General features: G+C 46.4%; 2 protein-coding genes across 2 annotated transcripts; one reads left to right on the forward strand and one right to left on the reverse strand.

The window, feature by feature from the left end:
• Positions 1–4,826: 4,826 nt before the first annotated feature.
• AMZ1 (archaelysin family metallopeptidase 1) lies at positions 4,827–13,218 on the forward strand. The gene is made up of 6 exons (XM_066329578.1): positions 4,827–5,132; positions 6,021–6,188; positions 7,040–7,168; positions 7,498–7,661; positions 9,047–9,223; positions 12,594–13,218. The coding sequence occupies exons 1-6, from the start codon at positions 4,829–4,831 to the stop codon at positions 13,152–13,154; spliced, it is 1,503 nt and encodes a 500-aa protein (XP_066185675.1). The 5' UTR covers positions 4,827–4,828; the 3' UTR covers positions 13,155–13,218.
• Positions 13,219–18,979: 5,761 nt separating this feature from the next.
• On the reverse strand, positions 18,980–60,074 carry GNA12 (G protein subunit alpha 12). The gene is made up of 4 exons (XM_066329763.1): positions 59,609–60,074; positions 47,917–48,132; positions 27,112–27,162; positions 18,980–26,141 (listed from the first exon to the last, which is right to left on the reverse strand). Exons 1-4 carry the CDS (start codon positions 59,927–59,929, stop codon positions 25,572–25,574), a joined length of 1,158 nt encoding a protein of 385 aa, XP_066185860.1. The 5' UTR covers positions 59,930–60,074; the 3' UTR covers positions 18,980–25,571.
• Between the last annotated feature and the right edge of the window lie 11,290 nt (positions 60,075–71,364).

The following is a 71,364-nucleotide window of genomic DNA, read 5'->3' on the forward strand; positions in this document are numbered from 1 at the left end:
CATTAACAGGTTACTGTGGGAAAGGGAGTGCACAGACAGCTCAGGTGTCATGTGCTGAGTCTGGATTTTGGGGTGTTCCCCGTGAAAACACTCACCATGAAAATAAAATCTGTCAGATTTCATAGTAAACAGATCTGAAACCTCTGAGTGGTGTGAAAGCCAGGCTCAGGGAGTGTGTTGGAGCTCCTGCCCCGTGGAGCACCACAAGCAGAGAGGCCACATCTGGGCTCCTACAACATAACCCTTGGAAAAAGCTCTTTTTCCAGGAGCAGACAAAGAGCCAAGTGCCAGAACCTTTGGGTTCTTTGAGTCTCCTCTGCACTGTGTGGAGGTGATGATGGATGGCATGAAATAGGCAAATAACAGAAAAAAAGAGGAGGATCTCCATGGACTGGATGATGCTCCCAGCACAGGCTCCTTCCCTGCCCCTGGGTCCTGCAGGTGCCAGAGCACAGGCACAGGGACATCCTGCACACAGGGACATTGCTCCTTTGTATCACAGGATCACTGAGGTTGGAAAAGACCTCCAAGATCATCAGGTCCAACCTCCATGGATCTCATATGGTCCAACACAGGTGCTCCTGGTGTAGGAAAAAATACAGTGTTAGCAAATGGCTGTGAGATGGAAGGACAAAATGTGTGTTGGGGACAGGATATTTTCCAAATGGTAAAGTAAAAAGTGGCACAGGAGTGGATGTGGGAAGTGTCTCCACTTGCAGCAGATCACTACATTACTATTTTGCTTAAGGCATTTTTTTAAGTGCAACTACAAATTATTGGCCTTTTAAACAAAAGGAGTTACTTTCTCCTCCCCAGGACTTGCTGGTCAGGTCCTACAGCTTGTCATTTAACAAGGGGGCAAATCAGCTTCCTTAAAGGCAGGATATCTCCTTCTGAAACACCTGAAGGGCAGAAGGATGCATTGGTGCTTCCACTTCTTCATCCCTGCCTTGGCATCCTAAAAACTGAGTTGGGAAAGAAACTATCCAAGGCAAAGTGCCATTCCCTCCTGAGGGACTGCCTCAGGGAATTACACCAGGCACAAGAGCTAAAATATATAAAGCCCTGTTGCTCTGTTCCAGTTAATGAAACACCATATCCAGACATTAGACCAAGATAAATAACATCTACTCTGGCTAATGTGATAAAAGAGCTTCTTTTTCCAACCACGGAACTGGTCCATAAAATTTTTCTGAAGCATTAATTTTCTCCAACGAAATATTTAAGACAATCTTACTAAGGAGAAGTAATTGCCTTGGATTTGGGGAGTGTACTGGGTTGCTGCTGTTCTGTTGGAAGCAGAGCCAGACTCTCCAGGAGAAGGAGGCACATGTCACCCCAGACTGAATTCCTGCAAGTGCATTCCTGTGCCTGAGCTTTTGAACCACTAAAGCGTCATCATGGGCACCCTTGGGCATGGGGAACGTCACAAAACACCCATGGTCACAGCTGGGGATGTCTGGAGCTGGGTGAATGTCCCCTTTTAGGAAGTCTAGGGAAACAATGTATATCCCACAGCTTTGGGCTCACACTGTATCCCAAGAGGGACCCTGAGGGGAACACTTACTGCAGGACTGTGCACTCATTGTATTTGCTGTCACATACATCCACTCTTTGCTGCTTCCCATTTAGCAGAGAAAAATCCATTCATTTTCTAACCAGCTCCTCCTCCCCAGACTGACACTCCAGTTATTGCCTGAAACGTTAATGAAGGCAGCTCATGCTCCCAGAAATTTTTAAATTCAGCTCCTTTAACATGATCAGATCCCAACTGGACCAAGAGCAAAGTCTCTTTCTTGACTTGCACTGGGCAGGCAGCAGCTCACAGCATCACATCCTCGGGGAGTTGAATGTCGCTAAGAGTTTCCCAGTGAAAGTTCTTCAATTGCCAGGAAAAGGATGCTTATATTTAAAGGTTGTGCAGAACAAGTGAAATCTTGTCCATCAGGAAAATGCCAATCTTCACCCTAATCCAAGGCAAAACTCCTGATGACCTGCTGGGGTCAGACTCTCACTTTGTCCTCCCAAATCTGGAAGCGAGTCAGAAGTGTAGAGATTTGGGTCATCAAGTGCACAGAAACCTCACACAAACTCTTGCTGCTCCCTGTGAAAACCAGCTGGAGAAATTTGAGCAATTTGGGGCAGTAAAAAGAGCTGAGAAAGTATCACAGATTTTTTTTCCCTAAACTTCCACTGGATTAGGGCCCTTGTACCACTTCAGATCCCCCCCGTGCCACCTGCTGTCAGCCTTTAATGCAAGTGAAATACAAAACCTGCAGAAATGAAAGAAAACTTATCCACTCCCTCTCCAAGCTACACACCCTTAGAGACAGAAAAGATCACACTAAACGAGTCCTTTTAAGGACTACCAATACATACACAGCTCTTCCCAAGGGTCAGATGAGAAGGAATGCAGTGTTAATTTTAATGGGCTGCCACTTTCCTCTTACAGTGCAAACCACCTCTGCATAACTGAGGAGAGGCTGTGGCTCATTTTGGTATGACTTTTTTTAAATATTGAATTTTCTTAATCATATTGCTGTCCTCAGGGGCCACTGAATGCCACTTACCTGGCAGAACTAGGCTGCAGACCTACTTAAATTATAGACTTAACCAGTTCCTCCTTAAAACATTTCATCTCTATTTTTCTTTTCCTGTGATTGAATGCTGCGGCTAGAGCAGTGATGGTCAGCAGCTGATGCATTTGGTGTCCACCCAGAAAGCTTTTCTGGCTCCTCTTAAGTTACCATGAAATTGCCTAGAAGAAGGTAACACTTTTCCCTAAAAACCCTGGGCTTTTGTGCACAAATCCCCTGAATTTCCCATTCTGCTGTGAACAGGTGCAGCACTTACCTGTGGTAGGCAAAAAGCCTAAAGCACTGCTCCAAAATGCTTCTGCTTGGCATGGTCTCCTTACAGAAAGGAAAAATCCAGACATGGATTAGTCATGGGGGCTGTGCTTTGTTTCCCCTTTTTCTTCCCTCTCCCCAAAGTGTTCACTGGCACCTCCCCAAGTGCAGTGGGAAATAGGTGCTTGACTTGGGAAGGACCCTGGAGAGGATATTTCCAGGATGCTCCAAATTAGTTTCTTTGTGCTGCAGGCTTTCCTTTGCCCTTTATTTACCACTCGACATCATCCCCAGCGCTGCTGATGCTAACACAGTGTGACATGGAGCTGTTCACCAGGGGACACGATGGCAATGGGCCCGAGCGTGTCCTGCTGGAGAGGCACCACCAGCACAGGCCAGCCTTGCACAGCAAGCCCCACCTTGGCTGGGCAAACCTCCCCAAATCCTGCAGCCTGCCACAGCACTGGAGCCAGCAGGTGCCCTGGGGTAATAGCCAGGATTAAAAAGTGTTAGAGGAAATTGTCGCCAGAGAACAGCTGCTTTCACTGGTGTCGTGTAAGCTGGAAGTTTAGGTTTCTGATTGACAGATAAAGACCAAGATCAGCCTCTTTGTTCCTGACATGGGCCTGTTCCAAGGAGTGTGGTTTATCCCAGGCAAAAAGGAGCACCACCTTTCCACATCCTACAAGGTCCAGTGCAACCAGTTGCACAACACTCAGAGGTACTTCCCATCTTATTGGGAAATAAGGGACCAGGGTAGAGCACCAAAAAGCCCCAAACCAGTCAAGCCATGTGGCTCACTCCAGACACTGGGCAGCGTTTTGGGGCTGTGCTTTCTCGAGCACCATCTCCTGGCACAGGGTCCCCGAGCCAGGGACACTCACAGGGACATGGGGAATCCCATCAGAGCCACTCCAACAGGGAGTGTGGGGCTGCAGGCCAGAGCAGTGTGTGGTGTTTGTAGGATCTCACTGCCCTGGTTTAGAAACCTCCAAATAGGGTCCCTCCAGAACAGCAACCTCAAGCAGCCCCTCGCCCAGTTGGTCCAAGGAACAAACCTCCTCAGAAGAAAGTGGAAAAAACTACTTATTTAGCAAAGTGTCCACAAGCATAAAGAAAGAATAATATGAAACAATAAACCTCTCATTGTTCTGAGGTGAGATGGCAAATTCAGTAGTTCATTGCTGGGGCTGTAGCTTGGCTCCCTCAGTGTCTCATCAGTCCCTCTGGAGGCCCAGGGTGAGCTCTGGGTGCTCCTCTGGGTTTTCAGTCCGTAGCAGGGTTAAACAGGCCCAAGAAAAAGAAAAAAACAGTCCAGGGAACTTCTGTGCCTCAGCTAGGCACAGACTGACTCAAAGCACAGGAGCTCTGTGTCCTGCTGTCTGTCCGTGTGCAGACAGCACAGTGCAGGAGCGGAATGGGGGGAGTGAGAGCAGTTTCTGAAAACAAACTGCTGCTGCTTCTTTCCTCCCCTTTGCTCTCAGAACCAGCCTGAAAGGTGTAGAACTTAATATCCAGCATAAACAGAACAAACAGCTGGGGATAGAAGCATCAAAAAGTCACCCCAGGGCACCCCAAGGCCAGGATATTGGCACACACACTGCGAGGGCTGAGCGTGAGGTTTTCTGTCCCCACCAGGGCCAGCTGTGTGGCCGTGCCGGTTGCTGTAGGACACGAAAAAAGATGAAAGTCTCCAAATATTTCAGAAGGCAGAGAGCATAGAAACAAGCTTTATTGTCTAAATTCTTACTACTTTTATAAGGTGTTCCCACACAGACTCACCATGGTTGGTGAATAGGAGCGACGCCTCTCTAATCCCACGGGTTAAACCAGAGAAACAGCAAAACGCCACCCCGGAGACAGATTGTTTCGGGACAGGACAGTTGTTTGCCAAGACTGTTTTGAGAAAAAGGCTTTCTTGGGACCAAGCTATCAGCTGGCAGCAGGCTAACGCTGCCCGTGGCGCGGCGTGCCCCGCCATGCTGCAGTGCCGACACGCGCAGGAGTTCAGCTTCGGGCCGCGCGCGCTCAAGGACGCGCTCATCTCCACCGACCCCGCGCTGCAGGAGCTCTACGCCAAGGCCTTCTCCAGGGCAGAGAAGCTGTTCCTGTCTGAGGCCTACAACCCCCAGCGCACGCTCTTCTGCACCCTGCTCATCCGCACCGCCTTCGACTGGCTGCTCAGCCACCCCGATGCCCCCGAGGACTTCGAGACCTTCTACCACGCCATGCTGAGGAGGAAGCAGAACTTCTGCCGAAAGCACATTTACCTGCAGCCTATAGGTAATGGGGGGGTGGCACAATAAAGACGTTGACTCCAGTCAGGAGGCGGTAGAAATCAGAAGGCTTTATTTACAATTCACTCAGCCCTTTTGTAACATACTGCGCTAAAAGTCACATTACTGGTCCTTAGGACTGACACCTCTCCCATTGGCTAAGGAACACAAATAACAAAGCAAACGACTCCTGCTGTCATGGGAAAGGAATATTGTTTACGCAGGGTTGTTTTGGGAAAAACTGTTGAAAAGTTTCCCCTGGGAAGAGCTGGCAATTCTCAGGCTCAGAGAATATTGGGTTCACAGGGTGGTCTTCCCTGGGCTGCCTGGAGAGACACAGGAGGGTGGTGTTGAGTCCTGCTAATGCCCTCCTCTGAAGGCTCGCCTGTAAATGCACGGCAAAGACAAGTGTGACAGGCAAGGCTGTGACTGCCCCAGTCCAGAGTCACAAGCCGTGGTGGTAGATCTGCCATATAAATGGTATGTGTGCCCCTGGGGGAGGCTTGCTGTGAATTTATGCATATATGTATATCAAAGTATGAAACAACGCTGGAAAAACCAGCATTTCTGGAGGTCTATCTCTGATGGTTCATTAAACACAGCCACACATTCCCACGTTAATCATTCTGCACAACTTGTACAGGACCCAACCTTCCAGCACATCTGCTCTGGTAATGAGAGCATGCTAATGCCTTGAGCAACCTCTCAGAAAGAGCTTCTCCTCTATAGCCATAACCATCCAGAGGTGTCCACCACATCCCAGAGTAAGCAATTAACTCCAGAATGAACCAGCCTGCCCCTTCCCCAAGTTGCTGCAACCAGTGCCACAAACCCCCTTCAGACCCTAATGCTCACCCTGGCTTTAAGGGACTGGTAACAGAGCTTCTCTCCTCAGATTTAATTGAAGGCCCTGCTGGGCTCTCGCTGCTGGATTCCCTCCAGAGCTGTGTGGAGTCTTTCTTCCTGGGCCTGCGTGTGAAGTGCCTTCCCTCCATCCCCGTCTCCTCCATCCACTGCTGCTTCCGCCACAGCCGCGACTCGGACAGGGTGCAGCTGCACGCAGGTGAGAGGCACCTGGCAGCAGGGAGGACACAGGACACCAGCCTGGCACACGGGCACGGGTTCTCCCTGAGGAAATGCCTGACACAGCCCTTCATTGCCTCAGCTGGGAGGGGATGAGGAAGGGAGTGAAAAGGGAGAAATCCTGTTCCCATGGAAAGCCCAGAGTTTTGAGGCTGGAAACAGGAATAAAAAACAAAGTGACTTTCATCATATTTTCCTCTGCTGTTTGTGTTTTTCAGTGCTATTATGTTTAGGTGCCAGCCCTGCAAAGGATCAGATCAGCTCTGCGGGAAGGCTCTGTTGGTTTGGTGCAGTCCGAGTTCTCCCATCCCCTGTCCAGAGCCAAAGAAAATCATTGGCCTGGGTGGTGCAGGGGGGAAACTCCCAGGCCTTTCATGATAGGAAATTAGGGTTCAAGTGTCACAGTTCCCCAGGGGACTGAGTTTGCCAGCTGCCAAATTCGCCCTGCACAAACATCCACCTGGAATGAGATGTTTGCAGGTACCACGGGCAGCACGTGCTCAGCACAGACCCAGCACTGCGGTCCTGGGGCTGTTCCAGCTCAGTTCTGAAATGCCTGTGGGGAAATTCTGCTCCCAGGTGCTCATTCCCGTGGGTTAGTACTGAATTCACCAGGAGCTCTGCTTTGCTTTCACTCTGTGCTCAGCAATGCTTCCAAAGTCAAGTCTTCTCTGATTTGAGAGATGGACTATACAGCCATGGCTCTCCACCTGAGATGGTTAATCCAGCAGCTCTGCCTGTCTGTGCGCTTGGATTACATCCTCCTCCCCATCAGCAGCAAAAATCCAGGGATTCTTCACTTAAATGAACATCTCTCTTGTGTTTGTCCAGATGGGATCCTGAATTTCCTGAAGAACAACAAGCCCATGGATGCCCTGTGTGTCCTTGGACTTACCCTGCTGGACCTTTACCCATGTGAGACCTGGAGCTTCACATTCAGCAAATTCCTGCCAGGACAAGGTGGGGTTGGTGTCCCATGGTGACCCAGCACAGTGTGTGAGTAAGGCAGTACTGCACCAAAGGCCCTCCCCTGTGATGCTGGAACGGCCAAATCTCACCCTTAACATGTTATTTATTCCCTGGCAAGAGGAACTAGGTTTTCCAAAGCGAAATCAGAGGGATCAGGGCTCCTGATCCAGAGATAACTGAGGTGATACAAACCTTTTGAGGAGTGGGTCTCATCCCACCCTGTGTGCTCAGCTGGACTGCGCTCCCACAGCTGTATTTTCGTGCTGCCTAAGGTCAGACACAGTTGTAAAAGAGCCTGACTTGTACTCCTCTCTTCACAGAAGTGGGAGTCTGCAGCTTTGCCCGGTTTTCCGGGGATTTCCCCCAGGCTGGCTGTAGCAGCTTGAGCCCACCCACGCAGGAGGAGGAGCTGTGTGAAGTCAGCAAGGAGGGCAGAGAGCGGACCTTGCAGTTCAGTGCCCAGGAGATGGTCCAGTGCTGCAAGGTAGGACCAGCAGCCTCTGCAGCCCGTGCTTCTTCCTGTGTAGGGTTAAATATTGCAGGGCAGGGCACAATCCGTGCCTCAGCCAAGCCAAGCAGCCATGAGACTGCCCCCAGAGGCACAGGCAATCACAGCTACACTGAATTCAGACACAAGGAGCTTGCATTTTAGAGCGCTGCATGGACAACTCCTACTCCCCTTGCCACCAGAGCAAATGACAACACCAGTTATGGGGAGGCTGCAGGACTTGCCTCAGAATCACAGAATGGTTTGAGTTGGAAGGGACCTTAAAGACCATCTTGTCCCAAATCTCTCCATGGGCAGGGACACCTTCCACTAAACCAGGCTGTGGCATGGAGTGGCACTGAAACAACCCTGCCCAGTTCCCAGGCTCCTGCTTGGGTAATCCTAAGTATTTTTCTGCAGGGCTGATGCAGTGCTTGGAGGTTAATCAGAATAGCTGGTGGGGCTGTGTGTTACTCATGGATGGCTGCAAAGGATGACTCTGTCCTCCTCAGACACTGGTGTCTGTAAGAGGAGTGGTCCCTGTGCCACACCTGTTACGTGGATGGGTGGGAATAATACCTCAGCCAAGTTTGCACATCTCTTGTGTATGTTGGTATGCAGCTGCCCTTAACCCCCCTCACCTCCAACACATCCACCAGTGCTGTCCTCCCTCATCCCAACACCTGCCATATTCCAGTGTTCCTCCCTGGCCCACACAGAGCAGCCACAGCAGCACCTTCAAAACCATTTCCCTTTGCTCCCCTGGTATTTGCTCAGGATTTTCTAGTTCGAGGTCTTCCTGTAACAATTGCAGATGATATTAACTTGCAATGGGAGGAGGAGAGGAATCCTCCATCCTCAGCCCTTCCACAGTTGCCAATTCCCAAGGCAGTCATGCTTGGCCCGCTGACTCCAGCTCAGATTTTTGCTTTGGCACAAACGCTGATGGAGTCTGTTCTGGAAGGACCCGGATCTGTTATTGCCAACAGCTTCTCGCACATTTCTCACACAGGCTGTGTTGCTCTTTTCAGGCCCCACTGGGACTGGTTTTCATCCTTAAAAACACCCTTAAATTACAAAAACCCCCCTCCAAACACCACAGTGTCCTTGGGGAAGATCCCCCAACACGCTGCCTACAGGGCTTCCCACATCTGCCTCACCCACACCCATCCCTCATTCACAGCACAAACACGGAGCTGGGAAGAGGCAGCCAGGTTCTCCCATCACCTGGGAAAAGCTTTGGCTGGAGGAGAGCCACTGCTGAGCAAGAGCTTGGTCAGACTGCCAGAGAGCAGGGACGGTGGGACAGCGGAGGAGGAGGAGGAGGGGACAGCGGGGACAGGACTGACCAGGCGCTGCAGAGATCTTTGCTTCCCTGACAGGTGACCTGCCACGAGATCTGCCAGCTGATGGGGCTGGGGACGTGCCGCTGGCTGCAGTGCATCATGCAGGGCGCCCTGAGCCTGGACGAGGCGCTGCAGAGGCCGCTGGAGCCCTGCCCCATCTGCCTGAGAAAGCTGCAGCACGTCGTGGGCTTCAAACTCATCGAGCGCTACAGGGTGAGCCCCAACAGCCTCCTGGAGCAGGGACAGGGCGGATCAGCCCAAAGCTCAGCTCTGGAGGTGCTGCAGCAGCGTGGTGAGGGCAGGAGATCTCAGAGGATTGCAGATTTCAGGAGCTGTCAGTGCGAGGTGCTGAGGCAGCAGCTCACACCTGAACACAGGAGGGTCCTGCACGGGCTCTGACCAACTTTGCACAAGCTCCAGGGCTTTTGGCTCTTCCCAAGGGACACTGCCACAGTCTAACCACATTTTCCTACTCCCGAAAACAAAGTGGGGAGGGCAGGCAGATTGCAAACAGGATCAGCAGTGAGTGCAGGGATTCCCACAGCTACGCCCTTTCCTGTGCCACCCTGGATTTGTGCCTCTCTGGGCTGCTGGGAACAGGGAGGAAACATGATGTGTGTACTTTGCTGCAGTTCCTCTGCTGAAATCTATGAGAAAGGATCCCAAATTATTACCCACAATACGTGGAGGGTCCCAGACTCATCTTTTGTCTCTTCTCTCCCACCCATAGCACTGCTGACACCACATTTAGACAGATCAAGAACAGTGCTAACACACCCTTAACTCTTGAAAAGGTTTTTATCTCTGCTGTCTATAAAGCAGTAGCCAAATGGTTGGTGGGATAGAAATCCTGTCCCCATTCTCACTCAGCACCCATCTTCTCCCTGGCTGTAATTCCTGTCTGACACACATCACAGGATTTTCCAGAGCAGCCTATTTTACAGTCTGGGGGTTGTATTTGTAACAAGATACGAGCAGAATGAGAAAGGAGACGCCTCTAGTTTTGTTCAGTGTGGAATCAGATACACAGAAGCATGGCAAAGAGTGTGGGGAAACACACATTTTTGTGCTTTTCCTACTTATCTGTGGTACTGCCAGACCCTTCTCTGACTCTCTGGCTGTTTGGTCTCCACTTCTCTCTGAGAGGTGTCTAAATTGCCCAAACCATCAGAAGAATAAATTTTGCTTTATTTAAACACCCAGCCTGTCAGCATCCAGCCAGTGCTTTCTAGAAGAGAACTGCCACCTGCATTAATCTTTTCTAGAAACACTTTTGCCTTTCCACCTGCAGCAAATACTGTGATTGGCTCAGCATCCTCTGGTGACAGGGAACACAATCCTGAAGGAACGATGCACTTGCCAAATGTCACATCTGCTTCCTCCAGAAGGCAAAGCTCTACTAGATACAGTACAAGCTGGTGTAAGAGAGCTGTGATAATCTCTGTAAGAGGCTTTGCCATAATGTTGAGAGGAGACATAAATGCCAGAGATGAATTAAATAGTTAAGGAACCTGACAGAGGAGAGCAGAAAGCATTTCGAGACAATAACAGAGCAAAGTTAACTTGCCAAGCACGTTAAGTGTAAGCCTGAACTCACATTTCCTCTTGGAAAACTATCACAGATCCCCACCTGCCACAAAACAGCCTCAGACACTCACAATAACCACAGGAAATGCCAGAACCAAGCTGTGCCTCGGCGGCAGCAGGTAACACTGCTCAGATCTGCAGCTGAGACATGGCTTGGGGCAGAGGAGCGCGTGGAGCAGGAAACCAGCAGAAAGAGCCCCTTTAACGTATCTCTCTGAGCTGCACTCAGAGCCACACTCCATTTTTTATTCCAGCTGCATATTCCTGCATGAGTCATTTTGACAACTGAAAGCGAGTTAATTGTCCTGGTGTTTCCCCACCACAATCAACGTTTCCACATTTCCACATTTCCACCTGCTGCTTGTGCAGCAGCCCAGGCTGTCCTCATGTGGTGGCTGGATGAGTTTGCAGTGGCCACACACACACAGACAGCAGGTCTTAGTGACATCATTGGGGTGGACTTCAGCTGCTCTTGCCTGCAGGTAAACAAAACCCACACACAGCTCATCCCTTCCTGGTTAAACAGCAGAACACAAGAGGCTGCAGCCCTTCAAACCCACCCAAAGTCCAAATGAATAAGCCACCCAAAAGGATGAGAGAGACTGAAGAGATTCTGGGAATTCAGGCAGTGATCCTGAATCGAGCATCCCCTTTTTCTGCCTTGAATAACCCAAATGTACTGTTAGAAAATCCACATCTCCATGGCCTTTTTTCTTCTTGGGAGTTGGGCTAAGTAGCAATTGGGATTCCTTCCCAGATTCCCTATTCTTGGGAATTTAGAGCCATTACAAACCATGGGCTGTCCCCTTCACCAGCCCAGCTCCCACTGCAGCTTCTGGCACTGCCTTTGTTGGATAAACCCAGAGGGAGGGAAGGGCCACTGGAGGTGGGACGAGGCAGGAGAAAAGTTGTCCCTTTACAATTTTTCTTGCCCCAGAGGGAGGGGGCAGGGTGGATTAGCCAAGCTGAAAGGGTCCATTTTATTCCTGTACGAGGTTCTTCCCCCAGGCTCCATGCTCAGACTGAAATGAGAAGCAGGGCCGATTTCTCCCACCCACTCAATTTGAGCTCTTTATCCTTTCTGTCACTTGCCTGAAGAGAGAGCAATAGAGGAGGGAAGGGGGTGGAGCAGGGGGGCTGTGAGGGAAAGGAGCTCCACAGGGCTGGAATCTGCTGCCTGCTCCTCCAACACTGCAGCTCCCTCCGAGCTGAGCAGGGATGGATCCAGCTCTGAGCCCAGCACACACGGGGACAGCCCAGGCTAATCGATCACTGGGAGCTGCAGAAAGTAAAGGTGAAGAAATAGGCCAGAGGAGTGTGAAAAATGGAACAAAACACACACAAAAATCCCTAACACTGGGAACAAGGCAGATGAGATCACCTTTTACCCAGGGATGACTGGAGTAATGTGGTTCATTCCCTAAAGCATAAGGAACAAATGTGCCAGGAGCAACCTGTTTTATGCCCCATTGTGGCACTTAATATTTAAAAAGGAAATTGTCTCAGACATTTTCCTTTCATTAATTCTTTCCTAGAGCCAGCCTTCCCTCTTGTTCAGTTCAGCTCGGGAGGGGAACAGCTATTCTTGGGAATAAAACACACACAACCACAGGCATTAACAACACGATGAAACACAATTTTCACCACCATCTCAGGTGTTTTTAGAATGACACAGTTTCCTCTGGAGAGGTGCTGGTTTGCTTCTCCTGGAGACCACATTCACACAGCAGGGAGTGATCTGGTGCAGTTTTCTCCTACCACCTTCAGTAACAGGGCAGATAAATCCCCCATCTGACTGGAGGCAGCTCTGCCACAGTCCAAGAAAACGGGACAAGAGAAAGCTCCTGCTTTTTAGGGTCACCAGGAGCTGTCTGAAGCCACAGTCTGGCAGAGAGGACTGCGGCAGCTGAGGCACCCGAGATAAACCTGTTTACCTGGGGAAGGTGTAAGTGGTGCCTGTCACCCTCCACAATAAACCCCTCTGCTCTCACCGCAGAAGCTGTACGCCTGGACACAGACCGTGCTGGCCGAGTGGCCGAGGCAGGAGGCAGCCGAGCTGTCGGCCTCCGAGGACGTGCTCCCGTTCAGCTCCGACTCCGGGCTGTGCTGCGAGAACGACTCCGAGGCCGTGACCTCCGTGTCGGAGCCGCTGAGCCCCGACACCTGCAGCCAGGGGCTGTCCCTGGGGCCGGAGCTGGAGCACGACGAGCAGCCGAGCTCCGCGGGCGAGGGGCAGAGCCGGCCCCGCCCGGCCAAGGCCAAGGACTCCATCAGGGATTACGAGCTGTGGCTGGAGATGTGCATCGCTGCCCTGGAGAGGAACGTCTCCGAGGAGGAGCTGGCTCGGGTGGACCGGACTGTGGACGCCCTGGCCAAGTGGGAGATGTTCACAGGCCAGCTGCCTGCCGTGAGGAAGGACCTGCCCTTTGCCAGGGACAGCAGCGGGCTGCGCAAAGTCCTCGGAGACAAATTCTCCTCCTTGCGGAGGAAGCTGAGCTCCAGAAAACTGTCCAAAGGGGAATCGTCCCCTCAGCGCTGGCGGTGGGAGGACAATTAGGCTGGGGCTGCCTCGGGCCAGCTCTGCTCACGGCCCTGCCCCGCTTCCAGCCTTCCTCGGCCCAAGCTGTGCTGTCTCAGAGAAACAGCAGCTCCCCCAGGAATAAAAGGTGTTTTGTTTTCTGAGATTGCTAACACGGTTTTGATGTGATTAGTTCTTCTCTCAGGGTTTTTCCTGTGCTGGTCTAAATGACACCACCACTCCACACCCACCTCAAGTGCCATGTTGGTGTTTTTATTTTCTTGGTCTGAGGGCGGCCAGGAGGAGGTCAGCCAGGTCCCCACTAAAAGCTGGACATGCTCACACAGGAGCTTGGGCCATCCGAACAAACAGATGCAAATTAAACCAGGGCAGCTCCTCCCCACACAGGGAGCTCTTCTCTGCTTGGCACATCAGCCCCAGGCACAGAAGAGATCTCTCCCTCTCCTCTCGCCCTCACAAACACTCAGTGCTCTGCTCACTGCCCCATCAGCTGGAGGCTGTGCTGAGCACAGGGGCACAGTCCAGGCTGATGGACTCTCATTATGACCGGGGGAGATGGGCACAGAGTAAAGCAGAAAGATCCCTCGGCTGCCCCAAAAAGCACCGTCAGTCTGACGACTGTCTCTTGGCAGACTCTCCAGAGGATCTCCAGAGCTGCCTGAGCTCAAACAAAGCCAGGCTTGGAGCGTGAGCTGGATCTACTCACATCCTCTGTGGGCTGGCACAGGAGAGGAAACCTTTGGAAACATTCACGGACTCATTGATTATTAATGTAAAAGGGGAAATCACACTTGTATTCCTCTTTCTGCCTTGGTTAGTCACCACCCTGGCCCTTCCCTCTTCCCTGCTCCCTAAGGCGGCCGCTGAGCAGGCAGTGAGTGCAGTGCCGTGCCGTGCCGTGCCGTGCAGTGCTGGGCAGTGCCGTGCCGTGCAGGGCTGTGCTGTGCAGGGCTGTGCTGTGCAGGGCTGTGCTGTGCCGTGCTGTGCAGTGCTGGGCGGTGCAGTGCCGTGCCGTGCAGGGCTGTGCTGGGCTGTGTAGGGCTGTGCAGTGCAGTGCCGTGCAGGGCTGTGCAGTGCTGGGCGGTGCAGTGCCATGCTGGGCTGGGCTGTGCAGTGCTGGGCAGAGCTGGGCAGTGCTGGGCAGTGCTGGGCAGTGCCGTGCCGTGCCGTGCAGTGCTATGCCGTGCTGGGCTGGGCTGTGCAGTGCTGGGCAGAGCTGTGCCGGCACCCAGAGCAGAGCCTCCCTTCCCACGGCCAGGGCACGCTGCTCCTCTCTGCTCCTCCTGGCTATTTCTACCCGAGCTCCCGGGGTCCTTTGCTCCTGCCAGACGAAGGCTGACCCCTCTCCATCCCTGCCCCTGAGCCCTGACAACGCTCCCACAGTTCACGGCAACGCGGCCGAGCTCCACATTTCTCCTGTCTGAAAACACCAGCAGGCAGGACGGGTTCAGTGCAGCTGGGAGGAGGGAGAGGATGTTTCCCTCCGAGGAGGCAACAGCTTGGGCTTTCCGGAGCTCTTGCCCTTTGCACTTGGAGGTCTCCACCTCATCAGTGCGATTCTGGAGCAGGAAGCAAGAGGACAACTGGAAGACACTGGAAAAAACGCCGGAGATTTACTCACGCAGGTGAGTAGCAAAAAACGATCTGGCAGTAAATCCAGCCGGATTCTGGAAACACAAGCATTTCACATCCGCATGATTCATACCGGCAGGGAAAGGGAGTTTGGCTTCGGGACCGATGACGGCAATTCCTGGAAAAGTTTTTCCCGGCTGCGCGCCTGGAGCGGGAGCCGCCGCTGCCGCCCTCTCCCGGCAGCCGCAAAGTGACGGCTCCTGAGGCAGGGCACAGCCTCCAAACCAACCCTGCCGGAGCCACAAACCCCCGCTCTGCCCCGGCCTCGCTCACTCCTTGCCTCAACACAGCTACTATTTTAAGCAAGAGGTTACTCTCTGTTCAGCCGTGTTTGCTCCTTCCTTGATCCCGTGCTGAGTTAATGGGCTGAACTGTAGAAACTTTGCAGAAAGAGGCTCAGGATGACAATCCTGCCTAAGGGAACACAGGCAGCTTTGCATCGTAAAAGTCCAAAGACAACAGAGGAGTGGGGTGGCACGGAAGGGCTGGCAGAAATCACAGATGAGAGACTCCCTGTGACACTTGGCTCAATGTCAGTGCTGCTGAGAGAGCAGGAATTTCTGCTGAAGAGCTCTTGTGACTGCAGACTGTGTATTTTTGACACCACCACTGACCTGCCCAGCTCGCCACAGTGCTCCAGGTAAGACATGAATGAGACAAGAACTCGGAGCTTCCCCTGTCAGCTCAGCAGTGCCCAGAGGCAGAAAGTGGCTGAGAACACTTGGAAGTCCCTCAGCAGCTGGAGGAGAAGGTCTCTGCAATATTCCACTGCAGGGTTTGCTCATGTGAAGACATTCCTGTGGAGGGGCTCCTCTTCTCACCAGCAAAGGCTTCCAGTGCTGCAGCAGCACGTCAAGCAGGGATGGGTCTGTGAGCAGCACTTTGCCCCAGCCCACACCAGTGAAAGGACTGGAGGCAGCCTGGGTCACAGAGGAATAAAAGCACTGGGCAAAGTTACACCAAAAATGAAGGTTATAACCAGAAATAAAGCACAGAGGCACAGTTTCTTCTCCTCTCTGCATGTACCAGGGTTGCAGGGGGGCAGAAAACAGCTGACACAGGAATAAGTAGCAAGCCAAATTGAAGGTAAGCCCCCAAATCAGATTTCCTGCATTTTAAGCAGCAGCTTCCTGGGGAGATCCTTCTACTTGGAAAGGTGTGGGAATATAACTTGCAGCTAATAAGCTGCTGAGTAAGCTGTGAAACAGAAATACAGATGAGATAATTAGCAGTCACTTTAGAAGGTCAAGCTTCGGCTCAACCATCAGAAAGAAGGAGTAGGGTGCTCAACACATAAAACCAACATGCAGGAGTCACTTCAATGCAGCAGCCAAGGCTGGGGTTGGTTACAGAGGTCCAGGAACAGTTTCTCTGTGTGGCAGGGAGTGGACAGAAGACCTGGGTGCTCCCTGGGCAGCACCTCAGCCACAGCCTTTGGGAAGGAAGAGGGCACTCAGGGAGGGGACAGCAGGCCCCAGGGGGACACAGTGCCAGCAGCCTGCCCCAGGCTCCCTGGGCACGGCCGGGCTCTGGCTGGCAGCCCTGGAAGGCTCTCCTTGTGCTCCTCTGCCCCGTGGTGAATCCTGCATATGGCCCACCTTCAGGAGATCCCCCAGCAGAGCCAGCACCTCCTTCCTGCAGCTGCTGTTGGTTTGCTGTTTGTGCTTTAGGTAACAACCCCTAAAGCAAACACAGATCCGTGTCTGATCCTGCGGCTCAGAGCATCTCCCAAACCACACCATCCTGTGCCTACCTGGAGCACCCCGCACCACCAAAGCGGCTCAGGCACACCCTTCTGCCCCAAGCTCAAGGACACTTGTTTTGAAGCAACTTCTAAAGTCTAACCCTGAACAGAGCAAAACCCAATCTTTTAATAGCTTTACGAGCTCATAAAGACAAATATCTTCTCCCTGGAATAAGCAGGCAGAACATTCCACTCCTACTCTGAAAACAAGGATTTGCTGTAACTGAAGGAGAGGGGAGACAAAGCAACTGTCCAGGGGAAAAAATATTAAAGAAGCAAAAATTCCATGTTCTTCACTAGTTAAAGGTGCAACTGCCTACAAAAGCTCACAAAGGTGGGAGAGGAAAAAGCAGCACCTTCCTCAGACACTTCATTAGCATGATCCAGCACTTTGTGATTTAACACAGTGGCTGTGACTGCCTCTCTCACCTAAAAATGAAGTCGGATTCTGCTGTGCAAAATCAAGGCTTTAAGGGAAAGCTACTTTCCGTAAAAATCCCTGAACACTTGTCCTAATTAATTCTTCCTGCCGTAACACCACACAGCCTCCCAAGATGCCAGCCAGTCCTGGGAAGAGCGGCAAGAAATTTGGGATTAATAAGTGAGTAAACTTCCTCCCAGGTCTGTAAGGATAATGAGATACCAGGCTGGAGCTAGAAACCACAAGGATTTCTTTAATTTCTCTCCTCAAAGAGTTCTACCGAATACTTTAATATTACTATAACCACCCCAAACCTCACACCTTGTACACTTGAGCAAAAATACAAGCTATACTTTGCATTTTGGAGCAGCCTCTCCCTGGGGAAACAGACATGTTTTCCCTTTTATCTTCAGTGTTGGATTACTGAAATGGCAGAAGAGATACTCTGGTTCTGAACAGGGAGTTGTGCTGCTCCTGGGAAGGTAATTCCAAGCTAATATATGGAGTTTAAGCTCTCCCTGGGGCACAAGCACTCACTGGCACCGAACACACAAAGCCACCTGCAGAACCAACTGCAGCAGCTCTGCTCTTATGGAGCAGCATCTGTGCAGCTGCGTTAGGGAAGGGGCACATGACAGAACACTTGGGCCCCAAAAGGGCCACTCAGGACTCACCACAGAGCTCCTGGAGCTGCTGCTGAGAGCTTTTCAGATTAAAGTGATCACACCCGGGCACCTTCTACTACAGCACACTGAATCTGCAATTGGAGATGCTGAACACTGGCAACACATCTCACCTGGAGGCGGGAGCAACCCCAGGAACAGTCAGCCTTCCCAAAGAGCCGATGCAGCTTAAGTGCTGCATCTCCATTTGTTAGCAGAAGAGACCAGAATGCTCCATGGAGTGTTTCAAGTTCTGCACTGCCAGTGGAATTGACTTGGCACTAACAGTTTACACAAAAACAATCAAGACTTGCCACAAAAATCTGCCAGATGTCACCTTGAGAGGTGAGGAAAGGTTAAGGGCATTCCCAAGGAGCCAGAGTGTGGCAGCACAGGTTCCACACGATGGCAAAGCTGTGGGACAGGGCCACTGAGGACCCTCCAAAGGTGCTCCTGTGGGACAGGGACACCGGGGACCCTCCAAAGGTCCTGCTGTGGGACAGGGACACTGGTGACTCTCCCAAGCCCCTGTTGTGGGACAGGGCCACTGGGGACCCTCCAAAGGTCCTGCTGTGGGACAGGGCCACTGGGGACCCTCCAAAGGTCCTGCTGTGGGACAGGGACACCGGGGACCCTCCAAAGGTCCTGCTGTGGGACAGGGACACCGGGGACCCTCCAAAGGTCCTGCTGTGGGACAGGGACGCCGGGGACCCTCCAAAGGTCCTGCTGTGGGACAGGGACACCGGGGACCCTCCAAAGGTCCTGCTGTGGGACAGGGACACTGGTGACTCTCCCAAGCCCCTGTTGTGGGACAGGGACACTGGGGACCCTCCAAAGGTGCTCCTGTGGGACAGGGACACCAGGGACCCTCCAAAGGTCCTGCTGTGGGACAGGGACACTGGAGACCTTCCAAAGGTCCTGCTGTGCTCCCAGCCAGGGGCCTGGCCCTGGGAAAGCAGCAGGCACAGTCCCCATGGCTATTTGTTCTCAGACCCTGCACAGCGCTGAGGAATCTCCAACAGGTGCTCCCATCTCAACAGACCCAGTTCTCTCCCCTTGCTGAGCTCAGAATACATAAGCCAACTCCAGCTGTGCCTCCCCTCCCACTTCCATCGGTGCTAATGTCCCCATCAGCCCTGGAATGCCACAGGTTTCACACAGGTTAATGTGTCACCAGCCTCAGCTCCTGCACACACTCAGCAAGAATTATTCCAAGCAGGACTGGGGCAGTGGGAGATACCTGAAGGTTACAGACAGATTTCATGGCATGACAGCTGCACTTCCACACCGTCCACACTGTCATTTGTTCAAAAGGCAACTCTCTCACAGAAAAAAATAATAATAAAGAAAAAAGGTCACTTGCTGAAAGATGAAACCCATAAAGAACAGTATAACAAGTCAAGTTTTAATAGATTTATAAAATTCATATATACAAAACAGTAAACTAAGTCACCAAAGCTATAAAATACACTTTTTACACATCACAATATAATTTTATCTAGTACACAGTTTTCATAAGTTGAAACTATTACAGCAAGTAGCTGCTTCTATCACGGATGCTGTTTTGGTGCTAGAAAGACACTTATGTGAGCAGTCTGGGACTGTGCTTTTACTTTATGCATTTTCCACCTTTTTTGAGTTTGTCACTGTTTTTAAAGTGAATTGTTTTTCCTGTGAATTGTTAAGAAAATTAAGGCTAAACTCAGGGCTTTCTTGCCCAGTGTAGTGAACTGGTTTACAAAAAGACTGATATTGCATAGTATGTGTGTTAATGCATAGGCACCAGAGAGCAAGTACATTGCAGAATAAAAGATAACATCACTTGGCTTCCTAAGCTATGTGGTTGTGTCACAGGTAACCTGGTGTTTTGTCAGTTTGCTTTTGTACATTTCGATTCCACAAACAACACAACTCCTCACTAGAGCGAGAAACACCAGCACTGCTGTTCAGTGGAGTCTCCAGAAATACTTTTTAATCTGTATCATCAATTCAAGCCCATTCTACATTCCAGACAACACAACCTGGAGGAACACTCCCTATCCTACAGAGGGTTAATGGCCTCAATGCAAACAGGACTCTGAACACCCCTCTCCAAACCTAAGTCCACCAACCACCTTCCCAAGTCTCATGAGCTCCCAACAGATCCTTTCTCCTCCACATCCCCCTGCTATCTCCTCTCAGCCTTTGTGCCCAACCTTTGTGCCCAAAGATCTCTTTCTGCACAGGAGATCGATGGCAAGCAACAGCAGAGAAGTTGTGCTGCTCAAAACCTGTCACTTCCCTCCAAAGATGCTCTCTCAGGTCCTACTTAGTAAAAACGTTGCTCTCAGTTGTAGTTTTTATTCAAAGAATTGGAAACAGCCTCTTACCTTCTCATGCTCTGGTATCTTGAAGAAAGTTTAAGCAGCAGTCAGGAAGGAGTAGGATGCACTGTCTGGCCAGAGATCTGCATACTGTATTTTATCAAAATTGTGTTTTAGCACCCAGTGATGAACAGATGAAGAGAGGTTTTACAATGCAGGGCCAGCCTTGCCAGCCTGCTGCTCTGAATTCACAGCCAGTGGCTCTCTGGAGTCACTCAAAGCTTTTGGGTCAGTGCAGAGGGCATTTTACTTCAATACAGTCTTCAAGCACCATCAGCTTTTGGGATCTGTTTAGAAACTAGCTCCCCCCTCCTGCTCCCCTCCAACATACTTTGGCTTTTTATTGTTTTTCTTTTTTTTTTTTACCAGAATGCCCACCTTGGAAGTCAGTGCTACTCTTCTTTTCCCCCCTCTGACTATTTTCACACCAGACAGAGGACACAACCTTCAGTCACAGGCCAAGAGCTGGGCTGGGACAGCTCCTCAAGGCAGGCACAGAACCACCAGCACTGACAATCTAGAACCTCCACACTCCCCACCCAGTAAGAACACAAGCAAATCAACACACAGACAAACTTCAACACTGCTTTCCAAATGCCATTAGAAAGATAAAAATGTCAAGGATCGAGCTGAACTGCCCAAGCTCCAAGATGAGCAAAGAGGCAGCATCACCTGGTTGGCAGAGAGGCAGTTTCAGCTCCAAATCTCCTGGCTTTACTCATTCCCATCTATGTAAAAGAGATTAGTGTTAAAACAAAGAAGTGCCCACGTCACAGCACAAAGCAGAGATCACCCCAGCTAATTACAAAACAGGTATTATCAAAAAGCACTAGGTCTTGCATTACCAATTATTCCTCACCAGGCTAGACAGTCCTCAGCCAGAACTGTGTGCAGTCAGCATTAACTCAGGCCAACTCTGGCCCAGACCACGCCAGTCCTCCTGATCCGTAATGGATGCTCCTTCAAAAAACTGTTAAAAGCTCATTTACAAAAGTAGGCACAGATGTTTAATAGTTGCTACTGAAACACCCCACCCACCACTTTGTGTTACAGAATTACAGAGTATGAGGTAAAGAGTTGGCAGTGCTATATTAAACCCCTGACTACACCACGTGATTTTATACTAGAAAGAGAATATAGAAAAGAGGATACTGCTAAACTTACACTTCTCATCATGAGATCAGTGTTTGGTTTACATGACAAACTGCACTGTGTGGAGGTGTTGCATATTTTGGTTGTCTCTCAAGCTGGCACACATTAAATCATCCATCAATCCAGCAGGTACTCCTGAAAATTTGATGACAGAAGCCAAGCTAAGGCAGGTGTCAAAACTCACTGCTTGAGAATCAGAGGGGCCTTTTCGAGAAATCCTCTAGGTCCATGCACAGAAGGATTTTTCCCCCAGAAATAAAGAAGTACACACACAGTAAAGACTCCAAAACATAAGTTAATATAAGTTAAAACATAGTTAATACAAAGACAGCCATCTAAAGGCAGCAGAGGACCTGTTTTCTAAAATGCTGTTCTGTAGAAGGCAGCTGTCTGTCACTAAAGAAAGCTGCTGGTTTCTTCAGTGGTACCACGTCTGTTCTTTTAACTGCTTTAATTCTACATTTCTCTGCAGATCACAGTAACCAGGATGGGTGAATTCCCAGGGGGAATGATGCCATGGGGATGGGGGCAACACACAGACAGGATGGGACACTCTCCAAATGCCACTTCAGCTGTCCTAGGGGAATTACATTTTTGTCCCCAGTGCCATGCACCAACGAGCTCTTCCCACTCCATTTCCTTACTGTTTATTTGCCATTCCTTTCTCTGCTCTGCCTGCCTGGCTGCAGCTCAGCTCCACCTGCCTCAGAAGGCCTGGGAATGTCCATCCTCAGGAGCTTCATTCTTGTAACATGCCTACTTCTAGGTTTTACATAGCAGCATTAAAAAAATTAAATATACTACCAAGTTAATAAGTGAAATAATCTAGGCTGCTTTATTAAATAAGATTCATTCTTTGCACGAAACTGAAAGCATCTTTGAGTTGTAAAACTGAGTGGCCAGCAATTTCAATTCCATAACCACCACTAGGTAATTTTCAACATTAAGAACTATTTCATTCCTTCAAAGTGACAGGTGCCTATTGGATATGTCACTTCCAGAAAAGCACTTTTCCTTTGTACCTCCACCGAGTCACCTTGCAATGCATCTCAGGACTGTTCAGAGGCTGACAGCACTGCAACCTGCTCCAGTGCTGCTGACACACTTTATATGAGCTTAACACTCGTTTGGAGGACAACAAACACCAACCAGTGGGATAAACGACTCCCATTTAGTTTCTCTACTCAGACTCCAGGATTACGTAAGCCTCTGCCCCAAGCACAGGCTGCAAGAGTTTCCTCTCTTTGTCCTCAGGAGAAACAACCACTCTGCAACATTCTGTCACTGACCCCGGGTGTCAGAGGAGGGACAGCAAAAAGCTGTTTTCTTAAAAAAAAAAAAAAAAGTACTTGTTCAAGGTCTCCATCTGATGATCATCCTGCCTGTGACCCATTTCCTGACCAGCCAAATGAACAATAAGCCTATAAAACTAACAAAAAAAGATGTTCTCTCCAGCTGTGTTTACCTGCAAAGTTCTCCAGGATGTCACTTAAAATAAAGTTTTCTATTTGTTTCTGGTGAAAGGACTAAGCAACTGACCAGGCCTGTCCCAAGATGCGTGAACAACCTCACCTACCCAAGCTCTGCTTTAGTAATCCACTGATTTACCACATCATGATTTTCTGGCTTTTTTATACTACAACTTACCTTGAAAAAAGCCCCCAAGCCCCCTCAGCTGTGGCAAGAGAAAACTGACACTTCAAAAAGATGCCCATGTCCTTTTTACTCACAGGCCAGATCCTCTGCAAACTTGGCAAGTGCTTGGCTTTTGCAAGGAGAGTTTGCTGACCTGGAGCTCCTGGTGTGATCCATCCCTACCCAAACCTGACAGAGCTCTTAGCCCACAGAGCCAAACCACTGATTTTCACCTGCAGCCCCACACTCAGGCCCATTTCATCAACTAAAACAAGAAAGGCAATAATGGGCCCAAGGTGGGCAAACTGGTTCCCTAAAACTGACTTAGTGTGCAAAACTGCCATATCATACAAAAAACAAAAAGCAGCTCGAGAGCTCAGGGTGAGATCTCTCAGGCTGCTTCTTTTCCAGGTGCAGATTTTAAGTTACTTAAAATATAAGTTGCATCGTTAGCTCTGTTGAGGGTAAATCCATAAGGTGACTAAGGATACAAAACCATGGATGAGTGTCAAGAGAAAAACAGAAGAGGAAATTCCATGCTATGCCTCCCAGGTAAAACTACAGTAGATTCAGACACCAAACTGAGGTAATTCTTGAGAAAAAATACACTTGAAAGGGAATGTTTAACTCATTTGAGAAAACAAGCATAATATTAACTCATCTGGAAAATTCAGTGAAAGAATAAAGCTCACAGCAAACTAAGAATTAGAGTCAGGTCAACCTAAAAGTCAGGTGAGCCCACAACTGCCTCCTCTTTCCCAGTGTCTTGTGTGAAGTGAAAACCACCATCAAGAACTCAGAAAACATCTGAAAGCTTTGAAAGCAGCCTGAGTCTTCAGCCAAACAAATGGGCTCAGAGAAACCAACCTTCTGTGATGAGTAAACTTGTTTGCATCACGCCGTGGTGAAACATTTTCCTTTTCAAATGTAATAATCTAAAGATTTTTCCCTCATCTGAATGTTAGTCACATAACATTCTTCCCCTTCAAGGCTAAAAATTAATAAATATTTAAAAGACAGAGTTGGTCCTGGCAAAATAAGACTTGTTACAAGGAAGCTAATTCCTGTTTAAGTTTGCTGAAATTTTAGTTTATGAAATTAGATTTTCCCATCTGCAACTTCTCAGTTGCTTCTTACCTCGGTTCTGTGCCTGTTAGAGGCACTGAAACAGCCACAGCTTTTCCACTCTGGAGCCTGCACAAAGAAAGCCAGGAGGCTGTGACATCAGGAAACTACACAAAAATACTGATTTGAACATCTGCAAGCTTCAGAGGGGAAGAAAGATTCCAGATTTTATCCAAATTAACATGAAAGGACAACGGAACAGGACTTTTCTTTGACCACATTTCCCATGGGATTACCAGCTGAAGTAAAACTTTGCTTGTTTTGACATGCCATTACAGGCTCAAAGGGGATAAGAACTCCAGGGAATCTGCTGACTTTTTATGGGTACAAACAGCCCTTCAGGTTTTATTCTTGGATAAAAACTATGACAAAAATGGCACAGTAAACTATGTTTGAGTTACCTAAAGGATAGCACTACAATATCTTCAGTTTGTCCATGTACCCCACTGCAGCAGAAAAGATTCAATGTCTGTACACAGAAAAGGCACCTGGCAGAGATTGAGAGCACAAGGAAATTCGGAGTTCACATCCAAATGATTCACAGCCTCTTGGCATTTTACACCCAAAACACTGCCCAAAAGGGGCGACTCCAAACCTGACTGCTCTGAGTTCTACGTGCATCACTATAGGCTCAAGATCCCATTAAGACACAGATTAAAGGCTAATTTTACAGCAAGGTCTTGCTGTCCAAATACATCAGTGCAGCTGGGATCTCCAGGGTGTTCAGTTCCCCTAGGTCAGCTGTTGGGAACTAATCGAGCAGCTGCTGTGCTACCAAAACCTTTGCTTAAAGAGTTTAATCAGCTTCCAAACTTTTGAGTACAGACGAAGCCCTGCCACGTGAGATGCTGAACCTTCCCAAACGCTGCCCACTGTGGGTGTGAGGACAGTGCTGGCTGGCCATGGAGCACACCTCCAGAGAGCACCCACTGTGCAGGTACACGGCTAGCTGCTCCAGCACAGGCTGCTGCACCAAGGAAAGCAATTTTCCCGTGATGTAACACTCTCCACTCATAGTGCAAAATAAACCCTTCTCCGTATCAGCGAGGCCTTAAGTCCCCATCCCATTTACTCCGACATGAGTCTCCTTACACAGTTTTAGATTTCTGCCTCAGGAGACTCATGCAAAAAACCTTCAGGCAAGAGCTGTGCATCCACCTCGGGAGGTGGATTCTAGACCCTTGGCAAAGCTGAACACGCACACAAGACCTGGTTATATTCCTAAGGGTTAAGAATGGAACTTCCATTAACATTCTCCAATACAGCTGCCAATCTCATCGTGTTTAGATTAGTTTGATCGATTCAGCACCTCCAAACTACAAAAAAAGGCAGTTTGTACAATTAGTGTCTCTGAAAAATGAGCGCATTCATTTGAAACGTGTCTTCCATCCATGGTCTGTCAGAGATCTCTGTTCTCCAAGAAGGCAGACGGTGGTTGTGTCATTCAGCGTTCCAAACTCGGTACAGAACCTACCACGGCCAGGTTTCAGTAGTGTTTTAGTCCAAATGATTCAGTAGCTAACATCAACACGACTCCTCCGGCCTATAGCTCCTCTGTTTGGACTGGCTAGTGAACAGCATTCCTGAGCCAAGGAATTCGCATGGGTCCCACGCCGCATGCAAGGGCCATAAAGAAAGGATAAAAAAAACTTCGCTCGAACCCTCCGGCGAAATTTGAACCGAGCAGGACGCTGCTCTCCTTCACTGCAGCATGATGTCCTTGAGGTTCTCCTGCAGGATGGTGTCCTTGACGGCGTGGAAGACGAAGCGGATGTTCTCGGTGTCGATGGCCGTGGTGAAGTGGTGGAAGAGCGGCTTGCTGCGGTTCCGCCTCTTCCTGTCGAAGCACTGCACCAGGTACCGCTGCACGTCCTCCAGGCGGTGAGGGTCGCCCTTGAAGTCCGAGAAATACTTCTTAATGCTGACAGTCTTGACCTTCTCCACGAGAAGATCCATCTTGTTGAGGAACAGGATGATGGAAACGTTAAAGAAAAGCTTGTTGTTGACTATTGTCTCAAAGATATTCATGGACTCCACCAGTCTGTTTGTGCGCCTGTCTTCCATGAGGACCTGGTCGTATTCGCTGGAGGAGACCATGAACAAAATGGAAGTTATTCCATCAAAGCACTGGAACCATTTTTGACGCTGAGATCTCTGTCCCCCTACATCCACCATCTTGAAAGGAATTTTTTTAATGATGAAATCATGCTCTACTATCCCCTTCGTGGCTTTTCTGGCCAGCAAAATATCTTGTTTGCTGGGGAAATAGTTCTGCAAAAGAAAGGAGGGAAGCGTTAAAAAAAAGTCCTTCAAAAACTCTGGCTGATGCCTGAATACTGAAGAGATGGGTAAAATCACCAGAAGCTGCTTTTAAATTTAAAAATTATTGGATGAAGAATGAATACTCAGCAATACTCAACTGGCCTGCTGACCATTTAGCTCAACACTAGTAAAGAACTACAGAAGATCCTGAGACACATGAGTACAAAAATAAAGGCCTAATTCACTCCTTCACACTTCCATCCTTCAAGCCTCTTTAACGCTGAAGTGTATTTTTTCATCATGAAACTCTTATCTACAGTGTTAATGCCACTTAGGTAGTGCTCAATAAAGCAGATCAAGTCATTGCAGAAAGGTTTTGTTTTTTTAAATCTATCTTTTCCACAGTTCATTACTCTTACAAGGACCATCTTGAAAACTTTAGTGGAAATTCTCCTTCCAGGTTCACACTCTATGAGCAGCAATTACAGCAACAGATTCCACCACAAGCTGTAGCCCAATCTACCACTGTAGAGAAATTTGTTCTTCAGAACCTAATCACTGTTACTGTTTAGGAAAATCACCTTCCTTCTCCTCCAAGACTCCTGACAGATGTTTTCATTACAGAGTTTGAATCCTAAAAGTGCTAGAAATGGTTTTCATTTTGCTAAGGTTTCATTCTGCTACCTTAAGTAGCACCAGCCATCAGAACATCAGGAAAAGTGAATAGATCCAGAGACTGCATGGGAGGGCTGATAAAATATGTGCACAAATACAGTTTCCATTTGTTGTCTGTCAAGAAAGATTAAACAAATGCTAAGCTTCAGTTTCAGAAAGCTGCAGTTTACTGTTTCTAGAGAGAGAACACTGAAATTATTTAATAAACCAACCAACAAACCCAGGCAAAGCCCATGAATCACAGCACACTCAGGCTTCCCTTGTCTCTTGGAGCTCTCTGGTTCAGAGGGAGAAGGTTTCTTACCAGCTGACCGATGCGATCCAGGTTATCCAGGAAGTATTTCACCGATTCACCCTGGGGAAAAGGAAAGACAAGGCAACTGAGCTTGTTTCTAGGACAGCAAATCCAACATAACCGAGGCCTTCCTTCCAACATGCACTGAGCTCTAACACAGCAATATCACCAGGGCTGGAAAAATCAAAGTTGAGAAGAGATTTGAAGGAATGCTCAGGTCTAGCCAGTAAAAAATCTCTACAATAAGTGTTATTAAAGTCAGTTCTTTGACTTAAAGAATTTGGCTTTTTTTCCCCTTGTAAGATAAGTGCCGTTAATTGACACTGAGTGGGAGTTGAAAATGAAACATTTCTAAGAAACCAGTGTATTTTGTTTAAAATTCCTAACAGTGAACAAAAGCATATTCTAGACTGGCTGACATATCTTCAGAAAAGTGGAAGATTTAAGTCCCCCACCATTTATGATGATTTAAGCTAGACTTGCTTGTCACAAACAAACAAAAAAAGGAGTATTTTCAAGGACTTGCTTCCACAGATAGCTTCCCTTCTGGGCTCCAGGCTTTTAATAATAGATTTGCTCATCTTGAACAAAGTCCTTTAGCAGTTATATTGAGAAGAAAATAGGAATGTTTGCAGGGAAAGTTCATTCTTGTGTGAAATTCTTCCCTTGTGTAAGAGGATGAGTTTCATCAAACAAGACTGCCTGTGTGTCCCCCTCAAATCAAGGGCCCTTATGCTTTAAGTGGGGACAGGAAACCCTGCACAGACTTTAAAAGCAGTAACAAAACTGTTGCCATATAGATGCAGACTACTCTGGAGTGAAACTCTCCTGAAAACACTTCCCTTCACGAAAAAGTAATTCAGTAAGTCTTCTTTACTGTTCAGGATATGTCTTGTAGTTGTAGCCATGTCATGAGAATGATGAAGTGGAAAATCCTGCTGCCTTTTAGTGATTTTAGGCAGGGAAACCCATTCTTTATCACATAGCAGGGCTGTCAGTCATGACCAAATGACAGTAGGTGCCCTCACCAAGTCACTGACTCAGAATGGAACTTCCTCCAAGTACTACCCTGGACTCCAGCTGCAATATAAATTCTCAAACCACACATCCTCCTCTACACTATCGGCCTGAGACAGCAGAACTGAATTACTGCCCCCAGTACAACTCTAAACAGATGAATACAACAGTCCATTGTGAGGAATCAGACTGCAGATCAGAGGATTCAGTGTTGGACAAGTACATGCTCCAGCACAAGGCGCACACAAAAGGAGCTGGAGCTTATTATTTCCCAACATTTAAAACTGGAAGTGTCTTTCCATAAAGGAGAGAGAATACATGGATTTGCAAAAGACACTACCATGTATCAACAAAAGATTTACAATGGATTGCTAGCAGAATAAAAACACTTCTTTTTTTTTTTTTGGGCGGGGGGAGAGGGGAAGTTTCCAAAGAACAATTGCTCTAAGAGCTTCCTTACAATCATGAATTTTCATAAGGTGAAAGTAATTTCCTGTATTTTTTGGCACTCTGTGGATCAGAAGAGATATCACAGACTGCATGAATAAGAGAAAAGGGCTTCCTGTACAGCATTAGTCATGTCCAGGAGATGGGAGAGCCCAGAAAGAAAAGATGACTAAAGCTCCAAAAAACCCCCTTCTCTATCTGTTGTGCTCCATCCCACACAGCGCCTTCAGATGTGCAAAAATACTGCCAAGGGGCCATTTCTGATCGAGATTCTTCCAATTTTCTACCCAGTTGCCTTAAGAGTCCCTGCCTGTCTGTCCAGCCTCCCACACCAGAGCAGGGAACAGCAGCGTGCCTGTGAAATGCAGGGACACACAGGCAGGAGCACCTGATTTACAGCTCCTGCCTCCCCTAATTCCCACCCCACACATCCATCACCCTGACATTCTGCACACTGATAGGGAGGTAAGAAAATAAACTGATTAATGGAAAAAAGACATGCTCATTTCTGCAGTGATTTAGGGAAAACAGACTTCTCTAGACTCTTACCCAGCTCTTTATTAACATTGCAATTAAGCCACGTAATTTGTTGAGGGGAATTTTAAGCAGCAATGGCAAAGCACTGGGAGAGCTGGGTAACCAAGTCAGGTGGCTGGAACAGGTGTGAGCACCATATGCCTGTTCTGACAGATCTGAAAAAATCCGAGTATTCTCCTTCAGCACAGAATCCAAAGGCATCCAGTACTTAAGTCAAAATAGCTGTTCCCAGCCAAAACAACAAATCCTCAACAAGCTCCAGAGGGTTTGAAGTTTAAAAACCCTCAAAACATTCAAGCACACAAACATGAAGGGAGGAAAATCACCCACCAAAAACCTTCCAGAATAATAACTCCAAACCCAGGGCACACACTCAAAACCTCCTGCTTTAATGAGTCCCTCATTAACAATTCCTGTATTAAGTTCTACAGAAGTGTGGACTCCAAAGGCTTCTGGAATAACCTTGTTCTACGTCTTAGTCAGATTTACAGCAAACTGGGATGTTCTGGGAAGCACACTCAGTTCCTCCAGCCAGCAGCACACACATGCACTGGGTATTAACTGACTTGATGAGTAACACTAACGTATTAAACGAGGAAAATATGGAAACTCCAGGTTTCACAACTGTCTGCTATTAGTGTTTTTAATTGGAATAATTAGGCTAACTGAACAGTCCTTTCTATAGTCATTTTTCCTAGTCATTCAGAGAAAATAGACAGCAAAATTAATTAGATCTAGAAATCAAATTTACTGAGTTTTATCTCAAGCTGCACTTCAATGGATTTCTGAATTCCACTAATAAGTTATTACTTATGCAAAGCTGTCTCATGCTTTGGGTATTACACATGGACACAAACAAATGGTTATATATATAAACGTACATATATAAAAATAAACGCAGTTTCTGAATCAAAGTAGATTTTCCATTCAAAGCAAACAATTATCAAAATAAAGCATCAGCTGCCCCTTTCGTGTTGAATCACTTTTTTCTCTTCAAGACACTGGCCATAAAGAAGCTAGTTTAGTTCTTTCAGTGCAAATATTTAGTGTTTCTCCAATATCCATCTGGCCATTCAGCTCCATTCAAAGCTGGCTTAGCACTTCCAGTGCTCTTCTCTCCAGATCTCAGCCAGTTATTTCAGGCCCATGACCATGACTTCCTATAAAAGTGTCAGCAAATATTTGCAATTGATTCATCAGATACTAAAAGTATCTTTATGCAGATTAATGACTTCAATTTCAGTATTTTAATGGTTCTGTTGGAAAAAGAAAGGTTATTTTAACATCACAATCTATTTTAAGCTACGCTTACAAAGTAGAAATGAAAGCTGATGTTATTTATAATATATGTATATTTATACCCTCTATGTGTATTTATACTACGTTAACTACCTAAATATAATCACATTGTGGTGTGTGCACTTAAAAAAACCCAAAAAAGATCCGGATCAGATCTTTTACAGGCTGATGTTGCAAGAAAAACTGTGGCAGCTCCAGAAGCTTCCTCAGATCAGTGATGTTCAGAGAAGGTTGCTGAGCATCTGCCTTTCAGATTAAAAAAGGCTCACAGCTTGTAGTGTCTTAATAGTACACTATTTCCTTTAAAAATATTCTAACCATATTCACAAATAATGGTTTTGGAAACATGGAAGACTATTTAATTTCAGTCAGCACACACTACTGAGATAGGAAGCCCCATTCTGTCACAGTCCCAGCAGAGTCTGCCAGTGAAGCATTCAGGAGCTGATATTTCTTATTTATTTTTAACTGGTGCTCTGTTAGTACATTTCACATTGGAAAGTTACGAACCAGTTGGCTATTTTTATGGATTTCCATTCTCCCTGATAATAAATCAAGAGGTTTCAGTGGTGTCTCCTGCACCCACAGCCCGTGTTTTACAGGACAGCCGTGGGGGAGGGAACAGTGACCTCCGAGTTATGAATTTTATGTAGCTCTGATGATCCTTTTTTAGTGCCCCGGAGCAGAGCAGTGACCACTGGTGTCCCGCTCCTTGCTCCCCACAGCAGTGACCACAGAGCTGGGGTGACTCATTGTGTCACTGCTGATCCCTCTGCAATCCAGACCCTCGGAGCAGCACTTCTGCCAAGTGGGACCAAGAGAAGGAGTAAGAGATGCTGTTCCCATTGTTCAGGCGGATGAGTCACTGCACATCTGGGAACTGGGGGAATCAAGAAACACAAACAGAAGGCCTCAAACAAGTCCACAATGGAGTATCGCTATTGGATTATTTTTTTTTAAATTGTTATTCTTTTCAACTGGCCTATCTGCAGTATAAAGGTTGGTGAAGGCAGAGAAAATAGTACAATTTGTTTAAAAACTGGCTGGTGGAAGAGAAAGGGAGGAAAGTTGAAATGTAAACATATACTCCTGCTTCCTGAAATAGTCCTCTGAAACTCTTTTTATATGCTAGATTATTTTGACCACATTCTTAAGGGGCAAAAGCCATGAAATAAAGAAAATTTTAATCTACATACCTCATACTTCGTGAATGCCATCTTAACATGAGCTCCAAATAAGTCACCATGAAAATAATTGACTGAATCCAACATCCCTGTCCCTTCAGGCCATGTTCAGGGCACATAGGAAATCTCCACACAGAGATATTGTAACTAATCTGGCATCGCTTCCTTTGCCATTGATAGCCTCATTTTGGGCAGAGTTCCCAAGCAGTATTTATTGCATGAAAATAAATGCACAGCAATTGTATGCAGATTAATTTAAAATAACCCCAGAAACTCAGCAGACATGTTCTGAAAGGCCAGAATTTACCAACCTGTCACTGTAACCCTCAGTTATTCAGAGTGAGCCTTGGTCAGATCATAAAGGGCACTGAAATATCTCATTGTCCAGTTCCCTACAATCCTGGCTCATTTCAAACTCTTCCTGCTGAAAAGCAGTTCCTCTAAATTCTGCTCTGAACTAAAAGACTTGAAAGGGGACCCTCTGTTCCAAACTGGCTTTTTTCCTTTCCTTGTCCCAAGGCCTTTTTGACATAATATTAATTTAGCCCTTCCTGATCATTCTGTCTCTGGCTGCTAAATTTAGAGTGTACAGTTTAAGGTAGACCTGTCAGTCTTAGCTTGTTTCAGATGATGGATTAAACCACAGAGGAAGGAAATGTTGTACTTCAAGGAAGCATCTAATACAGATCTAACAGAAACACAGAATACAAATCTACCAGAATTCCCACACTACAGGGAAACACCCAGAGAAACAGAAACTGCAAATAACTGCTACAAACTGCAGCTGAATCTGCAAGGTGAGAGAAGACTGATCCAGACAAAACACTGGTGTTGGTCACCCATCCTCTGCTCAGGAGCTGTAAAACATTCAGAAGCATTGGGAAAAACAGAGGAAATCCAGGAGACCCTAGAAACATATTTGGGAATCTCCCAGCTCTGAGATCTTGGATACATAAATGAGATGGACTTAAAGCATTGACACAACCTCATCCAAAGCTGGCCTCATTCCATGAGGGCTGCTTGAGACACATACAGACAAAAAGCAAACTCGCAAGCAAAATGTTTGTTTGCAAACCCCAAGATCTCCTTTTTCCAAGTTTCCTGGGATGTCAATCACCTCTTGACTAAGGGGTCTGAATGTCACCACTTCAGATGTTTTATACAAGCAAGAGGCCCAAGGGAAGAGCAAGGTTACAAAACAACCAGGGGAGCAGTATTTGAAAATGTTTGGGAGTTAGATCAGCCAAGTTTTCCAGTACTGAAATTAAACCCAAAACCTCATCCTCAAAAAGTGATACAGAAAACGCTCTCCTTAGTGAGAGGCACTGGACACAAGCAGCAGGTTGACACCTTGTCACCACAACACAAATCCTTTGGAACTGCACCTTGCTTCTGCCCGAGGGCTAAAATTCTCCTGAGGGACAGCTACAAACAAACAACTCCCTCTGCAGAGCCCACAGGCTCCTTCAAGAGATTACTTCTAAATCTGCACCTCTCTTCAGCCTCCCTGCTAACAGGGCATGGATTTACTGCAGCCAGGAATGTATTCTCTCCTCTCTCACCGTGATGAATTCAGTATTATTTTCCAAGGAGGTGAGCAAGTCTGTGCTTGTTAAGAATTCCCCCAGAGGATGCTGAAGTAACCTAAATTGCCCTGAAATGCTGATGCCCATTGGACACAGCAATTCTGTTCTAACAGATATTCTACATCCTGTCTGGGCATCGAAATTTATTGACACAAGACAAGCATTAATTTTTCATTCAATCACCAGCTCCAGTGCAGAGACCAACCACTTCTCCTTATTTAAGCTGTACAGAATTCCAGCTATCAAATCTCTCCAGTGTTATTTAACTTCCTCCTTAACAACAGACTGAGCTCCTGGCTCCCATCCAGCAACTCCAGTGCTTATCCAAGTTGCTGCTATCTGGACCCTACAAACATACCAACTGCAAAAAAAAGTACCATATGGTTCCAAACTCCTAAAAATTACCTCTCCTTTCTCTTGCCTACTCACACACGGTAGGTGTCAGATGTTAAGGTCTGAAAATATTTTAAAAATTCGTTATTTTTAAAATAACAGGCAATGGAAAAATTTGTTTGTATAAGTCAGAGTGGGTTTATATTAACTCATCCTCCAGGACACATGGCCTCACTGTGCTTTGCAGAGTATGGATGATAATAGGTGATAAATATTTATTTGATTCTCCAGAAAAACTTCAACCTAATCGGAGCTTCCAGATTTGTGGAATCCTGTGACTGAAATTCCAGCCCTGCAGCTAAGAAACACTCACACAGGAGCAGGGTTCTTGTGCTGAAGGGCAACTTAACGTGTGTTAGCTTTTTCCAGCAATCAAATACAGCAATTCTTCCTCCCCAGTGCTGCAAGGGAAAACCATTTTCGCCTGAAATTCTAGGTATTTCTACATCAACAGGATGTAAATGAGATAAATTACTTTTGGACTAGGTTAACAATTCTGTCCATTTGTCTCCAATATGCACACCAGCAGCAGTGCCTCCAGGAGGAAAGGAATTTTCTGTTAATAGACTAAGGCAGGCTCCATCCTACACTACAAGCTTCAAGAAACATTAACAAAAAATCCCTGTAATTTTGATTTTACTCATACTTACTGTCTTAATCACTGCTGTTTCTGCTTCACAGATTTGCAGTGGCTGGAAGAAAAACAGGTGCAAACAGCAGGGAAAACAGTACTGGCCACAAACAGAACACAAAGTGTAACACAAACACGCTAAACGTTAGCTTTAAAAGAAATAAATGTAAAAAAAATCTTAACCAGACAGACCTGAACATCAGCCACAGGGACTCAGCATGTCCTACCCTTCACTGACCAGCAGCTAGCAAGAGTCAAAGAGTGGATGCAAGGGGATATAGACCAAATTCATGTGGAAGAATCACAGTTATATTTAAACCAGAGATATAGTCCAACGACTGCCTCCAACATCAGCAGCAAGCCCGGCTCAGTCCTGGCACGAGTGGATGCCAGACCTACTCCTAAGCATCCCATGGAAGGATTCCTTCCTGCTTCCCTGCCAGCTGTCCAAGGGAATCCATTGTCTGCAAGTGCTGCCAGAGCCCTTTCATCTCCCCCTCCGGAGGTTGTCTGTGGAGCCCCGTGAGTGCACGCCAGGCTCAGCTTCTCATTCCAGCCACAGCCAGCTCAACAGCCCAAAGGCAACTGAAACACCTCTCCTGCCACACTTGGAACAAAGCCCTGAGCTGCAGGAGAACAGAATCTACCTGTTTACCTTAAGTTAGGGCCTGTTTTGCCTTTTTCTCCAAAATCCTATCTCCCAAAGGTAAAAAAAAGCAGACACTAAATCTGGTGAATGTGAAACCATTATGTTAATTGGTGTTTCTGCCCAGTTCTGAAACAAAACCTTTGGATCCAAGATTCTGGCCCACTACCAGTAAATTATCCCATTTATTCTCAGTGGGCAGCTGCCACAGAAAAAACAGACATTTTCAACTAACAGGGCAGAATTTAGAAGCAACTGGATGTTTTTGCATCCCCTGGAATGATGCACAATCCCGTTATTCCATGACCCCAGGCCTATGCTTTGTTCCCAGCAGGTCAAAACACAAACCTGAAACTTGCTTTGTTTACAGGAGACATCTGCAGAACTAGAACAGACAGTGACAAAAAAAAAAGTACCTTCTGAATTAATCTAGTCAGCAGTACTGACTATCTGATCAAGACTAAATCACCAGTTTACCAGCAAGTTTCCCTTTCAAATCTTATCAGATCAAGGGATGGGAAATAAATATCTTAGATCTCGTGGGCTGAAAAAGCAGCTAACACCAGCCATGAGAGAATGTTGAGCTTGGACTTTTCCATGGCAGGTGGCCAGCTGGAAAGCTCAGCAACTTGGATGCATTTACAAGAGGCATAACCTTGAGTATCTTGCAGAGCGATGCTTCCTGCTCTACTTACACACCAAAGAGTTGCTGCAGTGTCCTCATGCTCCACTTTCTGGGGAAATATCAGCTCAGACACATCATGCTGAAATTTGTCTGTTGTTAAATGGTGACTCTAAGGACTGCAAAGTGTCATTCATCCCTCATATTTCTTTAAAAACTTGTTCTAAGTAAGATTTTCTCATTTTGTCTGTATGTATACAACTGAGACATTTTTAGATGGGCAGACTAAAACGATGGTCTGGCAAAACTCAGAAAGCTGTTCAGTACCTGAAAATAAGGTTTTAGGTAAAACTCAGCTCAAGTCTTAGCTGCACTCAGGTGAGCTATTTAACAGCTAGATTCCTATAAAATCAAGTGTGTAGAGAACGGAGTGCAGAAATAAATTCAATTCCAACTTGCTTACGTCACTCTGAAGTTGTGTATGCCCATGCCCATGACCACAGAGAACACAAGGTTGGCAAGTTTAAAAACTGACTGGTGGAAGAGAAAAGGAGGAAAGTTGAAATGTAAACATTTAAAATATACTGGGAATTAAAAATATTGGGGATTCCTCAAAGCAGCTTCACATCTGATTCTCAAAAATCATTTGTCCCAGAAACAAAAAACCTCCTTCTTCAATAGAAGTTTGGTATTTGTTAATTCTAATAGATTTAGAACTGACCAGCCCTGAACTCTGAGGTGCAGTTTCTGCTGTTGTTACCCTGCCTGCCCAGTGCCTTTCCAGTCAGTGGAAATTCTCATTCTGCACTGAGGAGCTCCTCAGCACCTTGTGTCCCTCATGTACATCAGGACTTGTACCTACCAAGTCTGACCTTCACACACACCCCTGTAAATCCCCCAGATCAAGCTGTCTGGTGCCACACGCCAAGAACACTAATTTCATTAGCTCTCAGCTGTATTTTGGGGCTGTGAGAGGGCTTCACCCAAGCAGTGACCCCTGTCCCCAGCCTCATGTCTCCTGCTCCAGTGCCACTGACAGCCCTGTGCTGAGTCCAGGAGGTGAATGAACCTCCAAGGCCTTTGGTGACCTGAAATAAACTTTAGTTTCCATTCACAATCGAGTCAAGTTTTCTCTGTGACCATATTTATAGGCATTTTCTTGCAAGGTTTTCTATCTATTCACACAAAAAACATTATCAGCTATTCTAAATATTCTCTCCCTTTCTGTTTTGGCATGAGGAGGAGGAATTCTCCAAATCTGCACTTAAATCTTCATCCCATTGATACTTCAGTATGAAGACTTCATGCAACCTAAAGTACTTTTAATTTGATTTCGGAATTTGTTCTCTTTCAGGTCTGAAAACAAATCTAAAGATGAAATCTGTGATTAGAAATAGGTAGCAGCTTCTATCCTTAAGGCCTCAGCTACACATACAAATTAATCAAGGCACAGTGGAAAATGAAGTGAGTTTAACAAACTTTTCCAAGCTGTTGAGCAGAACAGGCTATAAAAAAATCCTAATTAAAGCCTCGGTCACATCCTACTGAACTGGAGAGAGGGCAGCAGTCCAGCCACGTGGATGGCCAGCTGAACTCCCTGCAACCAGGAATGCATGTGCTGGGCTGGAGGAAAGACGCAAAAAGAGGATATAGTAGGTGGCTCTTTTGTCTCCTGCCCGCATCTAACACCATTAATGATTCACTGTCTTGAATCCAGAGCTGGAATTGCATGGGAAAGAGTTCCATCAATAAACCTGTGCTTTTCCAGTTTGAGATCCTACTGAGTTTTCCAAAGTAGAATTAAGCCAGTATCAAGGAAAGCAAGTCAAATTAAGAGCTTTGGGGGTGGGGTGGAGAGCAGACCTTCTAAGGACAAACAGCAACAGTTTGTTCAGGAGGAAAGCCAAGTGAAGCACAAGTCTGCCACAGTCTGACTGCAGGAATCTGTGTTGTATACAGAGGAGACATTTGAAAGGTGTCAATAAATTACTTCTCAGAGCAACATGTTTTCCACTTTCTCAAACAGAAAATCTTGCATGATGTTTCCAAGAAGTTTTCCTGCCCTCCCCCAAATCCTAAGTCAATAATAGAGCGAAACAGGTTTACTCCTGAGTTGCTTTAGGTGTAGCTGCAAATACCGAGAAGGTGGGACCACGCTGCCTTCTGCCTTTGTGACAGAAGCTTTTCCAGCAGTGCAGCTGAGAAAGGAGAAGTGAAACACTGAGCTAACCTGACCCTTCTCCTTTGGGAAGGGCACTCAACAGCTCTGCTCCCTCCACTAGGGCTTGCTTATCAGCTGGTTGGTGTGTGGCACTTTGGGGCGCTGAGATATTGCCTGGAACAGCATCCCATTCAGATGGATCTTAAGTCATGTGATCTGTGAAACCCTCCCCTGTCACACAGCACAGAAATCCAGAAGTCAAAAGTCACTTTCTTCCCTTCCTCTGCTCACCTCCTCCACACTCAGTAGCTGTGAAACAGAGCCTGGATTTGAACAGTCTGTGAACACTTCAGATACTCCAGTAACCTGGAACACAAACACTGAAAAAACTCCTCTTTGAGGTACAGGCATCTTATTTTGGCATCAGGAAAGGGACCATTGCTTGGGAGAAGGATCAGTGAGAAAAGGACACTGTCATCACTCCCTGGCAAGCAGCAGGTTAAGGCAGTTTGTGCCCACTTGTGATGCCCACTGTTGTTCCTTCCCCAGCAGCACAGTGTGTCACCCCCTCAGCTGTGCTCAGTCACTCCCAGGCTGCATCTGCCCCTTCTCTAAGAGCATCTTCCAAAAACTCCCCCCAAAACAAGCAAGAGCACAGTGCAAAAGCAGAACTCCCCAAACCACCATTTCCTATTGCTCACCAGGATTACTCTGTCCAGAGCCACAGCCCGAGGCAAGCTGAAGCCCAGAGTGGTTTGCATTCAGTGAAACTCTCCGTGTGTTAAGGCAAACCAGGCTTGTCTGGGAGACAGCAGGAGCAGGGGAAGAAACAGAATAAAAGTAGGCTAAAGACATTACAATCTTCTTGAGAAGTCATTGTGAAAAGGTCAGGATTTGGATAGGTAAGAAGGGCACAACATCACTACCTGAGCAGGTTACTAACCATCCTACCTGCATTTTCCCTTTCAGCTTTGTATCAGGTCCCATCTTCTAAAGAACATGGGCTCACTAAACTTAATTCACTGTCATTGAGACAAGTAAAGAAAAATATCTGCTAAGTATAAAAATACAGAACATATGCCAACAAGACTTTCCGGTAAAAACAGACCTAGTTTTTAATGTTTTGCTTATTTGTTCATCTGTTACTTGTTCTTGATCCTATCTAGCTTACAATAAAGTAGGATATTCAGGAAAGCTTGAAAGCATTCATTACCCGTTATCCTATTAAATTCAGTGGCCCCTTTGAAAAAATCCAAGCCTTAACCTCTTACAGTTTTTTTCTCTAGGGAGCCTTTTAGAACATTTTTAAAGGCACTGAAAACACCCTTGCTCGTTGTCCCAGTGGTAGGTGAAAAGCACAAGGTTTGGTACAAATAAAAAGCTGAATGGGTACCAAGAGAAAGCTGAATCACTGCAAAGAACGTATAAATGAGGTACAAAAGGCTGACTTGCAAAACTGGAACTTTCTGAAGTGCACTGTCAGCACTGCTGTTCTGAGCAGAGAGAGCCATGTCAGGGAGACAGGCTTAACAAAACCAGTCACCTCTTCTTGGGCAGTGCCTGTTTTTTCCCCCAATTTCCTGAAACCAACCACAGGGTCAGAAAACTGCTAATGCAGCACACAGCAAGGAGCAGGGGCTCTCTCTTTTCCTGCACTCAGCTAAGCCAGTCCTTGCTGGATCTTCAAGTAGTGCACGTAGCTTTCATACACCAAAAACTTTGAACTCCCATATCATGGGAACACAAATAATAAAAGTCTCCTTTTCAATTGCATCTTTGAGACTGAGCAGATGAAACCAGTCTGACAAGTGGAGCCCTTCCACAAGACACAATATTCTCTGTTTTTAGCAGATAAACATTAACATATATGTCTCTGCATAATGAAGTATTTTTGTAGCACCTCAAATAAAAGCTGTCCTTGTGCTACCATGGCTTTAACCTGCGGAGATGCTAATTTCTGAATATGTGAGTTCTCTCCACTTCCACCAATTTCAGAAGGAACTCTTCATTAGGCTCCCTCTGTCAGTCAAAGGGCGCACTTTTAAATGGGCCTAACTTCTCAGATTTCTGAAACACATTTTCATTACTGGGAATCTCTAAGGTGATAATAAGTTGCCAATTTTCAAGTCTCCTGAATGACTGAGGCCCATTAGAAACTTTCTGAGTATGAAATTAAACAGTGTAATCAAAAGCTAAAGGCTGCTCACTGGGCTGGATTTGTCTCTGCCCAGGCCTTTCCTGCACACTAGAGAGGGATAAAGAGATTACTCCAGTGGTTTGTAGCTGCACTTGGGTACTGGCTCAGACAGCCTGAACTGAAAGTTTCCTTCCTTGTTTCTCACAGCATGTGCCAGCATTTCTTGATGGGAATGCAAAGATTAATTACAGCTGTACTTGCTCTGAACAAATCCTCATATTCAATACAGTCCTGCAAGATTTAGAGTAGCACTAATTAGGGCTTAGGACAACAGTTCTGCAAAGACAAACATGGCGAGTATTTTTTCTAATTATTTTATGCATAATAAAATTAAAGCTGCTTTAGAGAACCAAGGTGGCATTTATTCTCAAGAGTTGGGAGCCAAATGGACTTTTCCAGCCTAAGAACATTAGATTTAGTGTTTCAATGCTGTTGTTGAAGGCAAGACAGCAAACAATAACCACTTCTATATGCACACAGAGAGAGAGGTAAGCGTGATAAAAAACCTTTTGGGACACCCAAAAGTTTTCTAAGGGGGTCGATTACTAAGAGGTAAAGACAAAAAAATGTCTGTACTTGGTAAAATACACATAAGGAAAAAGAAATCTTTCAACCAGCAAAATGGCAATCATTAGGCAAGAGGCAAACACTTGCAATGAATTTTCACCATGGGAGCTGTAAATATGAAGTTGTTTCTCTCATTTATCTTAACCACACCAAAAACACAGTCAAGATGTATTGGCTTCCAAGTGCCAGTGGCAAAAGGCTCCTACAGGAAGCCTTACACAGTACCACACTTTTTAATCTGCCTTCAAGAATCTGTAAGTTAAAGGTAGGTCCACACTAAGACTGAATTTCAGCCTTTTGGTACCCACAGACAGCAGAGCTCAGATGAAGTCCATTAACTGCACATCTTACAGACTTTGGAGGTGATTTTGCCCAAAGTTTTTGATCTTTCAATAATGTAAAAATTTAAAAAGTTGAGTGCTGGGAACTCGCTATACAGAATAGCAGGCCAGCCAGTAGCACAGTTCTCTTTATTCAGATCCATCTCAGCTCCCATATGGTAGGCATATCAATTTCTTGTTATTCACTTATTTATTATGTATGATCTGCTCGTTACTTTCCAACTTATCCTCCCAATTCCATGCAGGCTACATTTCACCCAGCTGTTGCACTTTGTCATAACCTCAGGTCAGGAGAAATTCACGGCAAGAATCCTTCTATTTTTCCACAGAGCATTTAGCACTCAATGCTTGGTAGGTAGGTACAGTCACAAACTGCTGTTCTCCAAGGCTTTTTCCACTTGCACTGTTTTAAAAAAGTCATAATTCATGACCTTTCTGGTTCTTATTTCTCTCCAATAGCAGAAAGTATTTAAGAATGGCTAATAACTTTTACCCATCACAGCTTTCTTAGGTTGGTTCTGCCTCAGAGAACAGCTCTTGTTACTTGAGAAAAGATTTTGCAAGAGCAGATTTAGCTAGAATTCAAAATGATTTGCAGTGATTCCCTAAATGGTTGTGAATCCAGCCTACTTTAAATGCAAGTTCTTCTCACCTCTTGTTCAATGGCACTTAAAGCAAAACTGGGAGTACCAAGTGCAGCATTCCTTGCTGTGGGTGACAGCCAACATCTCCAGCTCTGCCTCCTGCTCCAGCTCAGTCCTCAGCCTGAATCCCTGACTGTCAAGACAAACTGGCACAGCCAAACCCCACACTGCTCCAGCAGCTCTCTGGTGGCAGCAGGCCCATTAACATATCTCATTTAAACATTTATTTTTAGAATATCGCAAATATAAGACTGAGGATTGAACTTCTGCAGATGCACATTGACAAACTCTACAGCCTGAGCCAGAACCCAGAGAATTTTGTGTGAAGGTTTCCAGTTGCATTTTTCTTTGCTATCTCTCAATTTTTAATAAAACCCTAACTATAGCTCACTAACTTTCACCTCCTTTAACGAAATGCCACTTCTGTTCGAGGGTTCTTACTTGAGACCTTGCTCTGAAAAAAATTTTCCTATTTGGTCATAGAGACAGGATTAGAATTCAGGGACTCCAGCTGCTAATCCTTCCTGCTGCAGAGCAGCCACCACACTCTGCAGTATCACATTTAAACAAGCAATTAACTTCTGCTGGACAAAGCTGAGCCAGACCCCATAACCTGAGCAGAAGCTTTGGAGGTCTCGGGATTGGAAACAGAACTAGAATTAAGAACGTCAGTCTGGATCTCTGACACTTAAATGACACTGGCCCAAAACCTTGCTGAGATATTTAACTAAGACACATCTTCACAACTCTCCCTTCCATAAGAGTCCAGAGCAAGTCAGTGATCTTTTGGGTGAATATAACATCTTGTGTCAGATAAGGCCACTCGTTCAGAATTCTACCGTAACAAAACTAGATTATAATTGACTACTATGGTGTTATATATATAAAATACTGCATTGTCATTCCTTACATACACTAGCCATGATTCAGACAAGCCAACTGACCATCAACAGCTTCACAATTAGCTTCAAAAATAAATAATATAATATTGTTAGATACAGACGTACTTGACTTCCAGCACTAATTGTGTGCAAATACAAAAAAAAATTAAGGCTCAGCAACAGCAGACGTGAGTTTCTGCTTGTAGTTTTACTGTCAATCCCTTGTTTTGTAAAATATTTTGTGGGTTAGAGTGGTATGTCCCATCCAGATCTAGAAAAGAAAACAAAAGCCCACGTAACTTCCCAGAAATAATTTAGTTTCACAGGACTTCTGCAAGCTAGGAAATACCCATGCAGAGCTCAAAAGTAATTTGGCAGAGCTGCTGCCTGGTCCCAATTACATGCATTAAATGGTAACAAGATTTCCCAGGCTGGCACTTTGAACAGTGTGGTATTGCCTTTGTACATCTCACCAGCACTGGTCAAGCCTCAATGGATTTCACTGATGAAATATGAGAGTTTCACAGCTCTGGGGAAAAAAAATCATCCTTGCAGAACAGGCAACATTGAGAGTCTCTTGTGTAAGCTCATATTCAAACAGTAGTTTGCAAAGAGAAGAGCTCATTTTTGTGTTACGGCCAATTGTATAAGCTGGGCTGGATTTGACATTCAGTATTTCCTCAAGTGCAAAGTGTTTCACAGTGATGCCAGGCACAAGAGTCTCTGCATTTCAGGGCTCTGCCATATGTGCTGAAAGAGCAAATTGCCTAGAAACATGCTTTTAGGGCTGGCTCTACTCTGCCATTGCATCTTAAAGAGAAATAATCAGTTAGAAACTTCGTACTGCAGGATTCAGGAAATCTCTCTTAAAGTGCCCTGAAGAATTCTGGCAAAATCCAGCCCATTGCTGTAGTTTTCATTGAATATCTCACTTCAAAAGTCACCTACTTCTCCCATTAAGTCAATTTTCTGCTACCCCATCTCTCAATTCACTTGGCTTCAGCCAAATACTGCCACAAAATCTCCCAGTGCCTCAGGGCCCACTGTACAGCCCAGCTCCTGATTACATCACTGAGCATTTCTGTACAAAAATAAAGACATTTAAGCCACAGTTTGTCTACTCTGAACCAAGAATTAGTGTGAGTAACTGGTGTCTCCCCTGCACACTGGCCAGAACACACAGCTGACTGCCTTTGGCTTTGAAGCCATCAGCTCCTTGCATGAGGAGAATGCAGCAGCAAAGTTCTGCTACCCCGAGGAGCAGGCTGTTCCCTCTGCAGTGTTCCAGCACACTGCCTGGCCTGGCAGGCAGAATTTAACCAATTCCAGGGTCTGCCTAAAGCAAAACCAGCAAACCCCATAGTTAATGCTCAGGGGAGTTACCCATGTGCTATTGCAAATATCCCCCAATTCCCCCTCACCTCTCACCCAGAGAATGGTGAATGAATATAAAAGAAAGGGTCTTTAAAACATTTTCCAGAGTATTCCCACATCCAAGGCTTCAGAGGCTCTCAGTATTTGAAGTATTAATGGAAGCGTTCCACACAATTCCCTGTGCACACATCTAAAAATAGCCATGGACACAGTACTAAGGTTTTTGTCTATATTTGCAAGAGTCTTACTTCCCTCACAGGAACCACAACTTCCCATTAATGCTGACATTTATTTTTACTTTTAAAAAGAGCTATTAAAACACCAGAAAGTCTTTTAACAGTGCAGGGAACATCAATAATAATATTAATACATCAATAACAACAACATCAATTGATATTCTGGCGATGGATCATGAACATATTCTCGATATCAACAATGTCAATTTTGCTCTAAGAACTGATAAAGCCACATGATGGCCTTGGCAGATCTACACATCACTATCCATCTGTTCTGCCCGTGACAAAAATGTGATTTTTTTTCCCCCTGACAAGCCCTATTTGTCCAATCTTTACCCACAATGACATCAAGCATGCCAAGCTGCAAGAAGTCAAGAGTATCTAGCCTTGTGTCAGAGGTTTGGTTCTGGACACTTTCAAGAAGAAGTGAATGACTTCTCACATTCTCACAGTAGAGACCTGAGGGGATGGAAAAAAAACAAAAAAAAACCCCAAACCACAAAACAGAAACCACATGACCAAAGCAATTCCTATCTTGGCCTTGGTCTCCATGGTTTGTAGCATAAAAGATGTCATTTATGGGCAAAGAAGAGCCTGCAGATACCCAAACTCCCAAGTACACCCAAGCACCTGTCATTGGGCCTAAACTGAAGGAGCTCCCACCCCTGCACCTAAATCCTGCTGGAAATCCCAACTGCCCTTTCTCCAGGATCCATTCCCAGTGGGATTTGTCTCCCTCTGCTGGCACTGGGGGATTTGCAGCCCCTTGCCCAAACCACCAGGGGCAGCCTCCGAGGAACAAAGGTCCCAGGACACTTGGAGCCTGGTGACACATGCATTCCCTCCTACCACAGAGACAGAAAATGGGGTGGGGGATAATGAGGGCAGGGGAGAAGGGAGAAGAATCCCATTCTGATTACAAAGGAATTCCTATTCCAGTAGTTAAAAAACGAGGACAATCGTGACAATGGAAGCAAACATACAATGAAGCTTTTGTCCCCAAACTACTTGGCTCCCATACAAGGAACAGAGGAACTTGGGTCGGTGGGGACTGGCTGGGGCAGGGGAAGAGCGAGAGGCTCATGTTTGTGAAGAGAAAGCAAAATTGGTTCGTCTGCTTTAAGAAAGGCTGGGAAGACAAAAGCAAAAAAAAAAAAAAAAAAAAAGCAGCCTGCTATTGTAGAATCCACCCACTCACTTCTGAAACGCTCAAAGACCCAGACAGGGATTTACAACCAGCACTTGTAGGCACTGAGGATGAAGCAGAAAACACTCCAATGCCCAGAGGCAGCTTCTGCGGTGCCAGAGAAGCAGCTTTGAGATTGCACAGGGTTATGGTCAGAGCCCTTTCCTTTCAACAAGTTTGTCACTGCTGAGTCAGCCACTGAGCTGGGCACTGCAGACCAGAGGAAGGCACCTGCACACTGCAGTTTTCAGTTCTACCAACCAACGTGTTTTACTTCTTAAGAGCCACACAACTTCCTGGAGAAACAGAGCCTTCAAGAGCAGACAGATAATCCTACAAGTTTGAAGCCAAAATAACAACTAAGATTAAAAAAAGTTGACAGCAAGATGAAGGTGAAGAAAATGCCAGTGCTGAGTGGGGTTGTTTTTTGAAACAGAGTCAAGGCACATTCAGAAAGATCACAGTAATGTAAAGCTGCAAAAATTTTGGTGATGATTTAAGAACTATTTTAAAGATAATAAATTCTGTTTAAACCAAGCATATTCCATTTAATAGCTCGCTTATTCTAGGGAAGAAAAAGAGTGCTGATGCAGAGGTTTTCTTTAGCCTGAGTTAAAATCAGTTCAGAAAAGATTTATTTTCTCAGAGCCCACTATATCTGGCTTCTATTTATTTACACAAGTCTATATCCAGCAAGGGTTTAAAATAAATGAAGGTATGGGTTTATACATATCATATGCAATTACAGATTAGGCATCTCCTTAAACCACCTCTTTCTTTAAAATGTTATGCAGTGTTAATTTTTTTTAAGGAACTGTACAGTTGTTTATTCCCATATACTCAGGGAGTCAGACTTTTAGAAGCAAGATATGGAAACTTGTTCAAAGTATTAAGGTGTTAATAATTTGTTTAATCCAGAAGCAGCATTTGCATCCTTCTACATAGACCAATGTACTATATTAAAAAAACTTCTATGCAGCCAAGTGCTTTGTTTTTTAGTGACAAGTGAGGCACTTTCTAATTCCCCGGTGATGCAGCCTGCACAATAAAATAACAGCACCCAGATTTTCGTGTTGTCAGTGGCACAGGGGCAGGACTGGGATGGAGTTAGAGGTTTTGTGACACACGTGGCTGCAGTTCCAGGTGCCCCAGTAACATTACACAGGTCACACCAAGGGCATCCAAAAGGATGCACCGTGCAGTTGTAGCACGTTGTTGAAGATGACAGCGTATCCAATGATTGCTTGCATGCCTCTCTGCTTTGTTTCTGTGGGTCTTTTTTATTTTTTTGGTATTTCCTGTTTAATCCTCTAAGCCAGGGAATGCAGAGGTAGGCCTACTACTTTTGGAACGCTATTTATTCAACACATGGGACTTTTTTCCCCCCAGTTTGATACTCCTTTATTGCTAACCAGAATAGGAACGAGCCTCCCACATGATCCCCATCTGAATCTCTCTCTACAAACAAAATCCATGCTCGACCACAGCATTTCCCAGGGAAAAAAACAAACAAACTTTCTTAACAGGCTGCTGATGCAACTATTGCTTACTATACTGATCCTCTTAGCAGTTGTTTCATGGCAAATTCAAGTTCCCCCTTCCACAAACCATCTTTTTATTCCCCATTTGAACAGTGCTTTGAACAGCAAAGCCTGTGTCTACAGATGCTAGGAATAACAGAACAATTAATCCATCCTCTCTCCCCCTGCACATCCTTCCCCCCACCCCCAGTGCTGTAACGTGGAAATTGTTTCATTTTTAGCCTAAGGAAGTGAGGTTTATCCAATCATCCTGTGACAGATTCACTTCGCCATTTCATTTATTCTTTACCTATTTGGCAGTCTCATGATACTTCAGAGACAGATTTCAAAGATATGCAACAAGACTCAAACAGGCCTCTTATTAGTGGAGACAGATGAGTACCTCAGGGCTGCAGCATGAGTTTAACTACAGCATCAGACACCAGAGAACCCACACAGAGAAGCAGCATGAGGGAACAATCAGAATTTCACTATTCAATTCCTCTAGTTCTCCTTCAGCTGTATCGGCTTCCTTTGTGCAAAGAAGCTAAAGGAAACTATACAAAGCCATGTTTCTGTCCTTTAACCTTCTAATTAAACAATGATAACATAGCAGTTGTGCTACCAGGTTGTCTGGATCAGTACCTCATCCCACAGAACAGGGAAGAAAAAGAGAAGGAATAAAAAAATCCTGTCCATCTTGTACACAGAAGAAAAAGGAGTGGATTATGAACAGCTGTCAGAAACATCCATCCCATAGCAGAAGTGCAGCTATTCTGGCACAAGAGCATGAAGACCTAACAGCACGAAAGCAGGGAAGAGAGCACATTTTTACTCTCACTGTCATCTTTCAGTTGCTTATCCAAGTTTCACTTGCAGACGTCAGGATGAAAAGAAACAGTCAGGGAGCAGCAGCAGGAATGGGTGTTGCATTCACTTCAAAAGAGCTGCATGCAGGAAGAGTTTGCCAGTATCAATATAGTGCAAGCTGGCAGGACTGGAAAGTTACAAATTAAGTGTGCCTTCATCAGTGACCTACTATGAACAGACCTACTGAGCTGCTAAAATATTTTTAGTTCAACCAATTCCTGCCTTTTTTGGTTCCTCTTGCTCTTCCAGTTTATCCAGTCATGTGCACTTTTCCACTCCCTCTTACTGCCATGTAGTTTTTCAAGTTTGGCTCCAATTACCACTTGTTTCTGCTGCTGAAGTGCTCAGATTTACAGCACTCCTACAAACAGCTCACAGGGTGGCTCTATCCTGCACGTAGCAAGCTGTCTTTCAGCTGGACAGAGATTTATACAGCAGCACTTTCCTCCTCCCACGTGGAGAGGGCCGTACTCACCAGCTGGTACTCGCTGCGACGGCTGAAGGCTTCCTTGATTCCTGAATCCCTCCAGAGAGCAGCCAGGGCAGGGACATAGAGCTGGAAGGTGGCAGGCTCGATGGGCATCCCAGCTTTGTTCTCAAAGGCCATCAGAAACATCCCGTGCTTCTCGTTCTCCGTGTACTGCCAAGGGATCCCCAGCTTGTCCCGTGCGTCAACCAGAACCCTGCAGCCCTAAGGAATGAGTCAGATAAGAAAGTCAGCGATAAAAAGATTAAAGTGTAAAAGAACAAGGACTTGAAGGTACTCGGAGATTATTTTTTTGACACTGTTTTGGTGAGACTGAACTCAGGAGAGAATCATAAACATCATTTATTGCAACATCTCCAACAGAAATAAGATAGAGCCTGCTTCTGTAAGCAACTTAGCCACAAAATATTTCCCCAGGTGGAGAAAGTATTAGTGGCAACAGCTAATGGCAACAAGCAGTGCTACCAACAGATAATGAAAGTAAACATCAGTGAGAGCATGGGAAGTGTCTGGGAATTAAGAAAAGTGTCTGGGAACTAATGTGTGATCATCACAGCTGTACTTTTAAAAGTCACACCATGCCTGAAACCATCTTCTTCTATGCATTTGGGTTCCTGATGCCAAAAAGGACATCCCAGCTTTCTCAACATTAGGGAGATCAGAAGAGCATTAGAGGGCTGAAGACACTGCATAGATTCCAAACCACCAGGCTCAGGAAAGCAGATCCAGTTTTCCCTCAGAGTTTTTGAACCTGCCACACATTTGCTAAGCAATGTGTGACACGTAGGTTTTGCTGCTCTAATACTGGAAAAGAAATCTGGAAGCAAAGCAATCTAGGTCTCCAATTCAATTCAGGAGTACTGAATTGCACTGGTTCTTTTCACATTTTGCAATTTTTATGGAAACCTACTTTCATATTCATGGCAACAAGCCAAACACATGAGGTTAAAGAAATTTGAAACTTCAGTCTTGACTCTAACTTCACCTGCAGTAAATAACTTCCAATGGCCAATATTTATTTCTCAGTAGTGAGCCTCATTTTAGTAAAGGATAGAACTGCTAATGGTGACTCAGCATCTCAAGTACCATCGAATTCACAAGTAAAATCTGTGGGTTATACCAGATTACTTTCCTCATTATGTTGATCTCCAGTTCTAGAGATATAAAAATAAATAAAATTTTAAAAATCTCCAAAAGTGCAGTCCTGTTTCCAGAGCTACCGACATAAGCCTCCACATTACTGGACTCATCTCGTTTTTTGCATACTTTAAGCTATCAAGACTGCATGTATGTTTTATTAATACTTGAACCTTTCTGCTCTCCAGTCCTTTAGCAGCACCACACAGTAACAGCAGTAACTTCCCAACAGCAACCAGGATTAGAGAGGGAAAGTGAAAAGCAACTCAGTGGAGTGTCACAGAACAGGAACTCATAGAGAAGTGTCGTGTTTGTCACTATCCAACAGTGCTCCTGAAGAGCAGCTTCCCCAAAATGTAAATATTTATGACTCTCTACTGATTGTTACTTCTCATAAAGTAGGGAATGTATCTCCACAATACCATGAAAACACTAAAATCAAATATATTTACCAAGTGCTGCTTTAAATTCCAGACATAACTATTTAGTAACTCTGTCATACAAACCAAAAGCCAACTCTCATTCCTAGTTGCAGAGTTTACCCCTTTATTAACAGAAGTCTTCCAGTGGTTATTTGAAAGGCACTAACAAACAGCAGCATGAAGAACCCACTTATAAGGCTCTGTCTCTGAACTGCAGATGCCTCCATGACATCTCACAGCTTCAGACACTTTTCAAACCATCCCCATCTTGGCTGCAACTGAAGGGCAGGGTCAGCTCCCCGCTACGCCCGGTCAACAACTCGGGAGGTTTTTCCAGAGGGTTGTGGTGACTGAGACCAGCAGGACACGGTTATTTCGAGGTGTTTCATGCCAGGTTTGTCTCTGCTCAGTGAGAACTGTTGTGTATGAAATGGTTAACCAGTACTGTGTGTGGGACAGTGATCACCATCTCCCCTGGCTGTCCTGGGCCCTGCACAGAGCTCCCAGCCCACACAGCTCTGACCTTTCTCCTGCCTGGGCCCTGCAGCATCTCCCCTGGCTGCTCAGCTGGTTTAACCCTGCTCCACCTCACTCAAACTCAGCTCTGGGGCTGGTTTAACCCTGCTCCACCTCACAGCCACTGCAGAGCACCTCCAAGGAACGGCTGCAGGTCTGCACAATTCCTGCTTGGATAAAAGAGCACTGGGAGCTCAGTCCAAGAGCATTTCCCCACACTGCTGCCTTGACTTTCCCTGCTCCTGCTGGAGACACAGAGGCTCCCAAGGGACTGTTTGTTGTTAGGGAAAGTTTCATTATTTGTGTGGAGAAAACCACAGAACGGTTTCAATCAAGGGCACAGAGACTGCTGCTGTCCCAGAATAGTCACTTATCTGCTGGCTGCTGCTCCTTGGAAAGGCAGGTCCGACCCTCCCTGAGGCAGGAGAGGGAACTAAAGCTGTGGGAGTGCACTAACTATTGCAAGGTCACCCACGGGCCCTGTGGCATCATCACCTCCTCTGACTGTTCCAGGGGCAGAGATGTTGCCACCAAGGCACATGGAGAGCTTGATCCACGACAAAGTGATTCAGCAGCAGGACACCAGCATCAGCACTGACAGACAGACACACACACACTGCAGGAAGAAAATAAACCAGCATAGAGGCTGGCTGTCCTATGTACACCCACACAAACAGCACCTCTCAATACTTTTAAAGCATACCTGCTTCAAGATGTGTATCTAAAACACATCAGGAATAAAAGCTTCACATAATGAGCAAAATAGTCAACGTTTCTTTCTCCCAACTCTTAGCAGTTAGAAGTGTGACTCAGCAGAAGCCCCAGTAAAGTGAATCTAAACTTAGTATTTCTCCATCTCCACAATACAAATCCATAAATGCTACAAACAGATGTCAAAGATGAGGAGAAACAGAGAAATCACTAAATTTAGATCCTGTGTACTGCTATTCTTGCATCTCAGACTTACCGGTAACACTGTATTTTGCAACCTCACTGAGCATTTGATAATCCTTGCCTCATTAATCTGCAGAGCAAGTTACCACAGAAAAGGATTGCTCTTACGGGAAATACAAGCAAGACACTTTTCCTACCCCCTTCCTGACAGTTCTTCTGATTTTCTGCTACTATAGAAAATGTCAATTCACTCTTTCATTCATGAGGCCGAACACTATCAATTATCATTCTGTTTTCAAATCTGGACTGTGGAAAAAAAATGAAAGAACAACTTAAGATGGGAAATAAACTTCTGAACGCTTAACTGATTTAAAGCTTTTGTACTGCAGTTAAAGCAGGACCCAGAATAAGCACAGATGGAAAGAATTAAAATTCACAGATAAAGACAGTGTCAGGCATTAGAAAACAGAAAACCAGCACCATAATAGAAGCACCAGCTAGGGAAGAAAAAATATGAGATTTTCTCTTCCTTCTTCCCCTAATAAGTTTTAGTATGTTCAAGTCACTGCATAAATCCCTGGCATGCACAAAACCTGAATGGAATCAGACACTGATGAGATCTGCCTCATGAAGTGCCGTACCTTATACATAAGAAAACACTAAGACTAGAAATCCATGGATTTGAAAAAAAGGCAACTAAGGCATAACACACGAGAAATCTACAGGAATTACAAACCACCTGCAGAAAGGGAATAGACAAGGTCTATTCTTCTCCTTCCCCACGCCAGACAAACATGAGTTATCAAACAGCTCAAACTCAAATCCTACACAGCCCCAGCCAGCCAAATGCATTTACACAGGATGTTGGCCAAAAGCATAAATGGCCTCCAAGAGCCATGGAGAAGAATAGATGGAAGCACAGCCCAGAGAGGACTATTCGATTACATTCCAGATGCAAACCCTGGCTCCAGAAGTTTCCGAAACCAAAGGCTGCCAATAACTGGAAGAGCACACCAAAGGATCACATTGCCCTGTGCTCCCACCCGGGTTTGGCTGTGGGTTGTTTGCTCATGTCACAGACAAAGGCCGAGTTCCTCAGCCTGACACAGCACAGCTGTTTGGAGCACGCTGCTGCTCACCAGCAGGAAGGTTTTATGAGCATTTACACAAATGCTCATTGCTAGGACTGGCTCAAACACATTTTTTTCTCCTTTGCTTTTGAAAGCATCCTAGCTTTCAAAAAAAAAAAATCCAGATTCTCTTGTATTTTTGAATAATAATTAAATGAATTTGTGGGAACCATTAGAAAGGTTATCATGAGCTAATGTCTCTTGAAGCCAGAGATGTTTGGCAATAGAGGACAAGAAGTGTTGCAGTATTTAAAGAGCAGTGTGATTTAAGCACATCTTACATCTGTAGTTACACTGCTACATAAAACACAACACTCACTTTTTAAATTATTCATATGCTCCAGTACTTGAAGGATTCATTATCCTCACACCTTTCACCAGATGGACCAACCCAGAGGCCAAGTGAACACCCCTCAGTTAAGCACCAAACATAAAATTGCCTCAACAGGTTTGGGGAGCACTTGCTCATAGGCATGGCCAGGTTCTTCCATGCATACAGCAGCAGTCAAATGATCAAAAATCTGATTCAGTGCCAGGCTAGAGAGAACATGCAAACCTGCTCAGAGCTTGTATACAAATAGAAGAGTCTCCTACAGTGCATTTTCTCAAAATAATTTTAGGAAATTACTACTGGGAATGAGATCACAAACAAAGAGTAACCGTTTCACATTAAATACTACAGCAGCTATTTTCCACACTTTTACCATTGATACACGTTTAAAATCTCCAGTATCTACCTATCAGTTAGGGGCCTTATTGTCCTGAGAGAAGTGCAGAGCACTCCCTGGGGGCTCCAGGTCACAGTTAACAGTTTGCTGTCTTCTCCCAGGGCTGCAAAGCGACAGCAGCACTGCAGGCACAGGGACATTCAAACGTGTTTCCTACTGCGTGTTTCTCCTCACTGCTGTTGACAAGGAACTGGCAAAAGTCTGGGGATCTCATCTCACAGAGCCCAATCTAAATCAGAGCTCCTGCCAACAGGATTGCCCCCACCTCTGCCTGGAGATACTCCCTGGAGCCAAAGGAACAGTACAGGGTGATGCAGCCATAGGAACACAGGTCCAGCTGCAGTTTTTAAAAGTAAAGTTGCCATTGTTAGCGAATATAAGCGTATGCAATGTATGTAAATTGCTGTCTGAACACAGCAGAGAAGGTGACCTACAAACAGAGCAATAGCAAGACAATCAGATTTTTACAGCACACTATCATAGAAGCATTAACTGAGTTTTTCTTTGATCTATGTCCTTGAAGCATTACAGCCAAGCAGCAGGAGAGAACCCAATGTCACTCAGGATAAGGTTTCACATTACAGAACAGTCAAACAACAAGGGGCATCTTGCCTTGTGTTTGATAGGTTTGTCACTTGCCTGAGCCCACAATCCAGCGAGCAAACATCACCAAAAACCCGGCCATTCATATCAAAAGTGATTTCCACTGGCTGTTTTAGTTTGCTGTGAGGCCAGACACACACAAGGGTAGGGGTGGGAACGGCACCAGTTGGCCCAGTTAGACAAGGAAAAGGCTCCCCAGTTCTGCATGTCCTTTCACCACTCACAGATTCCAGTACCACCCAGGTGAGAGCAGGGTAAACAGCAAAGATGACCTACCTTCCAGCCCAGCATACAAATAAAAAATGGCAACAAAGGGGAAGTGTCATTTACCTAGTCCACAGGAACACAAATATTAAAAAACATTTGGATTAGCCACCGAGTCTCTGGATTGGGAGCAGCAGTGATGTCTGCTTGTCTGGAAACTCTGAAAAGAGTCCTTGTCTCAGACTGAACCCAGCAAAATGACGATAAATGCAGCAGAAGGAAAATACTCACTGCAAACTTTACTTGTAACTCAGCACAGGGCAGGGAGATGATGACCTCAGAGATGACGAGCGGCGCAGGACCTCACAAAAAGTTCCCAGTTAAAGCTTTCAGACTTGTATTAGCGGATTTCTCCTTGGCCTGACACCATCCCACCAATATCAGGTCACGCTTTCAACACAGGAGATGCAGCATCTGCAGCTCCAAACACACCCCTGCCCTGCTGCCCTCGTGGATTCAGTACTCAGCAGACAGGGTTTGCAGTGCCAGGATGGGACCAGCTCATGACCATCACTAGGCTGATAAATCTCAGCCAAGTGGTGGAAATTCATTTGGAAACTCTGCAGCCTCCAATTCCTTTCAGCTTCTTCCTTGTTGGAATTTGCATTGAACTTACTGTTTAGACAATGTAAACTAGAGCTTGCTCCAAAGTTTTCCTGTAAACATTTTTAACAGGGAAATTTTCTAATTTTTTTTTTTTGCCAATACTGTTTCCAAGCTAATTATCAAACTACATATATAGTTAACCAAGTGAATATAATGTAAGCTCCCAAATTTAGTCACTCCAGTGACTAAACTTTTGTCTGGAAGACATCAAAGTATGTGCCTGCAGTCTCCGGGGACTAAGTCATGTTCTGCAATACTAATGACTACATCACAAGGGCATTGTGAGCTCCACTTTGGAACAACTATGAATATTTATCATTTACTACTGACCATTTCTCCTCTTCCAGCATCTGCCATGATGAAGAGAGATTGCTGTCTCCCAGCCCAACCAAGAGACACCCCAAATGCAAAGGGACCACCAGAGTTGATGGAATTTACACTTAAGACATAGAAGATGCATCAACTAGAAGTTAGCAAGAGATCTATTGATGAAATGAACCTGGAACAGCAAGACCAACATGACTCATAAGGGGTTTTTTTTGTCTTTTCTACATAAACTAATGAATATTATTTTTCTTAATAAAATGAGCTCAGAGCAAAGATAATCAAAATTAAAAAACTGTTCTAGTACAGAACTTTAGCACTTACATATTAAATCAAAAGGAAGATATTCTAATTAACCACAGCTCCTATACTCTCCTTGTTATTCCTCTGAAAAGAAGCTGTTCCAGCAGAAAGGAGATTGACAGCTGTCCTGAGGCCAGCTACTCAAACAGCTGGATCCCAGCTCTGAAGCAACAGATGGAGCGTGACCATCATCACCTCCTAATGGGTTCCCAAACTCATTTGCATGTAAACCCAGGGAAGTGTGGAGTCCAGACGATTTAAAGGGTAACCAGCGTTTCCCTGATGTATCCCCCCGAGTCTGTGTGCCACTGCAAGAAATATGCTTCCGTTACAAATGAGTATAACTCGGTCAATTCCAAGGGTGGCTCCCAAACAAATCTGTTTCCACATCCCAGAGTTTGTCTCTGTACCTGGCTGAAACTTGAAAGCTGCAGAAGAGTTTTCTTGGTTGGTTTGTTGATGACAGGAGGTACAACCAACTTACTTCAGCCACCATAAATACAATTTGGGTACATTCAAGGTACACAGGGTTCCAGCAACAGTCCAGGTTTGGTATTAATTGCAGAAGTCTGAAGTTCTTAAAGCTGCCTTCAGCATAAGCCACTCACTTTGCTTTACTGCCACTCTTATTCCTGCAATCAAGGAGAAATTCTCTCAGGTATCCCCTCGTGTATTGCAGCTGCACTCAAAAGTCCCAAAGGACTGTTCCTCAAAGATTTTACATGTTCAGAACCTTCCCTTGTTTTTTCCCCACTCAGAGCTCACAAATGAAATTACACATAATTTCCTGTGTAGTCCTTCCCTCTGCAATTCCAGGCTTTTCAATTCCTTAGTCAATCATTATACTTCAGGCCACAAACAACAAGAAAACACCCATGGATGGACTGAAACCTTGAGCTTCTCTTTCCATTCTCAACAGGAAAAGTAACATTACCAAAAGAACTCAACAGATTATGCTTCAAGCTTTTAAAAGCTGAATTTTTCTCTCTTCAGATGGAAATCTCCCAAACAAGCTGGTGCAAGTACCACTCTGGCGCTCGCTGTAGATTGCTGTAATTATTTTCTTATGCAACTAAACCGGGTTTTTTTAAGCAGCATGATATTCACATACTTGAAACAAAAAAACATTTAGACAAGGAACATCAGAGTTGTGACTCGTTGAGTGTCTGAGCTCTTTAACTTTTATCAAAGGAAGCAAATAGAGTAGCAAGGCCAACCCATCTGTTTTGGATGGAAGCTATCAAAAGATTCCTGTAGCTACAGTTGAAAAGCATCAAAATGCTCTGTATTACCACCACGCATTGCTTAGATTTAAAACTTAAGGTACATGAAAATTTTCCAAGTTTCTCTGCGTTGCCAGAAGTCACCTTAAAATTCAGGCCTCAGCAGCCAGACAGCCCTGTCCTGGGCACTTTCCTTCTCCAGGTGGGTGTGCTGGAGCCCTGGAGCCTGTGTACTCATACCAGAACATTAACACTACTGCTTTTCACTTCAATCAACAAAAAGTTCCAAAAAGTTACTTTGAAACTTAGCCTCGATTAACAAGCAAAACCCGAGTTAACCGATGACTATTTACCTTAAACCAAAGCAAAACTCCTGTATTTGAATACCATCCCACAAATGCCAGAAAAAGCTAGCAAGGCCCCGAACCATCACCTGTACTAAATGGAAAAAGTAAATTCTGTATCATAGGTTTATTTTGCTTCAGCATTTTGTTTCTGACTAGGGTTTCCCCAAAATGGGAGATTAGAACCAGAGAGAACAGGGTAAGCAAAGAACTCGGCATTAAGAAGATATCAGAAAAGCAAGAAGGTGAAAACTCAAAATAAAGTGGAAGCTGACACTAATGTCAATTCATACATAGCAGTGTTATTTTGAAAGAGGTTTCACATCGTGTTCTCTGAAGCAGTTTCTTCACTCTCCATGAGCTGTACAGCTCCCTAAGCACTCCTGCAATAAGCACTTCAGAAATATCCAGCACTGTTAGGAGAGCAGGAATGCTCCTCCTTCAGAGAGAAGTTTAGTCATGGCTGGAAAATGAAAATTGACCATTTAATCCCAGAGATTTACACTGCATTTCTAACTCAGATCTCAGTGCTGCAGAAGCTTAGCAGGACCATTGTCTGACCAGGCCGAGGACTGTGTGGAAAAACGGGCTAAGGTTGCTGCAGCTGTACTTGACAATGTCACACAGATTTAAATGCTATTTGATAGGATCATTTCCACTTCACATTGTCCACATATAGCACTAAAAACTCATCCGAGATCTTTTACTGCCGGTCAAACACATGGTGATCTTGGCTTCATTGAGCCTTGGTGGGTGATCACTGAACTTCCTGAAAAAGTAAAAAGAACCTGTAGTCTAAACATTCTGTTATAGAAAGAGCAGCAATCACGTGCACTTGACAATTTACATTGTCAAAGAAGCTAAATAAGTTTACTTTAAACACTGGATGTTTATCCACAGAACAAAGTTTAATGGAACAGAGTATTATACAATTACCCTAAAACAAAAGCACTGACAATCACTCTGTTTTGAAAGCAGTTATTCTGTGTTGCTATTTGATTTCATCCTGATGATTGTGGCAGAATATCAAGGTGTTATCAGGTTTCTCTCTGATGAGCAAAAATGCAAACAAAACATCTACTTGCCTTCCCACCAGAAAACTCTTCTACTTCTCTTTGTTTGCTTTTCCTCCTTCTGCCTACTTTTCCCACAGTGACTATTCCCAAGCCATCCTCCAAAAACTTCTGGGTGGGAGTATAAATTGTATTCTTGTATGCAAGAGCCACCTGTGTTATCTGGAGAGGCGAGGGAAGGAAGAGTCTGACACGAACCTAAAGGAAACCCCAACCAAAACTTCACACTCCCAAATCACCACCTGCAAGGCCAAAAGGACAAACCGTATTAACCCACTTTAAAGCTACTTCCAAACTTCATTCTGAGGATTAGAAGAGTTTAAAAGATTCAACTGTTCAATAGTCCAAGAAGTGCTGTTAACTATCAGAACACCTGACTGCTATCCTGAGGACCAGGATTCTACTTTGAGCTCTGTGAATCTACCCAGGGCCATCCAGCAAACAAGTGTTTCAAGTGTGTGATCTGCCTCCCCCTCTACAAGACACAGACACTTTGCTTTCCAAAGAACACCAAGTTCTAGGGCTGGAAGCTCTACACCTTCTGCATACATGAAATATTACATCATTTTACCATAACTGCTCAGACAACTCAAAGAGGAAGGAGTCTCAGATTTTCCCATTTTCACAAACTGCTTCCCTAAAAGCTTCTGCTACTACTTGAAATTAGTAGCAGTAAAGAAATAAATCACCAAAGGACCACAATAAGCATTAAGAGCTAAAATAAGACTCCTTATTTCTAGGCATATAGGTTTAAAAATGATAACTCTCTTTGCTCATGTAACTACTATCAGAAAGAAGCTTCTGAATTTCAACTTTCTTGCAGTTAATGGGTTCCAGCCTGAAAATGGACAAAAAAAAAAGGAAAAGAAAATTAGACAACAATTTTCCTGTTCATTAACAGAAGTGAAAGCCCTTTATAGAACAGCAGCCAGTCTTAAAAACAAGAGTCATTGTATGCGTGCACTTATTAAGTGCACATAAAGCTTCTATTTAAACACAAATCTGGAAACTCAAAAGTAACTCGTTATCTTTAATTTGCACAGTTCCCTTTCCTTTAACTTCCTATGAAATCTCACAGAGACTCACAAATCCATGCCCACAAAAGAATGGAGAGGTCCTACAGAAAAATATAAGCAGGAAAGCAGCATTTCTTTTAGGGAAAGTTTATGAAGTTGAAGAGAGAAATTCTCCTGAGTGAGCTTTCTATATATCTTCAGTATTTTCTGAAACGTGATAACTTCTATCTGCACAGGGCATCCACGCTTGTATCCCTGAAAGGAACAGGACTTGTCAAGGTTGGTTTTCCCTAGTTAGGGAAATACTGGTCTGTAAACCAAAGGCTCTACCAGCAGTTTTTATAGTCTTCAGTCAATAGAGAAACAAGCTGCCAGCACTATAAAACCTGCATACACGCTGAACTAAAACTTCCCTGCAAAGGCACTAAACCAAAGTTATTTCCATTTCAGCTCCAGGTTTGATAACACCCCACACCGCCCAACTCCGCGGGCCTTCACTGCCCCATTTCCAAAGATGCACCGAGTAAAAACCACTCGCAGCCATTACATCTGGACCAGGACCTTGCTTGTCCCATCTCGGGGTGCACAGACGGGAGACACTTCGCAAAAGCAGAGAAATTTCCTCCTCATTTCTTCAACTCTTGAAGTTTCTCCAATTCCGACTTCTCGAGGATGCTCTCACAATGTTTTTTCCAGAAGGCAGGCCACACCTATATCCTCTTTCCTCTGCCTTTCCACAAAGCTTTTCTCAATCCCTTTTGCAGGGAAATTTCCTCTGAGCCCTTTTCAGGGAAGCCTGGCTCCGGGCACCGCCGGAGCGCACACTGTGCGGGGCCCCGCGGCACAAAGGCGGCCGCCGTCCCGAGCACCTGCCCCGAGCCCCCGGCCCGGGCTCAGCCGCGCCCCGGCCCCGGCTCCCGGCTCCGGCCTTTCCCCACGGCGGCTCCGGGCACGGCTCCGGCTCCGGCCTTTCCCCACGGGGCTCCGGGCACGGCCCCGGCTCCCGGCCTTTCCCCACGGCGGCTCCGGGCACGGCCCCGGCTCCCGGCGCCGCGGGCTGTGCCGGCCTCCACCATCCCGCCTCGGCCGCCCCTCACCTTGAGGATGTTCTCGTAGATGGTGGCCCGGAACTCCAGCAGCGCCTTCTGGTCGAACTCGCGGCCGTGGATGATCCGCATCTGCTTGAGGAAGGTGGACTTGCCGCTCTCGCCGGCGCCCAGCAGCAGGATCTTGACGAGGCGGCGCACGGCGCGCCGCTCCCGGGCCAGCATCGCGTCGATCTCCCGGCTCCGCCGCCGCGCCTCCCGCTCGGCATCGCGGCTCCGCTCCTTGCCGTCCCTCCGCGGCTGCTCCCCGGCGCGGCCCGCGGCCTCGGCCGGCAGCAGGCAGCGGCTCAGGGTGCGCACCACGCCGGACATGGCGGCGGCGGCCCGGCCGGAGCGCTCACAACGCCGCCGCCGAGCCCCCGAGCTCCGCCAGCATCGGGCGGAGGCCGCCGAGACGCCGCGACCGGGAGGAGGAGCAGCCGCAGCCGGGGGCTACGGGCCGGGACCGCCCATTCCTCGCTCCGGCTCGGCGGAGGGAGGGAGCGGCCGGCCGGGGGAGGGGTGGGGGCGGCGGGGCGCGGCCCGCAGGCCCTGCCCGGGGAGGGGCCGCGGCCGCTCCGAGGGGGCTGCGCGGGGCCGGCGGCGGCGGGAGGCGCCCGGAGCCCTCGGCGCGGGGTCGCGGCGGTGCCGCGGCGGGGCGGGGGACACGCGGCCCCGGCCCCTCACACAGCCAGCGCCGCCGCCCGCGCGGGGCGGAGCCCGGCCGCCCTCATTAGGCGGCAGCGCTGTCACTCCACGCATCCGTTCTGTAATTGGAGGAGCCGGCGGGCGGGGCGGGGCCAAGCGGGCGACGCGGCTCGGGGCAAGGCAGGGCGGGCAGTGCCGGGAGGGGGCGGGACTGAGGCACGAGAACCAATCAGCAGCCAGGAGGCGTAACCTCGCTTCCGGGGGGCGGGGCCTGAGGGGGGAATGGGAATGGGGGCGCCCCGCGGGACGTGACGTCACGTCAACAATACGGGGCACGGTGTGACGTCACGGCGCGCCCGGGATGACGCCAGGGGGAGCTTGGGGTCCCGAGCCGGCGGTACCGGTACTGGGGACGGTGTTTGTAACGAGTGAGTCAGAACCCAGTGGGGTTTGTTCTGACCAGGGCCACCCAACGGCCAGCTCATGCCAGTGACGTAAAAAAACGTGTCACCGCTGACGTCATCAGGGAGCACACGTCCATAGCACTGCAGATCCTCACTCAGGCAGGTTACACTGCGCAGGGGTTTGTCTCCGCAGAGCCGGCTGCCCCCAGGAGCTGGCCCCTCTCCTGTGAGATCCCAAATCCCAGGGTGGACCCCGTGCCGTGGGACACTTCAGCCCCTGTGTCCTTCCTTGCAAACACGCTGGAGCTGGGCAGTGCCGGGCCGGTGGCGTGGTGGGGATTAAAGTATCAAAGTACACGTTCGAAAGAAAATCCCCCTCGTCTTGTGATTAGGTACTGGAGGGAAAACATTTTTGGAAGCAGCTGGTGTGAGATCACTGAGCAGTGGCTGGGATCCCAGAGCTTCTGGCTGCAGAATGAAATCACAAAAGACAGGCACATGTCCGCAGTTCTATGAGATTATTTGTCCTTTCTGCATTACTTCTGTCCGTGCTTCCAATTATTTTTGCCACAGACATCTATAGACATCTATTCCAGTTTAAATTTCTGAATATTTATCCTCCCCAGGCCTGTTCCAAACACGGGGTAGGTGACACAGGTAGAGAGAGCTGAGAGAAACTACTAGAATGACTGGGATTTTATAGAATATTAAGGATGCTAAGAATCACTGAATGGATTTGGGTTGGCAAGGACCTTAAAAAATCTTCTCTCGTTTCACTCCCTGCCATGGGGACACCTTCCCCTATCCCAGGTTGCTCCAAGCCTCATCTAATCTGACCAGGGACACTTCCAGGGATGGGGCAGCCACAACTTCTCTGGGCACCCTGTGCCAGGGCCTCAGCACCCTCACAGGGAACAATTTCTTCCTAATATCCAATTTAAACCCACCTCTCTTCAGCCTAAGGCTATTCCCCCTTGTCCTATCACCACCCTGTCAAAAGTTCCTCTCCAGCCTCCTTGTAGGCATTGAGACATCTTAAAAAATCAGGGAGTCACAGATTTTAAACAACAACAACCACAAAAATTAAAGAAAACCCTTCATGGAAGTGAGAATCCTGTGTGAGGATTAATCCCACAGAGGTGCTGTTGTCAATTCTTCCCCAAAAGAAAAACTCTTGGCAAGAAGAGACATTTCAAAGCACGTTTAGATACTGGAGATTTCAGGAGACCAGCACAAACCCCTCATTCCTGAGCCATTCACTACAGCAGCTTTCTTGGGCAGTCTCCTTTCCACGGTGTTCCGTGGGGCCGCAGTTGGAGCTGGGGAGCGGCTGGTTCCGCAGAGCGCTGCTGTAGTTCAGGAGTTCCCCGCTGGATGGCACGGTTACCCCGCCGGAGCCGCGGCCCCGCTGGGACCGGGACAGCGCCGAGCCCCGAGCCTGAACCCCGAGCCCTGAACCCCGAGTCTGAACCCCGAGCCCTGAACCCCGAGCCCTGAACCCCGAGCTCTGAACCCCGAGCCCCGAGCCCTGAACCCCGAGCTCTGAACCCCGAGCCCTGAACCCCGAGCTCTGAACCGCGAGCCTGAGCCCCGAGCCTGAACCCTGAACCCCGAGCCCTGAACCCCGAGCTCTAAACCCTGAACCCCGAGCCCTGAACCCCGAGCCCTGAACCGCCGAGCCCTGAACCCTGAACCCCGAGCTCTGAACCCTGAACCCCCGAGCCCTGAACCCTGAACCCCGAGCCCTGAACCCTGAACCCCCGAGCCCTGAACCCCGAGCCTGAACCCCCGAGCCCTGAACCCTGAACACCCGAGGCCTGAACCCCGAGCCCTGAACCCCGAACTCTGAACCCTGAGCCTGAACCCTGAACCCCGAGCCCTGAACCCTGAACCCCGAGCCTGAACCCTGAACCCCCGAGCCCTGAACCCCGAGCCTGAGCCCTGAACCCTGAGCCCTGAACCCTGAACCCCGAGCCTGAGCCCTGAACCTCGAACCCCGAGCCTGAACCCCGAGCCCTGAACCCTGTGTCCCCGAGCCCTGAGCCCTGTGTCCCCGAGCTTCGCTGCAGCTGGGCGCTCAGGACTCCCGCTGGAATCTACAGATGTTGAACTGCCTGGAAATCAGCCCCCATGGAAGTGTGGAGTGCCCAGATGGGCGTTTCTAAAGAGCTCGCTTTGTCCTGCCCCAGTGGCTTTGTCTGTGCCCTACCAGAGGTCCTCTTCAGGCTTCGGAGGTGCTGAGGCGTTATGGCAGAGGGTTCAGTAACTGTGAAGTCCCACTCCAGGGACAGACCTGCTTCATCTGGGAGAGGGAAATTGTGGAATACAATAAACTAATCGAATAAACCAGACGTCCTTGGTTCTCCGTGCGTTCATCTATGAAAGCAGCGTTCAACAGCTCCCATGTGATTGTCCCAGGGCAGAGGCGCAGCGCTCGCTCTCTGCCCCTCTCCATCCCCCGGAGCGCTGAGGTTCCTCAAGCCCCGCTGCCGATCTGCTCCCAAAGCAGAATTCTCTTTGCTGCTGTGGCTCTGCGGCAGCCGGGGCTGGTCTCACCGCCCGGGACAGTCCTCACTGACGGCCCTGCAGGGGCTGTGTCGTGGGCCTGGAGGTGAAAGTGTCCCTGGTGAGAGACAGGTTTGTTCTCAGCCTCACAGAACTCCCTTTCCCCTTTTCCTTATTGTCTGTCCAGCTCCATGCTTCAGGATTTCTGCTTCACCTCCCTTCTTTGGGCTTAGACTGGAAACAACTTACATTGATGCAAAATTATATAAAGCAATATCAATTACTTCATTTTTCTATTATTTTATCTTCTCAGTTTTCCTTTTTAACTTTTCCCCCTCTATTTCTACTCTGTTTTCCTCTTTCCCATCTCTGTTTCTTCCTTAAACTCTTGTTCTCTTTCTGCAGATCGTGCAGCTGCTTCTATTCCTTCCTCTTTAATCTCCCACAGAGAGAGGGAAAAGACTAAAGGATGGAAGAGAACCGAGAACTGGAGGATAGAAAGAAAGGGCCAGTGAGGGAAACATGATTTCCATTTCCCCCCTTGGCTACAAAGCAACTGAATCATGAGCAGAAAGATGGGGGCCTCCTGGGGGAAAGGAGAATAAATTTTTGGGGCTGTGGCTCTGAGAACATGTTCAGATGAAAGCTGGAAGGGTGTCTGGCAGCAGGAGAAGGCGGTGAGCTGTTTGTGCACGAAGACCTGACTGCAGATGGGAGTGACAGCAGGAGGCCAAGTGGGGAGGAGCTGCTGCCTCTGGAGCTGAGGGTGCAGCTGATGGAGTTTGTATCAAAAACTGACTGTTTTTGATTCCATAGCCCACTCCTGGGCCATGGCTGCTGCTTCCCTGAGTGCCACCACACACCAGCACTGCCACAAAGAGCGTTTTGCTCAGTGAAACTGGGAAGCAAATAAGCCACGAGGAAGATTTGCCTCTGCTGCAGTAGTAGCACCTTGCAGCAATGCCAGAGCTACTGCAAATGCAAGGAAAACTCCAGAGTTTAGGCTGAAGATCTGAGGATCTTTACAGGGCAGCAAGGAAAGGTGTGCAGTGATGGAATCACACAAAGTCATAAATCACCCACCCCGTGCTGGGTGAGCAAACTGAGTCAGAATATTGAGCTGCTGCTCCCACAGGGCAGGTGCACTCCTGGCTTAGCCTGGGTGATTCGAAGATGTCTGGGCCCTTGAATTGCTCATTGTGCATTCAGGCAGCAAAGCCTGTAGTTCTGAAGAGCATTTATGATCTAAACTCCTTTTGCTGCTTCTCTGTTGAGACTGTGACTCTCTTTGCCTGAGGAGGTGCTGGAGTTTATGTGCACTTCAAGCCTTACCTAAGCTGGTAGTTTTGTCGTGTTAAAAGTGCCATGTTCTGCTTATTGCATTCTCGAGGTTTTATATGGCTTTTTCAATGGCCTTCTCTCTGCACACTCCCCATGGCAGAATGAAAAAGTGCAGAGAGGCAAAGGGAATAACATTCTCCTGCACAGGAATGAACAAGAGCAGTTCAAACAGATCAACCATTTTCTAGCAACATCATTAAGTATATGGGAACCTTCTGGTACTAAAGTATTAGGTTTTCTGCTGTAGGTATTGAACCCTTGGCTGGTTGTTATCTGCTAGACTTTATGATCCCTATTCTATCCTCTTTCCGAGAGATCCCAATTTTTTGAAGTGCTTGCAGTCTTAACGCTTGTGAAGCCAAAGAAAACTGAAGTAGTTTGGCATCTCTAAAGAAAACAATCCACTTTCGAGTGAATTTGTATCTCAGTATTTGCCTTGTTCCTTTTAATACCACCAGAAGGGCTGAGAAAATGGGGTTTGTTCAGCCTTGAGAAAAGGTTGAGGGGAGACCTTATCACCACATTCCAGTATTTAAAGGGTGGCTACAAAGAAGATTGTAGCCGTCTTTACCAGGAGTCACATGGAAAGGACAGGGGGAATGAGTACAAGTTATTCCTGGGGAGATTCTGACTGGACACAAGAGGAAAAATTTTCACAATGAGAACAGTCATTGGAATAATCTCCCCAGAGAAGTGGTGGATTCCCCAGTATTGGACACTTTAAAGGTTCAGCTGGGCAGGGTGCTGGGACATCTTGTCTAGATCAATCTTTTGCCAAGAAAGGCTGGACAGGATGATCCTTGAGATCCCTTCCAACCTGGGGAGGAACTCTATGATTTCAGTGTGTTCTGATTTTTAATGATATTTTCTTTCCCCTTTGATAGCTCTGTGAATCCAGAGGCTGCAGAACCTTTGGTTCATACTGTTTGTGAGTCCTCTTGCAGTGGATTCTCTTGCAGTGGCCCAGCCCAGCTGCCACCAAACAGTCAAAATGCCAAATTATGTCAAAGCAATTACTCCTGCTCCTCTTATTAAATTGGCAGCCACTATTTTTTCTTTTCCGTGTGGTATTTTCATCTTCTGTCCCACAGAAGACACATTACTCATATACATAAAACATGTGAGTCGTGACACGTCATGGAGTTAATTTTCACTATTTTCAGACTGCTTGACAGCAGCCTGTTCTCCTTCATTAAACACCAGCCAGAGAGTGGATTGGTTTACTATCAAAACACAAACCCTCATATTAATCCACAAACAATTAATTATTGAGAGAAGACAAGCATATTTTGAACCCAGGCTGTGACTTTCCTACTTATTTCATGCAACGAGGTATGATCTGTGTAATTCCAGGCATGTCCTGCCAAGCATCCTGCAGTTCTTAGTGAAGATTGGAAATTAGGGAAAAATCCTTTCCTGTGAGGCCCTGGAACAGAGAAGCTGTGGCTGCTCCATCCCTGGAAATGTCCAAGGCCAGGTTGGACAGGGTTTGGAGCAACCTGGGATAGGGGAAGGTGTCCCTGCCATGGCAGGGGGTGGAACAAGGTACGATTTAAGGTCCTCTCCAACCCAAACCATTCTGGGATTCTGTGAAGTTACTGTGATTACCCCCCAGGGCGATGACTCTTGATTCTGAGAGTGAAGAAAGATCAGAAATGGAGGTTCTGCTCCAAGGTGTTTCCTCAGAGGGCACAGAACTTGGGACTTTGGGATCTGTGTGGGATTCCCTCAGCTTCTGAGTTTGTAATCTTGGGACACGTTCCTGCAGCAAAAGGGACAGAAGAGGCTCGTGCTGCCTCGAGTGCTCTTGGGGTACAGAAAAACTTGGCATTGCAGAAACAAAAGCAGATCTAAGTCCTGAAAGCATTTGGGCCTGTGATTTTGAGTACAAAAGGCTCTAGCAATAAGTAGCTTTGTCAGCTTAGGTGCGTTTTGTTTAGTCATCTATGCCATAAAAAGTCATCAGAAAACAAGATGAGTGACGTTAAGAGGGGGAAGAAAAGGGCACAAATCTATAAATTGCACAAACAAAGCCAAAGCCCTGGGAGCAGAACCTCACACATTTGCTGCCAAGCTATGTCCATTTTTTTCCTGCATTGTTTTTAAAATGACTTTTCATCTGGTGATGCAGAGCCAAATATCTCCATGGGTAGCATGTATCTCCCCAAACTCGTCAGAAATTAGCAAGCCTTAATAAAATTTATGCATGGCTTGCTATTGCAGTTCCACATCTAAAGGGAAAACAGATGTTCTCTTTAGTTATTCTCTTCATGTCCGAGGGAAAGCTGTTGGTTACAGTTTGTTTTTAAAAAGGCTGGTGCTGAAAAGGTTACAAATGATGCAATTTTTGCAATCCTGCTCCGGCTCTCTGTGAACCTGTATTGCTGAGGTGACACTTGCAGATGCCTGTCACCCACTTAGCAACCTCGTATTTCTTAACACCTCCACTGTAGGATGAATAAATGGAACAGAGCTCCCAGTGTTTGCTGAGATCACTAACAGGGTGGTGGGCCAGGCTGGGCTGAATCCACCGTGAGGTTCCTCAGCCTGGGCTGGTGTCAGAGGTGAGGCAGAAGGATGGATGGTGCATCTGAAATCTGTCATTAGACATGCCACTGAACGGGCTCCTCAAGGTTCAGCAGGAAGAAGGCAGCCTGGATTCTTTCCCTCCCTCACCTGGCTCCCTCACTGAGCACACGTTCACGCTGCCCACAGCATTCCCACTCACATTGCACGTGGGGAATCTTTGCTCTTCCCAGTTATTTCCACAAATATTTCCAAGATGTGCAGAAAACGCTGGCACCTGAAGGAGTTTGCCCCTGCAAACATGGATGCATGCATGCATGTATATCTGAAATTCATATTTTATTTTTGCAGAAGCGTGTCATACACACAGCCTTTCAAAATGCTAATATTTGTTTGCTTCTACAACATATTTATTCACTGCCCCCTGAACGATGGATCCCAAGCCTTTATTCCTCTGCAGCTACCAAGTGGACATTGGTATAAAAATCTGATCCCTATCCACAAAAAAATATTCCAAAAGAACAGCAAATGCAGTAAATTGTAGACATTGGTTTAATACCCTTTCTAAGTGTTTATTCAAACAATCCTTTCTAGCCTGTGAATATTCATGGTCTTACAATTAAAACGAAGGATAAACACTCACACCACACCTAAATGAGACGACCAGCTAATTTAGGAATTATTGCTCTCCCAAAAATGGAGAAGGAATAGGCTCTGTCACTTAAAGAAACGATAGCAAATGATGCAAAACCCAGGTGGCAGGAATGCAGAGAAGAGCTGGCAGGAGCTAACCAGATGAGTGATCAGCATTTTATTCAGACAGTGTTTCAGCGTCCACCCAGAGGAGATTAAGTATCCTGTCCTCTCAGTGCAGAGAAGGAGAAATAAATCAGGTTTTACCACAAGTAGGGTGGCAGGGAGTTAATTAGGAATGGAAAAAATATATTTCAGTTTGAAAAGGAATAAAAAAAAATGGACAAACGAAGGAATTAAAATACACTGAAAACATGTTGGAACCCACCTGGGAGGCTGACTGAGAATCCTGCCGGGGATCTGCAGCCACAGGGGACTGACACAACAGGTGATGCTGACAGCTCTCTGAAAGCTGCAGTCCAGCAGCCAAATGCTGCTGCTCTCAGTTGTTATATGAAAGCAGACATTTCCCATGGCCTGTCTCATGTCAGAGTCTTTCCAACCACAAAGTGCACAAAAAAAACCAAGGTTGAATAAAGAAATAAAAGAACCTTCGTTTTCTTCTTAATGCAGTTTTTAAAAACCACAACCCTCGTTAAAGTCAACAGGAATTTGCTCCACATCTCTTCTAATTTGCCTCCCAGGATTTGTGCAAAACTAGAAGATGACAGATTCTGCTATTAGAACAAGCAAAACTACACCAGGAAATTAGCAGGAGCCACAAGCAGCAGAGCAGTGGCGAAACCACCTTATTGCCCCGTGTTCAGTGATTCCCATTAATGATTTAACAGCAAAGGTCAATTAAATGAGTGGTAGATACTGCTGCCCGCTGGCTGTGCCTCTGCTCTGTGTTCTTGGAGCACGTGGACACGGGTTTGCTAAAGCAGGAGAAGCTTCCAAAGGCAATGTACCATTTCCCTCCGGCCTGATCCGAGCTTAGCTGTGCCTGGGGCATCTCCTCTGCTCCTAACGAGGATCAGTTCCAAACCAGGGCTGCCTGTGCCTTTCTGCCAGCTGAAGGACAGTGTTTCTGGGAGGTGGAAAGACTTCTCTATCCCTTTGGGATTAAACCCTGGGTACCAGGGGGGTTTGGGGGGCACGTTGCCTTGCAGGAGGCTGGCTGTCAGCTGAGAGGCGACACTCACCTCTGTGAAAAATGGCCCAGGGCCTGCTCCATGCCATTCCAGAGCCCTTCTTGCCAGGAATGCCGTGGGCTGCAGGTCACTGCTCAAGAGGAAAGGCTTGGATGTGAATGAATGCATGAACATGGCTCCTGGCTGAAATATTTAATCAATGTGGAAGTGACTTTGTGCCACCAGTGAATATCAGCATTTCTCATTTTGGGTAAAAGCTGGGAGTCACATTCCAACAATATATTCAGAAGGCATCAATATATTCAGATTGCATCCACTGATGCAGGAGCAGAGGCTGTGGTCAATCACCATCCTGGTAATTTAGGAGAGTGCAGAAGAAGGAGTGCTGGCTTTTGAGTGTCTCCATGTTTGTTATTTATACACCATGTCATCTGGAGCTGGCTGTTTGCTTGTAGCTTTGGGCTGACAGTTCCCTGATTCCAAAGGCAATTCAGCCCCTGACATAAAGCAGAGGAACAATGCAGAGTTCCTGTAAAACAACAGTGCTCCCCCCACTGCTGTCAGAATGCAGGGATTAGATGCAGAATAATGCAGTCCCTGATCAAACCTGCAGCTGTAATTCAACCTCTGGACAGTGCTGATGCCATAAATTTGGGAAGAAAGTGCAGCTCTGGCGATTTGTGAACAAGAGCTGGTGAGTCCAATTGAATTACAGTTGTGGGAGCAGCCGGGATCCCCCTGCACCGAATCATTGCTAATGAGAGCCAGAGAGTGATTACTTACAACTTTAATGAAATTGGATTTTAATTTATACCCTTGGCTAGAAGAAGAAAGAAACATACATTGAATATTTGGGGGTGACAGGGCGAAAGTATGAACAGAAACCCAAAATATACAGATGGACAATGCATTCTCCTGGAAGAGAGGAGATAAAGTTTTATCTTCAAAAATAAATTCCTATTTAAGGAAACAGTTGTGATACAGTGAGGACTGAATAAAGCTATTCTGTATCACAGTTCTGGTGATGAAAGAGCTCAGAAAGGAAATGCTCAGAAAGGTTTTCTCTAAACCATTTATGATGCTCAGAAGAAGAGGTACTGTTGAGCTGATTCTCAAACCATCACTGCCCATTCTGTAGGCAGGAAATCAGGAGAATGGCAACCATAAGCACCACTGACATATTCCAATCAAACAATCCCATGGAACCCTTTCTGAGCAAGTCTTCCAATTTCAGCACTGAGTGGTTATTCACTACTGGAAGGGAAAACATAATTAACATTAAATACTGGTTTCAGTAGAATTCTCTTTCTTGCCGCTTCCCATCACTCTGGAGGTATCACTCTGCTATTTTAATACCTTTTTTAATATTGCACCTTTTCTGCTGGTGCTACAGTAGAGACCTAGGGAGGTTAAGAAAAGTGGTTTATGAAGTTTGCTTCAGATATGGAAATGTGAGGAGAGAGAGAGGCAAAACAGAGAACTTGAGTGAGGAACACAAAATGGATGAATAAGGGAGCAGTTGTGGCTTACAACACAGACCACACAAGTTTTGGGACTCGCAATATGAATCTGCAATTGGAGGATGATTAGGAAGGTGTGGGATGTGCCGTGGAAGGTCTGAGACATGGGACTTGCAGCCAGGGTCACTCCAATCAGGCAGAGTATGGAGAGGCGCTGAAAAATGTTCAGACTTTTGACTTTACATTCATTTCACAGAAGGTAAATCAATATCTCTTCACCCCAGTGCACTTGTGTCATATGGCTTTCTGTTACAAGGTGACCAGGGCTCGGACATGTCTCTTCTGAACTGAAAACAGCTTAATCCAAAGGGATTTTTTTTTCTGAAAAATGTCTAAAGCACTGCATTACCTCATGCCACGAGGTGGTGGGATCCAGCCCAGTATTTCATGAGCAACTTCACAATCAGCAAAAGGAACAATTACTACTGCAATTTTAAAACAGGCACATTGAGTGGGAATTCAGTGCTGTTTGCACATATTAAACTATTTTCTTAAAAGGAGATTTTCCAGACAAGAGGAGATATTCAAAGACATGGGGGGTGTTCTAGTGGGAGCAATGTTAAAGAAGAGGTGGCTAATGGCAAAGGGTCTTCAAAAATCCTTCAAAAACTCCTTTCCCATTGAAGTGGATTGTGGTGCACACTCACCAGCCTCACATGCCCTCACTGATGTAGGGAGTCAAAGCTGTTTCCTGCCACCACTGGAGGGAGACCTTATTCCTTCAAAGAGCTGTAAAACTTCGGCTGCCAGGCTGCACTTCAGTAAGGAAGAATGCAAAATAATCTGGAGAAATACAGCTGCTGAATTTGATCCAGGCTGGACACGGTAAATCACAGGTTCTAATAACAATAATAATGCAGCACGAATGAAACAGTGCCAGATTAACAGAGATACTTAATGTTTCCACTCTGATCAATACTGCTCAAGTGAGTCTGCTCCAGGTGTCTGAACTGAGTCCTGGTTAAATCCACCACCAGTGTCTGTACATTCCCTTCCCTCCTTCCTCGCCCCCTCCCCTCACTCTCAGGCTGTGCTTG

Source organism: Sylvia atricapilla, chromosome 15 (genome assembly GCF_009819655.1).
Source record: "Sylvia atricapilla isolate bSylAtr1 chromosome 15, bSylAtr1.pri, whole genome shotgun sequence".
NCBI lineage: Eukaryota > Metazoa > Chordata > Aves > Passeriformes > Sylviidae > Sylvia > Sylvia atricapilla.

What these genes read in the sequence shown, in the direction of transcription:
- AMZ1 (XM_066329578.1), top strand. Translation starts at nt 4,829, where the DNA reads ATGCTGCAGTGCCGACACGCGCAGGAGTTCAGCTTCGGGCCGCGCGCG. An exon ending in CAGGGTGCAGCTGCACGCAG is followed by an intron (nt 6,189 to 7,039) that starts GTGAGAGGCACC and finishes GTGTTTGTCCAG; the next exon opens with ATGGGATCCTGAATTTCCTG. An exon ending in CAAATTCCTGCCAGGACAAG is followed by an intron (nt 7,169 to 7,497) that starts GTGGGGTTGGTG and finishes CTCTCTTCACAG; the next exon opens with AAGTGGGAGTCTGCAGCTTT.
- GNA12 (XM_066329763.1), bottom strand. Translation starts at nt 59,929, where the DNA reads ATGTCCGGCGTGGTGCGCACCCTGAGCCGCTGCCTGCTGCCGGCCGAG. An exon ending in TCTACGAGAACATCCTCAAG is followed by an intron (nt 48,133 to 59,608) that starts GTGAGGGGCGGC and finishes CTCATTCCTTAG; the next exon opens with GGCTGCAGGGTTCTGGTTGA. An exon ending in GTCGCAGCGAGTACCAGCTG is followed by an intron (nt 27,163 to 47,916) that starts GTGAGTACGGCC and finishes CCTTTTCCCCAG; the next exon opens with GGTGAATCGGTGAAATACTT.